The 72089-nt window shown below is 39.4% G+C and overlaps 1 protein-coding gene across 1 annotated transcript; it reads right to left on the bottom strand.

Moving 5' to 3' along the window:
• Positions 1–24398: 24398 nt before the first annotated feature.
• Positions 24399–64538, bottom strand: LOC126365959 (proline-rich protein 2-like). The gene is made up of 5 exons (XM_050008750.1): positions 64073–64538; positions 50766–51150; positions 40568–40660; positions 40178–40319; positions 24399–26473 (listed from the first exon to the last, which is right to left on the bottom strand). The coding sequence occupies exons 2-5, from the start codon at positions 51124–51126 to the stop codon at positions 26371–26373; spliced, it is 699 nt and encodes a 232-aa protein (XP_049864707.1). The 5' UTR covers positions 51127–51150; positions 64073–64538; the 3' UTR covers positions 24399–26370.
• Between the last annotated feature and the right edge of the window lie 7551 nt (positions 64539–72089).

Raw genomic sequence — 72089 nt, 5'->3', positions numbered from 1 at the left:
TGCTTGCATGTTCATCACTAGGAAACTGCAAAAAGATCTAGTTCTTGTTCACTGAAATTAGTGCAGTCCAAATCATCTTGTATTTCTAGTTACGTTTATACACAATTTGCATGTGATGAACTTCATGAAGTCCCATTCAGTTTCTTCTGTTGGAGAAATGTGACAGCACGTCACTAGTACTCTCTGTAATTAATGTCTTCTGCATTTTGAATCAGTAGTAGATGCCATATTCTATTTTTCACTTCAAAAGGTGTTAGGTTGTTGCAAAATGTGCCCAGACAACAAATTTTAGAAAAACTGTTCTTCAGGCTTGGTTTAGCCTGGAAGTCAAGATGTAAGAAGCTTCTGTATTCTTTGTGCCACTGTAAAGTCCAAACAGAGTTGAAATTATAAAACCCTTCTAGAATGAGAGCAGGCATTGCTTTTCTCCACGACATCTGTTAGAATAATCCTTGAGGAAACTTTTTAGTGTGGTCTCCTGTCTTTCAAAATTAAGGCCATAGTCGCTTTGAAGAAGTGCCTTGTCATTCCTAGAATCCCTTGAGTTCAAAACATCAAATGTGTCATTGATCAATTCAGTTAATGGAAGGTTTACTATCTTTGGCATAAAAAAAAACATTTTCTTTGAGAATTTTCTTCTTGGGATGTGTTATAGATATCAATGTCAAATTTGGTCAAAATGTTTATTGATATTTCCTCTAAAAACTGGAATTTTTTCAACCAGAAAAGTCAAAGAGCAAAGGCGAAAGTGCCATCGGAACGAAACAAAATTTTGATGTAGGCTTCACAAGCGGTATGTCACAGGTCAGCTGGTTCGTCTGAAATTAAAATGGAGTTGATGTTAGCGAAGTATATAAGATTCTTTAGGGGTCGTATCTTGCTTAAGTTATTTGGACCATAGGAAACACAATGGAAGCCATTTGAAAACAAATAGGGTTTTTGTGATCGATTTTTCGACTTTGTCGGCCAAGTAAAAATATTTATAGTTGATGGATCGAAATAAAAGTAGTACATCTCCTAGACAATTTAGTTAGCTTCATCAGAAACAAAGAATCATGCCAATCAGTTCAATAGATTTGAAGTTACCACACCGCGAGATTAAAAAAAAAAAAAAAATATTATTTCGAGGAAAACACGTTTGAAGTTTAGAATACATATAGTTGCAATATTATGCAACTTACGTTCAATCTGCTATTCCGGGTCAATAAATTAGTCCTTCCTCTTCCTCATAGAGGGTGTTCTGCTCGATCTGGGCCATCCTGTGCTGTTCCAGAGCCACTCTTATGGCCAGTGACAAGTGGTTTTTGGCCGCTTGAATCCGGTGGTCATCTGAATGGTTGGCAAACTGCATCGAATAGAATCCAGGGTGACGTCCATCATTGTCATGGTCTTCAGAATTGCTGAATACCCTTCGTTGAAGTTGCTCACTGCCAGGAAAGTTGCAATCTCCACAGTCTTTACACCTGATTGCAAACGCTTGGAGGCTAACTTCCAAACACACACGTTCAAACTTTCATTTGAATTTTGTATTTCCTCCCAAGCACCACTACAATAACTTATCCTCCAAAAAGGCCTCATAGATCAGATGAATCACTTTTTGTATTTCTTTGGAGAGTGGCTGGTCATGTTGACATTCATCCAGATGTCTGGTAGCCTCTGCATGTGCCACTTGCATCAATTAGTTTCCCCAGCCGGACAATTTTCGTGTTGTGGGTGGTCATCTGTCAAACACTTGTGGCAATAAATTGCCCAAATTGCCTCCTTCATCTGTTCCACCAATTGGAATGCCGTCAGGTTGACAAGCCGTAGTACATCGTAAGCTCCTTGATCACTTTATCAGTAAGCTTGTCATGTCCTTTTCCTCCAATGCCATTGTTTTATTTCTTCGCATTCCTAAGCCGTGTGGCCATTCTTTTCTCTACATGTCCTATGCATTCCTTCTTCTCGATGATCACATCTGGGTACAAGTTCAAATCAATGAGGCCTTTGAAAGTTTTTGCATCGCCATCCCCAACATAGTACTTGTACTTCACGCCAAATAACTCTTCCAAATGACAAAACGTCTCCTTCATAGCATCAACCTCCATTTTGTCCACACTTTGGATTGATTTGTGCTACATTGTTCTTCATGAGACTCGTACCATTCTTCATACTTGGCGGGATCTAGTGACTCTGTTTTAATACAACAACTCTGACAGAACGATGACTTTACTTGACAATCTAATACTTTCTTGGAATAGTTACCGATTAGTGAAGTTATTCCAAAATCCATGATCCATCACCTGAGACTGATAAATGTGTTCGTTCCTTACTCATCTGTCTGTTTAATTCAACTTCCTCGGATACTGCTCTCGTCCGAATGACCTCAAATACAACCTTCGCAGCAACATACACATTTTCCAGGTAATTGTAGTACAGAGTAGTAGAGAAGTCAACTGATACATCCATGAGCCCACAAAATAAGTTCACGCCACACATACCTTGTCCTAACAGACGTATAATGAATGTAAGGTGATGATTAATTTCATATGACTGGTTCACCGTCAGAAATGATTCGACATGATATACAGGACACTTGCATCATATAGTCAGCTTGAAACCAAGGCCTCGTTCACTGGTCCGGGTGAATTTGACATCACCGTTGCAGGTCTTGCACTTTAATATTGTTGATAAAAAGTTGAAGACTGCCAAAAAGTACAGCACCACGTAGGAAAATCCAGGATCAATCTCGATATCATCATAGTCAGTGAATTTCACCTTTTTTGCAGATGTGCTCACGAACATAGTCTCGTGCTTAGCCGTGTGCTGGTTCCCTATGAATTTCCTCAGACTCTCCATTGAGCAACTGTCTCTCCCGGGTTTTCGTGGCATTTTCATCGCACTTGTCACACGTGTGCTTGTTTACATGCTGGGAACACAAGCTAAACTGATCCAAGAAGTCAATCTTATGTAGGAGTCTATATTGCAATATTTACCGATGGTTGGTAAATGAAGTAAACACGCAGCGCCATCTAGCAATTGCTCAAGTCAGTCATGGGCAAGCACACAGAATAATTTTTCGCGGCTACAAAGTAAAAATTCCTGAAAAAAAACAGGTGTGTGAAAAAGGCCAATTTCAGGCAAGTACATTTTTTGTTCAACCGGAAATAACAAATATTTCCTTTCTGTATTCAGAAAAACCGTTTCAGGGCTGGATTCTAAACACTTTTATGGATCCAAAAAGGCAATTTTAAAAAAATCGATTTTTTTGAACCAAAAAATAGTAAACCTTCCCTTAAATTTCCTACCTGTTCTTTGTATAGCTGGTATTTGACAGCTTGGGCATGATGGTGTGAAAACAGCTGTGCTGTCATTCATACAGTCTGCTGAGCTCTGCCTCTTACTTTTACATGAGCCTCCATAATATGATGTATGATGCTTAAATTCCTGGTCTGTGTTGCTAATAGATTTTCAAAAGGCTTCTTCTTCCGGACTGTGATGTTGAGTAGAGTTACTCTATCATCTGAAACGTGATTTCTAAGCAACTTTAGCAAATGCGGGATATCACAGAAAACCCACTCTCTTGTCACTTGATCCATGGGATCTGGAAAGCAGATTTTTGCTATGGAAACTTCATGCTCCTTCCAGAACTTTGAATTCTTGCCCCCCATATTACAAATTACTGCTGCAGTTTAGGTTCCAGCTCCTTCCAACTGATTTATTATGTTCAGGAGTAACGCACTTATCATGGCACTGCCAAAGCCAAAATACACAGGTTGTATCCATGATGACAATAAACCATGAGCACCATTAACATTTTTGTTTGGTCCTAAAGTTATATCAACTGATGAGTCACAGCATATATGATCATCTATATTGATCTCATCAGAACAAAGGACTCAAATTTTGCCTAGAGATTTGAATGTTTCTGTTTTAGCCTTCATAAGATCCGGCACTTCTTTCAGAATTCCACCAGAACTAAATTAAGCTTTCGGTAAGTAAGCTCTTAAAAAGAGAGTGTTAGCAATATCTTTCATGTCCCACCTCACTCTCTTTTTATTACTAAGTAAATAAGGCTGCACGTGGTCTGATATGAAACACTAAGACAAAATGCTGTTATATTGTCTTTAATTTGTTGTTCTGTTGTAGTTGAAGCACACCTATTTACTTCCACAACACACTTTAAACAGTTGGCTTTCAGGACCTTGTTACTTCTTTCCATAGCATAGTTTTCTTTCCTCAGCAGTTGAATTTCAGTTTTTAATCCATCCCCTCTTTAGCAGTAGTTCTAGATCAAGAACTCTTTCTGTGCTGGTCAACTGGTGAAATTTAATTTTCTTCAGAGGCAAAGCTTCTGAAGTAGTGGCATTCTCTTTCATACTCTTCTCTTTTCACATCATGTTACTATGAGACTCTGGAGGTGCTTTGCAACTGTGTAACTAATGAAATAGTCAAGTATTTTAATGAAAGCCATCTAAATGTAAGTGCTTCAAAGACTGCAATGATGGAATTTAACACAAGGAAACAAATAGAATTTTACATGAAATTATCCATAGGAAATGACATTGTAAAAAAGGAAAAATGGACAAAGTTCTAGGGAATTACAATCCAGGACATATCGTAAGGACATGTGTGTACTAAAAACTGCTTATCATGCCCCATTCTCATCAAATTTAAACTATGCTGTAGAAATATGGGGTGCAACAACTCAAGCCAACCTAAGCACATTATCAATACTACAGAAAAATGTTATCAGAATTATTTGTAGTGTCAAACCTCAAGAATCATGTCGGAATCTGTTCCCAAAATTAGGTGTGCTTACCATTATAGGTGTATACATATTGCAAGTTATATTGCTTGTGAAAACAATAAACCCATATTTCAACTGTGACCTGCACCAGTACGATACACGGCAAAAGTTTAGATACCATGTAAATAGCCAAAGAACAGCTTTATATGAAAAAAAATGCAATTCATGCTGGGCTGAAGCTAGCCAATGCCCTACCAAAAAGTCTCACAACCCTTCCTACTAACAAATTAAAAGATCAGCTAAAAAGAATTCTAATTGAAAACCCTTTTTATTCCCTAGATGAGTATTATATCTGTATGAAAAGTGCTTCATAAGTATGTCAAGCTCATAGTTTTAAGTAACCTACAAATAATATATGTTGATAAAAAAATATTTGTAATATTGTGGTTGTATACTACCAAATGTCAGATGCATCAAAATGTAAAATTTATTAATACAAACAAATCTTTAGTTTGTAATTTATAAACTGACGCATTCAGAAGAATAATCTCTATGATGTCCTGAAACTGTATTATTTCTAGGGACTGTATTTGATTATTCAATGTTGAATAAATATTATCATCATCATCATCATCATGATGTTACCTATTAATACAACAAATCTATTTTACACTGCAATTATTATTATTAAACAGAACCAATAATACAAAGAAAAGAGTTTCTAGAGAGAACGACTATCTGACAATTACCTGTAGGCCCTATATTTTCTCCGCTGGTGCTTGCGACAACCTCAGATGCACCTCCTTGCCAATATTTAATTTTCTGATAGCACAATGCCATCCTTCAATTTTCTTTTTAAACACAGCCCAAAAAGTCTTGATCATAAACTTCCGGGGAGGAAATAATATGAACAGCTACTTACATTATTAATATTAATAGGTTCAGCTCTTTTATGGAGTGACACCCATTTGTGCTGCACTACTCTGTCTTTCGAAAATCAATGATAAATGATATCCACAGTTTTATATGAAGCATTTTTGCATTCATTAATAGTACAATGATTTCTAGTTTTGCTCATACCACTGCAAAATGGTGTACAATGAGAATAGCTAACAAGCAACTGAATTCTACTTTATTTCAGCAAAGGGATTTAGGGATTTGCTTGAATTAACAATAAACAATGTAGTGTTCTTGCTGCTTGCATTCCTATTACGTCATGCCATTTTACCATCAGTCTGCATGGAAAGCCACTATGGCATGCCCTGATGCACTCCATTTAATAAACATCTTTAGAAGCCTATAAAAAACACAGCAATCATGCTATATATAAATGGAGAGCTGGCAGCAACTTTATTCACTCAAAATTACTAACAAATGGGGGTTGAAGAGGGGGAGGGGCAGACAAACATGGTTCTAGTATTTCACCCAAACTTCTTACATTCAAAAACCACATTTAGTTAGAATGCATTCTTACTAGTTATAACCGAATTATACTGAATACCTTTTTCAGAACTGAATACTGGTACCTTTGTTGCAACTAGAATTCATAGTTGGTCAAAAATGAATGTCAGTTAAAAATAATTTTAACTAGACAAAATTTTTTTTAATAAAATAACTCAGATAAAGCTGTTTCAGTCCAAGTCAACATTTATTTAGTTGTCACGTGACACATTTGAATGATTGTGATTGGCCGAGTAGCATCGCCTGACTCGTGCAGCTCGAGTCAGTCAATAGACCGTCTGCCTGCATACATCTACTCAATCTTCCACTAAGCATGTATAGATCAACATGTATGCATTTCTCATGGCAGACTTAAATCAAGAAACACAATGCAAAGAAGAATTTTTAAAAAGCGTATTACAGATTGATGAGCAAGGGGGGAAAACACTTTAATATGATGACAAAAGAAATTTACTGTAAATTAGTGGACAAAATTGAAGAAGAACAATCAGCTGGAAAAAAAGACATAGCAACAATACAGAAGATTAAATTGATTCAAGGTTATTAATATTTGTGGGATGTGAACGTTAATGACACAAAAAGAGCCTGTGAAGTACTACTTACGTGTAGTTGCAATTTTCGATATTATTGAAGCAGATCATAGATGTTGAGACAGTCTAAAAACTGAAACTTCAAAACATGCAAAAATAACAACTGGGAAGGTAAATATTTATCTTTCTAAGTACGAAGTTTGTCAGCAGAAAACCAATGGGAAGAAAAGGGGGCTTGTTTCGAAATCTACACTCTATTCATGCTCAAAATTAAAACTAGTTATATCTAAAATTCAAACACGTATAGCACTAAATTCTACACTCCTGGAAACTGAAATAAGAACACCGTGAATTCATTGTCCCAGGAAGGGGAAACTTTATTGACACATTCCTGGGGTCAGATACATCACATGATCACACTGACAGAACCACAGGCACATAGACACAGGCAACAGAGCATGCACAATGTCGGCACTAGTACAGTGTATATCCACCTTTCGCAGCAATGCAGGCTGCTATTCTCACATGGAGACGATCGTAGAGATGCTGGATGTAGTCCTGTGGAACGGCTTGCCATGCCATTTCCACCTGGCGCCTCAGTTGGACCAGCGTTCGTGCTGGACGTGCAGACCGCATGAGACGACGCTTCATCCAGTCCCAAACATGCTCAATGGGGGACAGATCCGGAGATCTTGCTGGCCAGGGTAGTTGACTTACACCTTCTAGAGCACGTTGGGTGGCACGGGATACATGCGGACGTGCATTGTCCTGTTGGAACAGCAAGTTCCCTTGCCGGTCTAGGAATGGTAGAACGATGGGTTGGATGACGGTTTGGATGTACCGTGCACTATTCAGTGTCCCCTTGACGATCACCAGAGGTGTACGGCCAGTGTAGGAGATCGCTCCCCACACCATGATGCCGGGTGTTGGCCCTGTGTGCCTCGGTCGTATGCAGTCCTGATTGTGGCGCTCACCTGCACGGCGCCAAGCACGTATACGACCATCATTGGCACCAAGGCAGAAGCGACACTCATCGCTGAAGACGACACGTCTCCATTCGTCCCTCCATTCACGCCTGTCGTGACACCACTGGAGGCAGGCTGCACGATGTTGGGGCGTGAGCGGAAGACGGCCTAACGGCGTGCGGGACCGTAGCCCAGCTTCATGGAGACAGTTGCGAATGGTCCTCGCCGATACCCCAGGAACAACAGTGTCCCTAATTTGCTGGGAAGTGGCGGTGCGGTCCCCTACGGCACTGCGTAGGATCCTACGGTCTTGGCGTGCATCTGTGCGTCGCTGCGGTCCGGTCCCAGGTCCACGGGCACGTGCACCTTCCACCGACCACTGGCGACAACATCAATGTACTGTGGAGACCTCACGCCCCACGTGTTGAGCAATTCGGCGGTACGTCCACCCGGCCTCCCGCATGCCCACTATACGCCCTCGCTCAAAGTCCGTCAACTGCACATACGGTTCACGTCCACGCTGTCGCGGCATGCTACCAGTGTTGAAGACTGTGATGGAGCTCCGTATGCCACGGCAAACTGGCTGACACTGATGGCGGCGGTGCACAAATGCTGCACAGCTAGCGCCATTCGACGGCCAACACCGCGGTTCCTGGTGTGTCCGCTGTCCCGTGCGTGTGATCATTGCTTGTACAGCCCTCTCGCAGTGTCCGGAGCAAGTATGGTGGGTCTGACACACCGGTGTCAATGTGTTCTGTTTTCCATTTCCAGGAGTGTATTTATAGCTAGGAAATTTTAGGCGTAACAAAGACATTCAGTATAAACTAGTTTCAACCAGAGAACACACATACTAACTGGCACTGAGCACTATGGGACTTAACATCAGAGGTCATCAGTCCCCTAAAACTTAGAACTACTTAAACCTAACTAACCTAACACACCACACACATCCATGCCCGAGGCAGGATTCAAACCTGCAACCATAGCAGTTGTGCGGTTCCAGACTGAAGCACCTAGAACCACTTGGCCACAACAGCCGGTCATTCTAACTAAAAACTGGTTTTGACAGAAACACACATACACAAACAGCTACATGAATGTATAACCAAGTTTCATGTTGGTATTAGAATAGGTAAAGAGATTACTCTAAATTGTGTTTTATATGCAGATGTTGTCACAAGTTTAGAAGAGGAAGAGGAATTTACCTTCTAAGTAAGGTAGTCAAAGAATACATCATGATTATGTCTATAACGAAATCTAAAACAATAGTTTTTATAGGATGTGACCCCATAAGAACAAAAACAATTGTAAACAATACAGTAATAGAACAGGTCATCCACCTGAATTATCTGGGGTGTTATATCTCATACAAGTATGACAAAGATATAGAAGAGAAAGTGGTAAAATTTAGAAACATATATGGAGCAGAAGAGAATAGAATCTTTTGAAATGTGGTACTACAGAAGAATGCTGAAGATTAAATGGGTAGATCACATAACTAATGAGGAGGTATTGAATAGAATTGGGGAGAAGAGGAGTTTGTGCCACAACTTGATTAGAAGAAGGGATCGGTTGGTAGAACATGTTCTGAGGCATCAAGGGATCACCAATTTAGTATTGGAGGGCAGTGTGGAGGGTAAAAATCGTAGAGGGAGACCAAAAGATGAATACACTAAGCAGATTCAGAAGGATGTAGGTTGCAGCAGGTACTGGGAGATGAAGAAGCTTGCACAGGATAGAGTAGCACGGAGAGCTGCATCGAACTAGTCTCAGGACTGAAGACCACAACAACAACAGCAATACAGGTACTTTAGAAACAAGGCAGAAAAACAACACAAATGAAGTTTTATAAAATAATGACCATTCCCATATTACTCTATGGAAGTGAGTGACAACAAGAGTGTACAATCCAGGCAGCTAAAACAAGATTTCTGAGGGCTATGACAGATTTTATTAGGGTATAGAGATTAAGAAACAGTGACATTATGAAGGAATTAAACATGTTTACTATGCTGACTGCAGTGAGGGCAGCGGTGACCACAGTAGAGCCTCACACCTAGCATCTTGTGCTTCACATTGTCTGGCAGTGAAATAACATTACTAAGCGTGCTGCAGTCAACATGTTAATGTAAGAAACAAAATTGAAGATAACAGAAGAAAATGGGGTGGACATCTTGACATGATGAACAGTGGTAGACTGCCTAACAAAAGTCAGAAATTATAATTTGATAGGCAAAAGAAATCTGGGGATGCCAAAGAAGAGATGGGCACAATAACAGGCAAAGGCAATATTTGAAGTGCAGAACAAGAAGGCAAAGAAAAAGAAGATGAAGAAGCCATTGGAAACAGAGCATGACTGCATTTAATTGCGGCCAGATTAAGTGTACCTAGCACATAGGACACTCAATCTCCAAGACTGTGTAGTCACTTGACTTTTCAAGTGCTACAATGGCTAACAGTGTGTTGATAACAAGAATCACTTTTGACTATGAAGGAAGCAAATCACTTGTCAATTTAGTCTTCGCAAAAGAAGAGAAAGAACACCCAAGTCATACACAACCACCTGTCCACTTTTAAGAAGGGCAAATCCCAGCACCTGATATGTTTGCCTGTGCTCAACACACTTCAAAAGATGAAGAGATTATACTCTCATTAGATACTCAAAGTGTGAAAAAAGATCATGAGAACTGATAAACCATGGTACACATGAACAATTGGGTATTGACAAACAGAAACTACAATGCATCCTGCTGCCTAACAGGGTACCAATTGGACAGATAGTAGTTATTTCCACATCATGAAACAGGACTTCTAATGCATCAAACAAGTTTGCCCACTGGCAAATGATACAGGAACCTTTGTCCCAGCATTTGCATCCATCCGTCTATCTGCAGTGCCTTGCATACAACTTCAGAAAGACAATGTACTCACAGTATGGGTGAATTTAAGGCAAACAGTGAAATTCACAACCCCAGTACTATAAATACAAATAATTTCCAAATACACAATAATTTCCAAACAGTTTTATATTCTGATGAAAAGTCTTTAAATGGTTGCCAGCAGACATCAGATAGGACACTAAAAACCTGCAAACATTCAAAACTAAAGTGAAATGGATAACACCAACTGGCTGTCCAGTACAGCAATGGACTGTTCACTCATGACAGCCACCATGCCCTCTAATTCTACTAGCCACCTATGCCTGAAAAACTCAGTAAAGCTTTGAGCTATTCCGCCACAAATGACTCTCGCTAAGCCTATTCTAGAACCTAGTGTGCTAGTGTATAGTACTCATTCACTGTTCGTTATGGGCCACAGAGTAAAGACACAGATTATGGTTCATGTAATTATGTCAGTATAGCATGCAAGTTGTCAACCTCAACACAAGACAGATGATACTAACCTACATGCCACTACAGTATCTGCTATCAAGACATACACTTCTGTTACTTCACTTGATGAAATTTTGAACAACACTATGGTGCTGCAAGTATTTCATACACTATAGCTAGCACAGACATTTATTTTACAGTTGATAAAAAATTGAGAACGCAGGTTAGTAATAAACCCTTCTAAAGCTGCTTTGGAATTAATGACATACAATCTCTACAGTAGGCCTACACCACAAACTCACAAACAACACCACCACTAGAAGTGCTGGTGCAAGCTACTCGCCAATTTCTGCGCCCATTACAGTGCAAGAATTATGATGATTTCTAGATTTAATCATTTTTATCAGTGTTTTGTATGAATCCATCATTCCATGATTTCTTAAAGTGTCACCAAGATTGGAAGTTGTCCTACACTGGACATTAAATGATAACACCCTTTTTATAACAATGAAAATGCAAATGATAGAAACTGCACTTCTCACATACACAGAACTGCTAATCCTGTCTTACTTTGATGGTGGATGCAAATGCAACAGTAACTATGAACTTAGTCTCACCCACAAGAAGATAATGCGCAAGTTAAACCTCGTAAATCTCTTACATTTGTGTCCATCAAACTACCTAACACAGCTTCACAGCACCAACTAAGAAATTTAGATTTCATGGTACAGTTCACATTGGATATTAAGCATGTGAGTAGTGAGCAAAATGAGCCTGCAATTAATATAGTCTTCTATAGAATCCATCACAGGATATTCGTTTACAGATGCACATGAAACTGGGGAGTTGTAGCCTCTTCTTACAAATTTATCCAACCTGTTTTTTCAATTAATTATTTCAGATACAGTGGTAACCAGGAACTGTAATGCCTCTATAATTCAAATGAACTCATAAGTAACAGCATATAATGGGTCACCTTCCTATAACATTTCCTTCTTTTGTAGAAATAACTGATACCATGTCATCATTACCATTAGCATCATCATCTTGGATAGTTTCCAGCCTCTGGTCGGATCTGTATTGAACATAAGCCTCTCCATCGTCTTCTGTCTTGCCACCATCTCTCTGTCTTCACATTCGTCCAGTCTTCTCCTTTCTTCTGGACACATTCCTCTACTCCCTTCAGTTATCTGTCTTCCGGTCTTCCTCTTGTCTCTTTCCTTCCAGTTTCATCTCGTGTATCCTCTTCTCCTCCTTTCTCTTAACATGTCCGTACTATCTCAGCCTTGATTTCTCTATCTCCTCCTGTAATGGTTCCACCTTCATTAACTCTCTGATCCTCTCATTTCTTAACCTGTCTATCTTTGTCAATCCAATACTGTTTCTCAGGAATTTCATCTGACTAGCTTGTAATTTGCTTTTCTCTCTTCCTTTCATAAACCAGGTTTCTGATGCATATATCAGGGTCAGGACATAGTATGGCCGGTATATAACCTTTTTATTTATTTGGGGTACATAAGGCTTCTGAAGCTCTTCCTAAATTCTTCTGCTTTTCTCTCTCGCGTCGTTTACTTCTCTGTCATTTTTTTCATTTTCCTGTATCAGGCTTCTTAGGTACTAGAAACTCTCCATTCTCCTCAATTGTTCCCCAACTGTTATTACAGTTGTTCCTCTCTTCTTCTTTCTTGTTGTGATAATCATCTCACTCTTACACTAAATTTCATCCCATATTCTCGTACTGTTCGTTCCCATATGTTCAACTGCTCTTGAATTTCCTCCTCCTTATTCCCCCAAATCATCAGATCATTTGCAGATACCATAGCTTTCATCTTCCTTTCACCAATTACTTGTGCTACTGTACTCATTACATCATCCATCACTACAATGAAGAGTAATGGCGAAAGTGCACTTCCCTGCCTCAAGCCATTCTTCTGTTCAATCAAAGCTGATTCCCTCCTCCCACTTTCACACAGCTCACACTTCCATGGTACATTTCCCTTATCCTCCAAATGATCTGTTTTGCTACTCCTCTGTTCTCCAGGGCTTTCCACACTTTGCTTCTACATACACTATCATACGCTTTTTCAATGTCCAGTAAGGTCATTAGTACCTCTATTCCATATTCATAGTGCTGTTCCTGCAGTTGTCTTACAGCAAAAATTAGATCTAACGTAGACCTTCTTGTTCTGAAGCCATGTTGCTGTTCTCTCATTCTTCCTTCTAATTTTGCCAGAATACGTGCTTCAAAAATTTTCTCAAAAATCTTTGCACAGTGACTCTTCAACGTTATTCTCTGATAGTTTTTGCACTCTTTTCTATTCCCCTTCTTAAAGATCAGGACAATTATTCCCTTCTTCCAGTCTTCTGAGATCATCTTCTGTCTCCACACAATTTTCATTACTAGATATAGCCATTGTATCCCCACCTCTCCTGCTGCTCTCACCATCTCTACACTTAGAACATCTGGACCAGGTGACTTCCCTCCCTGCCTCTTCCACTTCTCCCCATGTAAGGTCTTTTTCTATTTGCTGTTCCTCCTTGGCTTGTTCCTCCTCATCCAGGTCTCCGTTTGGGTTCAGGAGTTCTTCGAATTCCCTTCCACATATTCTTGAGTTCCTCGCTATTCTCTACACCTTGTCCACTGCTGTTGGCCATTCAAGCATAATCTGTTGTACCGTTCTTCCTCTTACTTTTAATCATCCCACATAACACCTTTTTTGAACCTTCACTATCCTCCTCCATCATTCTGGTCCACTGTTCCATTCACTTTCTTCTTTCCTCTGCCACCGCTCTTTTTGCTTCTTTCTTTCTTGCCTGATACTCTTCTTTTGTCTCTACTGTTCTCTTCTGAAACCATACCCTAAAGGCTCTATTCTTCTTCTGTACTATATCCTTTGTTTATCATTCCACCAGGTTGTTTCTTTCCATCTCTTTTTGTTGCTTGTCCTCCCACATATTGCTTCCACCGCACTTTCTAATGTTCCCTTGAATGTACCCCATTCCTCTTCTACCATTTTTGGTTCATCCTTTGGGATGTTTTCCTTTACTACTTGTAGGTACCGTAGCCCGCCTTCTTGCTTCTCCAACTTCCATACCCTTATACGTTTTTCCTGGTTTTCTGTCCCTTTATTATCCTTAGTCCCTCTCAGGTTCATTACCAGCAAACGGTGGTCACTATCCAAGGCCTCAGATGGTATTAACTTAATGTCAATGATGTTCCTATTCATCTCACTATCGTACAGGAAGTAGTCAACTATTGACTTTCTCTTTAAGTCTTGATTGTACCAGGTAATTTTGTGACTCTCTCTTTTCCTGGACCAAGAGTTCCCAACCAGCAAGCCATTCCTTTGACAGAACTCTTCCACCTTCCTCATTTCGGCAGCCCCAACCCTCTGGTCCAAGCATACTTTCACAGCCTTGTCTTTCTCTTCCAATGTGTGCGTTTGAATCTCCCATTACTATCATATTTTTCCTTCTCGTCTGTTTCTGCATTTCCTCTTCAACCTCTTGCTTCTCGTAAGAAGTGCAACCCACCTGAAATGCATACACTTATATTACCACTATGGTTGTCTCCTTGAGTGATATTCATCCTATCACTTGTTCTCTTCACTTCCTACTTTAATCCATCTCTTACTACTATTCGGACTCCATTTCTCCTTCTCTTCTCGTTTCCACTCCAGTACAGTTGGTAGCCTTTCCTCAGTTCTCTCCTTCCTTCTCATTTCAGCTAACAAAAAGTAGGTCTAACCTCCTCCTTTCCATCATGTCTACCATCTCCTCCACCTTTCCAGTCAATGTTTGTATATTTAATGTTCCAAATCTTAGTCCTTGTTTATAGCCAGTTCATCGTTGATTAAATATGTCCTTTCCGAGGCTTGTTCTATTTTTGAAAGCAGAAATCGTAATCCACTACAGGCTTGCTGGGCCTATTGTAGTTTCAACAGAGCCCTGTTAGCCGTCACTTTTCAGGGTTCCTGTAGGACCTTCACAGCTACCGTAGCAGTCCCGGGGCACACGCAGTCCCCACTGAACCTCGCTCCTACAGGCAATCCCCTGATTCATGCCATTGCCCATCTCCCATGATTTGGACAAGGGGTTGGACTTCTGGGAGAATGATACCATCTATACTGTCAATTCTTGTATAGGTGAACATTATATCAGCTGTCTAACTGAATGAACTCCAAATGATTTTGCATAAGATGTGCTATGTTTCAGGCTAAAATATGTAAAAAGAAATCAACTTGTTAGAACTCTGTGCGTACAGTTAAAATTACTCTTCTTTTAGAAGTATTTGAAATTATGAAAGTTCTGGTATGCTTAAAATTCATATTATTAATTGCAAAATCTAACACAAATTATTAAATTTATTTCTGGATCTGTTTATAAAATAATGTTATATCGTGCTGATGATTCTTCTTTTATCAAGGAAGTTTGTAAACTCTTTTGTTTTGTAAACTATTTGGAATAATGTGAGTACCACAGAATGTAAGTAGAGGTGGACATGCCTCTGAAGGAATGAAACGTGTTTTTGAGTGTGTCACTAATAATGTAATTCATGGTGTGATAGAAGTGAAAATTGTAAAGTTGGTGTTATTTAGAATAATGGGATAAAATAAAATGATATTCATAGTAACAGGCAAATCTTCATCAGTTATTTCTTCTTCAAGAACCTGCAATGTTATAAAATTACAGCCTCAAGAATGCACCCCTATACAACAAGAACTAGAGCCAACAACAACAAAGACGAGATAATGAAGATAAGTAAAAAGTTTTTCTTTCATATATCTGATGCCTCTCGAAGCTTTTGAAAATAATGAACAGACTAATAGCAATAATAGTGATGTGTGGGAGGGTAAGATTACAAGTGAGTTGCACTGGTCTGCCAATACTTTTCACTTTAGTCTTTCTTACACAGGGGCAAGAGGAACAATGCATTTAGTCAAAATAACATTTGCCAGGCGTAGAAAGTTACAGCAAACAGTTTGTATAACATATGCTAGTTGACAGTGTAGCATAATTACATGTCACATCACAATACCCCTGAGGTTTGTGAGGCAATATCATATACTCCAATGTTCTTGTTTCTACCTAGACCTATCAGTGCCGTCAAATTACTCTTGTAGAAAAATATTTCCCGTCTCACCTACTTCCTCTTCCTTTTCTATAATATTGATGCCAATGTCGTTTCCTTTGTACAGTCCTTCTACACATTGTTTCCAACATTCAGCCTCCCCTTCTCTTCTTATTACTGGCTTGGTATCTGAGATCTTGATATTCATACAGCTGCTTTCTTTTCCCCAAATTTTTCTTTAATTTTCATGCAGACTGCATCTGTCTCTGATAGTAAGATTTAAGGGCAATGTACAAAGCACACAACTTCCATGGTCATATCTTACTGAGAGGTCTTGCTGACAGCCCAAGAAAATTCTGGTCATATGTAAAATCACTAGGTAGGTTGAAGGCTTCTATCCAGTCACTCACTGGCCAGTCTGGGGTCGCAACAGAAACAGCAAAAAGAAAACTGAAGTTTTAAATTTTATGTTTGAGAAATCATTCACGCAGCAGGATCATAGAAACATATTGCCGTTTGACTGTCATACAGACTCCTGCTTGGCGGAGATAGAAATAGGCGTCCATGTGTCAAGACGAAACTGAAAAAGTAGAAAACAAATAAGTCTCCAGGTCTAGATGGAATTCCAATTCAGTTTTACAGAGATACTTGTTGCATTGGTCCCTTTCGTGGCTAGCATGTATCGCAAATCTCTTGCCCAGTGCAGAGTTCCAAGCAACTGCAAAAAGCATGGGTGACTCCTGCATATAAGAAAAGCAAAAGAACAGATCTGCATAATTACAGACCAATATTCTTAACATCAGCTTGTTGCAGAATTCCTGAACACATTCTGAGTTCGAACATAATAAATTTCCTTGAAGCAGAAAAATTTCTGCCCACAAATTAGCACAGCTTTAGAAAACAATGCTCACGTGAAACTCAGTTTGCTCTTTTGTCACGATATCCTACAAGCCGTGGATGAAGGGCAACAGGCAGATTCAATATTCCTTGATTTCCAGAAAACTTTCGACAAGGTGCCGCACTGCAGATTCTTGACAGTCCGAGCGCATGGAATAGGGATCAAATATCTAGCCATAGCATTGTGAAGTGATATGAAATCAAATGTGCACATCAGGTTGGTGGCAGGGAATGCGAATGCTTGACTTCAATCTAGCGAGAGAATTTTCAAAAAGTGTAGCCCACCCATAAAGGAGATGGCATATACAATGCTAAAATGATCAATTTTTGAGTACTGTTGGGAGTGTCCAGGACCTTCACCAGGTCAGATTAAAGAAAGGCATCGAAGCATTCAGAGGCTTGCTGCTACAATTGTTACCTGCAGGTTTGCTCACCATGCAAGTGTTCTGGAGATGCTTTGTGAATTCAATTTGGAATGTCACAAGACACTATTGCAGAAATTTAAAGAGCTGGAACTTGAGGCCAACTGCAGAAGAAATCTACTGCCACCAACATAGATTTCGACATAAGGACTGAAAAGATAAGATGCAAGATCTTAGAGCTCACAGTGAGGCTTTAAAACAATTGTTTTTTCCTCGCTCTATTTGCCAGTGGAACCGGAAAGGAAATGTTATATGTTGCATCCTCCACTATGCACCATACTGTTACTTATGGAATATGTATGTAAATATTTTTACTGCTTTCCTACTTTGCCAATTTGTACCTTCTGTCAGTCTCATTTCTTATGACAGTTATATTCCGTTTTGCTTGAAACATTTCCTACTAGTTTATATTTGGTGCTTTCATGAATCAAATTTAGTGCTCCATGTGTTGTGCAAGCATTTCTACTAGGCCTTGCATTCAATTTTTCATCTCTCAGGATTGTCCATCCATTTTCTATTCTGTTCCTTACCCCTGTGTCAGTCAATTGTTGCTAAATGCTGCCTTTGAGACTTTTGACAACCTCTAGTTCTTTCAATTTATCCAGGTCTCAACTCATTGATTCCCTTCTTTTCTGCTATTTCTTGTCTTAATCTACATTCCATAACCAATAAATAAAAGTCACAGTCCACATCTGCCCCTGGTAATGTCTTTTAAAGTTTAAACTCTTGTTTCAAAAGCTCTGTCTTACCATTATATGATTGATCAGAAACTTTCCATTGCCTCCAGGTCTCTTCCACATACAGCCTTTTCCACAATCCTTAAACCATAATTCAGCAATGATTAATTTACTCTGTGTGCAAAATTCTGCCACCCATGTACACCTTTCATTCATTTGCACCTGTCTATGTACTCGTAGTATTTCTCCTTATCTTCTCTTTGCCACTGTCAAATTCCAGGTCCCACACAATTAAAATTTGTCGCCCTTGACAAACTGAATCTAATTCTCTCATCTTCCTGAAACATTTCTGTTTATGCAGGTCATTCACAAAGCCTCCTCCAATCTTCCATTATCTACATTTTATTGTTCAGTGTGTCCTGCCTCTGGGGTCTTCTCCAATTCACGTCATACTTTATCTGGTCTCTCTGTCTTGCTTCAGATTCTGTCCATTCCAGAGCACTTCTTACCAGTCTTTCTTTTCCCATTCTTTTAAAGTGCACAAACCATTTCAGCCTATTACTCTCCTTAGTTTCTTTTAGGGAATAGATCTGAAGCATGATTAATCTTTTTATTTTTATTTTCTTTTTTTTAAATCCTTTAGCCTGGCTCATCTTGTCTTATCTGAGATCCCTCATAAGAAGCAGATCTCTGTTACTTGCATTTTATTCAGTTTTTTTTGGTCAAAATCCAACATTCTGATCCACAAGTTAAAATTGATAGATAATAAGATATGCATATCATGACCCTTGCTTCTGCCAGTTCCTAAGTATGACTGATAAACAAGAATAAAATTTTGAGTTATTTTCCATCCTCTCTGAAATTTCTTCCTTGATGTTTCCTTTCCTGGTTCTCTCACTTCCTAAATATCTGAAAGCATCAAAGTCTTCAAAATGTTCTCCATTACAATTTATCATTAATTTTTTCAATACCCTTTTTGACTGATTACCTCAATTTTTCGTTATGCATATTACCATGCCTGCTTCTGCAACTGCCCTCCACCAAGCAGTTAGTTGTTCTTCCAGCTTCTGCCTACGAAGATATCCTCTGCATTCAGCCTCGCCAAGTGTTAGTGGGTAAACTATAAGCCTTACTGACATTAGGAAATGCATGTCACACATTGACACTCTACTGCACCAGTTATTAACACAAAGATCCATGATAAGCCTAGCAAGCTAGTTACCAATGGTTCGCTAGACATATAATCATTGGATTCAACAAAATGTGTGTCATCACTGCATTCAACAAACCTCAGAAAACAAACTGAATAATTTCTTTTATTTCATAACATAATTTAGCAACCACTTCGTAATCTGCAGCAGAGGTAGTAGGCATACACTTTTATGCTGTGTGTGTCTGTTTTCTATTTTGGCCACAGTAATGTACGCACTACACAGTTCATAGTAGCTCAGCCACATTCCTATTGTCTTATTTATCATCAGAGTTACTCCTTCATTACCCCTATCACATTTTGGGCCGATGACCCTTTACTCATTCGAGTAGAAGTCTTGTACGTGCTGCCACTGCACTTTACTGTCTTGATTCCACAGTATCTAACTTTAGCCTATCCATGTTTCAAGCCCTGTAACCTATGAACCTGATTAAGGAATCTACTCATCAAGTGGTGGTAAGAGAAAACACACACAAAAGTTAGGGAAATCTGCATGCTTTGGGAGCCAGCAGCTCCTTCTGGCAGAAGGGCATGGAAGAATGGTAAAGGAAAGGAACTGGTGACATTTAGAAAATGGGGAGAGTGACGCGAAAGTTGCTACAAACCCAAGGTCAGGGGAGACTTACCGGACGGGACGAGAAGCAGTCTTTCTTTTTTGGTCACTCTCCCAGTGCCTTGACATTACCAATCATTCTCCTTCAGTCCTCTTCTTTCCCCTTAAACCCTTCTGCCAAAAGAATTGACCACTAGCTCTGACAGCTTGCACATTTCCTTAACCTTCGTATGTGTTTTCACTTACGCCTGCTTGGCGAGTAGATTTTTTTATCTATCCAATTGTATTTTGTAATCAAACAATGGAATATCCAGGATGGAATGTAACAATATGAGAGAAGAAAAGTTGCCACTCACCATATAGCGAAGATAGGCACAGGCCTTAATGGCCGAAAGCTTTAATTGTGTGAATCTTTTTATTGTGCCTATCGCGGCTCAGCATCTCAGCTATATGGTGGGTGGAAACTTTCCTTCTCTCATTTTCTATAACTGATTATTTTCCATTTATTGAGGTATTTAATACTCTACATTCTGATCTGTAGACACCAGATTTTTTTTCTTGAGTAGTTCTCAAACAGGTAATGGAATTGGGTTGGGGGCGGGGTCTGCAGAAGTGGTGGTGCACTATTTCACACTTGCAATATTTTACTCAAGAGGATGCTATCTTCATTAAATCATGTGGTTTAGCTGTAAGTCATTACAAACATAGTAGCTGTAGCTTCTCCTCAATTTCTACTGTTTACAGTACCAACATAGCAAATCTCTAGAATGAGATTTTCACTCTGCGGCGGAGTGTGCACTGATATGAAACTTCCTGTCCGATAAAAACTGTGTACCCGACCGAGACTCTGACTCAAGTGAGTCTCGGTCGGGCACACAGTTTTAATCTGCCAGGAAGTTTCATAGCAAATCTGCTTTGGTTAAGGTTACAATTGCAGATCAGTCGCTCAAGACTACAGATATGGGAATACATTGTACGTATCCCAAGAAATGTCAGAGTGAACCCAATCGCTGCTCATTAGTCCCCAATTGCTGTAATGTATTGTGTTGTAACTGCATTTATGAGTGAAAAACAATGTTGTTTATGGCAGTGTGAATTTTTGTGAGCGGTTTACTGAGCAATTGTCAGTTGTATTAACCTCAGCAGACAAATAAGCAAGCCAGGAATTAAGTTTCATGTATTTCCTAAAACTAATGAGACAAAATGAAAATTGGTAAATGCTTCTAAATGCTCAGATTCATTTTCAGTTGAAAACGCTCATGTCTGCTCAATACATTTCACTGATTTGGATTATGAAAGGGATTTGAAAAGTGAACTGTTGAACATTCCTTCGAAATGCAAGCTGAAGACTGATGCTGTTCCAACTATAATTCTACCATCCTCCAGAGCTGATTTATGGTGTAGTAATGAATATAATAATGAGAGAAATAATCGGGCACAAAAACGAAGCTACCATAAAGAAATAGAAATTATGGGAACAGAAACTAAACAACTCGCGCAAAAGAAAGCAGGTTTAGAGGATTGGCTTTCTGGATGTAACACTAAATTACTCTAAATTATGTTCAAAAAGTAATTCAGGGCTCCTTTTCTGTCATAATCAAGCCGTTATGAAAGGACAGTGTACTAACTGGTCATCTGAAGAAATAGCAATGGTGGCTATTTCACGTTGCCTCCATTACAAAGTGTTCCCTTTGGTCAGGGACGTATTTAAATATCCTCTTCTCAGTTAAGTTACTATTAACAGAAGGTTAAGGCAGTTTACATTTCGCCAGGACTTTACTTAAGCCTTAGTATTTTGAAAACTGTCAAAGTTATTACAAAAATCTGAAGATATAGTTCTTAGCTTTGATGAAATGAAAGTAAAAAGTGTTTACATTTTGATTGAGCAGAGGAGATTATCAGAGAGCTGCACAATAATGTTCAAGTTATGATCAAAGGAAGTTTGATAGGAAAATCGGCATGGCCCATTTATACATTTATTTAACTTTGATCCAGCCATTTCTAAACACTCCTTCATTGAAACGATTCATGTAACAGAGAATGTTGCCATTTGCATGTGATATGAGACCAAACAGAAAATTTGTAGGTTATCTAAACTTACATTCAAAACACTGTACTCTAACATCCATCAGATCAAAAAAGAAAAGCATAAATTTTCTATGATGTGACTCGTGCTTTATAACTGTTACTGAATCATCTGCTCGATGATGGTTACTGACTAAAATCTGGTAGTTTGTTCACAAAAGAACCTTTCACTAAGTTAGTTGAACTGGTGTAGATTTACAATATGCCCATGAAGTACCCATGAACCATCTGCTTGCTGCTGGTACAGAAAGCAGCTGAGCTGTTTTCTCCAACTGTAGAGCAAGTCATTTATCACAATCTTCCTAAGTTCAGTTAAGTAGGTGAGGCTGTCAAAGTCATAAACAATAGATTTGATGTACTAAACTCCGTAACTCCTGTTGATGGATATGAATTTTAAAGTGTGTAGTGAAATAATTTGTCAGAACAAAATAACACGTTAGAAGGGCTGTACGATTCCATTCTCACGACGACAATAATACGAAGAAAAGAAGAGGGAGAAAAAGCTGATCAGATAATTTGAGTCGCAGATAGGCACAACAAAATGACTGTCAAAGAAGTAAGCTTCCAACCAAGAACGCCTTCATCCAAATTAGACAAAACACACACACACACACACACACACACACATACACACACACACACACGAGCTGTGTCTGCCCGAGTGTGTATGGTGTCTAATCCATATGGAGGCCTTTCTGGCCAAAAGCTTACTTGTTTCACAGTCTTCATTGTGCCTATCTGTGACTCATCTTTTTATATACGGTGAGTAACAATCTATCCTTTTCATAATACTGTCATTACTCCATCCTGGATTTTCCATTGTTAGATCAGATAATTTGTCTTACACAGGAACTACTGATGATTTGCTTTATTTTCGGAAAGGGTTTCTGGTGTCTAAACAGTCTATGTCCTTTGTTTAAGGATTTAACAGAGGAAGGCTACAAGTATGTCATGTCTTCAAGATACAATCAAGATATTCTTGAGAGCTACTTTTCCAAAGTTAGAGAACTGAGGAGATTCTATGACTATCCTTTGCCTGTCATGGGCTTCCAAAGAATTAAGTCTCTGCTTTTGAGCCGTAACGTGTGCGAAATCCTGTAACAGAATACATGCCAAAATGAGAAAGAATATGATACTGTAAGTACTAATATATTTCTGGAAACTGTAGAACCATCACCGTCTGAGAAGCAAGAGACTTATTGTCTACAGGAAAGTGAATATGACAACAAGGAAGTTGAACAGATTGTTTCAGAGATGGGAGAAATTTTTGAAAACTGCACTAAATACAAAGGTAAAACATACCAGGTTTCAGGATAATGTTAAGCTGTTAGAGATGACTGCAGAGTCTGTTTCTTTAGAGTTAAATGCCAGCACCTCAAATAAGCACATCTGTGTAATAAACTAACTAATCATGCAAGTGTTTCAGGAAAGAACTGGCTACAAAGAATTCCAAGAGGGTCTTTAATGAAGCCAACTTTGGAAATGGAAAGAGAATTCCAACAATTCCACAGCAATTTCATTGATCATAACCCAATTTTTTTCTAAGGTTGAAGAACATTATAAATGAGAAGTATCTAGGAATGGAGGACCTTCTTGTAATGTATTTCATAAGGACTTTCACCAGACTGGTGGGGGAAAAAAACCATCTGACAAAAATGAAGTAACATAATTTTCTGGAATAGAAACAGGAAACCTGTTATACAGTTGAAGAATTTAAAATGACATTATACGAGATATCTCTGTACTACACATCTACGTGGTCTAAGTGTATGCGAGAACCTCCTCCTCCCTCCGCAAAAAAGCAATTCTCTCCAAGATAGAGATTGAAGTCCTTCAGAGGCTTAACACTATTATTTCACTGACCATAGAAAAAAACAGTCTAATAGAAAGCTTAACAAGAACAACAGCATCAACAAAAATGACAATAATACACTAAACCATGGAAAATCCTGACAACATTCATAACTACAAATGAATTAAACATGGGCGCCATGTTCCTATGTGCTTCAATGTCCTGCAGGGTGGTGAAAGGGTTCATGGTGACATCACTACTCCCAGCCCATGTGTGCTTGACCCTCACCTTGTATTTTCCTGTTCATGATCTGGACTGTTGGCCCTGCAACCACTGAAAAAGACTGCTACTCCTGTTCAGGAATCATAAGTTACTCTGGTTTGTCTACAGATACCTTTCTGATGTGGTTACATGAAATGGTTATCTTTACCACTGAGGCACGCAACCTATCTCTCAGTGGCATGGCCCATGGTTCCCGGGGGTCATTTGTCAATTTCTTCAATCATCTAGACGATTCACTTGCATTTACTAGAAATGTGCTTTCACTTACTTGTTTATTGCACTTTAGTCTCCTACAATGAGTAACTTCAGTTCTAGTTATTCTACAATACGCAATGCAAGTATTTTCCCTGTGAAAGACTGGTTTGATACAAAGTTTTCACAAACGACACCACTGTGGTCCACACAAAGAAGCATTTTATTTCTTTACACTGGTATTTCATTCCACATAAATATCTTTCCTACAAGATTTTAAAACAGCATAGGTTTAAGTAGAATAATTTAACATATGGGGCACATAAAACTAAGTAGACCATCTGCAGTCATACAGCTTTTGTGTTATTTATCCATTTGTTGAACAAGAGACTTGGAACTTATACCACTGGATTTCTTTTATGAGCACCACATCACATACTAAGCTGAATTACTGACTGTCATGGTAACTAAGTAATATATTTGACCTAGAAATTTTTACAAAAATAGACATATATCTACAGCAATAAAATTATAGGTATCTACAAATCACAGCTCTGAAAATAGAAGTGTAAATATCAACTAGAGTTGTTGCATTACATATTGAATACTGAAAAGGTGATACCTTTTCCATAAATAAAAGCCAACAGCATCCATAATTTTATACAACAAGAATTGAAGTATGTCAATGAAATGTCGTTTTACTTTTTTATGACTTAAAATTACGATCAGTCATGTAAAAATATTTACAGTAATTAAATATAAAATATGGGAAAATGAAACCATACATGGAAGACTTAGAAGGAATTATATCAATTGGAAACAAAGTAAATAGATAAAGAGAACTGTAAAATTTAAATGCACATATATGGAACTATAGTTAATACAGCAGTGTCACAATGATGTCTGAAGCTTATAATATGATGGGGGATACGTAACAATAGGCCATCATGTCATGAACGTAAAGTTTACACAGAGAAGCCTGCAATTTAAGTACATTTTGTCTGTAAATATAATGCTTAGAAAGGGTGTGGTATATTTAAAAAAAGTACTTTGTTTCCTCCTTCAAATTGGAAGAACACTTCATACTTTTTCTCAATTTCATTAAACATGATAGCACAGATAAAAAAGTTACCTTGTATCTAAAATCTATTTCCTCTGTCATTTTCAATATGATCTGTATGACATGTGAGTCAATTGGCACAGATTATATCCTTATTCCCACATAAACAGCCAAATAAGGTGGCTTACAAACTTTTGATAATGGAAAATACCAACATTTTAACACAGATACCCATTCTGTAACACCACACACATACTGTAATGATAAATGGAAAGTGATTACTTTTACAACCTTTGATGTTAACATGACAATCATCACACATTTCTCATATTTGCAGCACACCTGCTTCACTGGCACATGTGAAAATCATAATCACAGGAATGACATAAGTTCTAATTTAAAAGAGTATACCTGGCAAGCTGTGTTAAAATAAAAGAATATGGCATAAACAAAGAGAAAAATATGTTTGTAGAGTAAACATAAATATTAGAAACATGAAATCTGAGACTTATAAACGAGTATACTTTGGCTGTGATCATATGAGGATGAATAATCTACCAGAACTATTTTGCAGGTATTGTTACTTTGCACAACGAAACAAAGACAATGAACAACTGATTATTACTTCTAACACTTCATACCAATGTCCATATTACACGCAGGCGGATCTTATCCCTGACATACTATAGCTTATAACGTATATACAAGGGAAGACTCATCACTGGTCTTCCTCACATATTTAATTACAAAAATCTACACAACATTCACACTTATGTGGCATAAATTTTGTCATGCTTTTACACAGTATTCCTGGAACTTAGATAAAATTCTACATGAAAAACAAAAATTTACTTGCACACAAGTTTAAGTATTTGGCATTAAGATTATTAAGAAAAATTTTGAAGTTTGCTTTTCATCTTCGCAGAAGACTGAACTTAGTCTTTTTTTTTTTTTTAAATTACAGTGCAGAAATGGCAAGACGACAACAACAGATGTAGTATACAACATTGAGATTACAATGTAACAAGAACATACAATGGAGTATCAAATGCAACGTTCGTCATAGCAACCATGAATCACAGAGCACCGGTGTTGCAAGTTGCAGAATTTGTTTAGCCCTTATAGGTTCCAAGATAACTCTTGCAGACTGGACACTTGTGCTGGACAATCTTGCAAGAATCCATGCAATATGGAATACAGCTACACAGAAAGCACCTGTGAAAGAAAGGCTGTTCTGTATTTCCAATTTATTTGTGCAAAACAAACAGTATGGGGTAATTACTGAAGTAACAGTAGCATTATTAATGCAGAGCGAGAGTTGCAACAAATGTCCTTACTGTAAATGTCATATAAAATGAGTCTGTTATATGTCAACAAAAAATAGAAACCAGATTAAAAGGAAGTGTTAGGGACTGCTGAATAAGTATGAACCAAAACCCATCAATGGGCACCACCACCACCACCACCACCACCACCACCACCACCACCACCACCACCACCACCACTTGCGGCCACAATTCAAATGGCTGTTAATGGAATGGTGGCATACGAAGTACATTACATATTCAAGTACAGGTAAGGTGGCAGGAAATATGATAATTTGACTTGTGAATGATACCTGCTGAATCAATTATTAACTTAATTATTTTGAGCATAACAATTCTTAATATTTGGTGATTATGAAAAGGACAGATTGCTACTCACACTGAAGATGATACACTGAGTTGCAAACAGGCACAACAGAAAGACTGTTACACACTAGGCTTTTGGCCAAGGTTTCTTCAGAAAAGAAAGGAAGGCCACCAGAGATGGTAGTCACGTATGTGTTTGTGAGGTGTGCCTGCTTGTGTGAATGCATGTGTGTGTTTTTCTCTTCTTCTAATGGAGGCTTGGGCCAAAAGCTTAGTGTGTAACAGTCTTCCCATTGTGACTGTGTTTACAGTGAATAGCAATCTATCCTTTTCATAACCACTGGTGATCCACCATTAGCTTTCTGTTGTTTAATATCTGGTGGGAAACTCAGATGCCTTGTGGACACAAAGATATCTTAGAAACAGACCATATATCAGGTCTTTAACTAATTTGGTTGGATCCTCTTCTTCAACTATCCTATCATTTAGATTTAATTTAAATAATGCCATAATTGTAGTATCACAAAGTACATCACTTGTGTTCATTCAAACATTTACATGTGTAATGTGCAAGCTCTTCTACATAGCTGACAAAGTGTGTGGTGAAGAGTATAGAGACTAAGGTTAGACAGAAAAAAATCATGCTCCATGTATCTATGACGATGTAACCAAAAAGTGCAGAACTATGAAGAGTGCATAACAAATTGTTTATATGGATGAGATTGGAAAGAAAAGGTGGGGATATTTTCCAGACCTCTATTATCCCTCTGATGGACACTATCAAAAAGCTTATTTTTAACAATTGGAAGTGAAATGCATGTGTGTTAACATTTACTCCAATAGACAATGTAAATGGCAACAGACGTTAGTTATGTGTTTTTGTTGGCGTATAAAATATTTTGATTACCTTGCAATGACCACCTAAAAAACAACCTTTTTAACCAGTCAACAATTCTTTTCATATTTCCTTAATAATTCAATTTGCAACCTTAACAAATCTCTGTCTAATTACTGAAAGACTTCATTCCTTCCATTGTTCCCAATTTTCTTGAGTCATTAAGCACGTAATAAAATGTTGACTCACTGGAACTTTTCCCTCATGTGATATTGTCATATTTTTAGATTGTGTGTATTATAAAATTCTACTTGAAGAAACTAGAATGACAGTGCATTAACAGCTTCAGTTTTATATAGATTGGATTTTTATCTTCTTTACAGAAAGCAGGACTTTACACTGAGTCAACACAGAATGGCAGAGAAAAGGGTGTGAAATTCCATAAAGTTCCCAGAATGAGATTTTCACTCAGCAGCGGAGTGTGCGCTGATATGAAACTTCCTGGCAGATTAAAACCGTGTGCCCGACCGAGACTCGAACTCGGGACCTTTGCCTTTCGCGGGCAAGTGCTCTACCAACTGAGCTACCGAAGCACGACTCACGCCCGGTACTCACTGCTTTTCTTCTGCCAGTATCCGTCTCCTACCTTCCAAACTTTACAGAAGCTCTTCTGCGAAACATGCAGAACTAGCACTCCTGAAAGAAAGGATACTGTGGAGACATGGCTCTGCATGTTTCGCAGAAGAGCTTCTGTAAAGTTTGGAAGGTAGGAGACGGATACTGGAAGAAGAAAAGCTGTGAGTACCGGGCGTGAGTCGTGCTTCGGTAGCTCAATTGGTAGAGCACTTGCCCGCGAAAGGCAAAGGTCCCGAGTTCGAGTCTCGGTCGGGCACACCGTTTTAATCTGCCAGGAAGTTCCATAAAGTTTACTGCTGTGGGTACGCTCACACTTCACCTATACAACTGATCTTCCAAGACAATAAAGGACTGTTCACAAAATAATGTTTGTCAAAGATGAGGGTGTTAACTGCCAAACTCCACCATACAGTCCAGGTGACGGCTAAGCAAGTCTATAATTGTGACTCTTCAAACTTGCCCAGCAGACATGTTGTAAATAGTTTTCATGGGTTTGCCGCCAGATGACGTGCAAATTCCACAATATTTCCACGGAGCAACTGTCCGACATGACATCTTCAGGTCATTTAACTTTGCTGGTGGCTAGGTACGACTGTCGTACCTAGCTACCAGTAAGGTTGAACCACCTGAAGATGTCTTGTTAGACAGTTGCTCCGAGGAAATATTGTGGATTTTGGACGTCATCCGACAGCAAACCCGCGAAGACCATTTACAAGTCTACAATTGGTTCAGATCAGATGGTTTCAGTGTTAACCTCAGTTTCAAATTAACAAAAAAGATCCAATGGTATCAGAAATGGAGATTAATGAGCACTGAATGAAACACTACATACAAAATTCCTTATTTTTCAGCAGGGTAACACACGAACCTTTTACTTTTAAGTAAGGTCTACAGAATACAGTTAATGAATGAATTATTTAAATTTTTATTATTCTGTCGAACATACAGCTATTAATTACCTCTACTTCTAATATGGGTTTACAGCTTCCATAGATTTTTAAAATTACGTCATATTCTGTTTTAGCTGTCACTGTTTTTATTTCGCTATTGCAATTTCAGTATTTGTGCCCTTTTCATGCACAAGATTTGATGTTATATTATGTTAATGTTGTTGCTTTAGAACTGAGTTACACTGTATCATACTACAGTAACATGTTGTTATTAAAAAAGATACGTAGATTTGTTATTGATATGTAGGCTGAAGTAAGTCAAAATTAATTTCTTGTAATAAGGATATACAGCTTCTCTAAATCTTTTAATTATGTCCTATTCACTTTTAGCTGTTACTTTTTTTATTTCTATGACATATTATAACATCAAATATTTGAAGTATATCAATGTTAACAAACTTCAGTAATATATTTTCTCAACATGTTGTATTACACTTTGCAAATGCTTGCAAAATGGCACAAATGCCAGAATTCCAACACTAACAGATAAAAGCAAATATGATGTAATTTAAAGTAAACGTTGCCCTCAGACAGAATACGTACGCAGGGGATGAGTTGAGGAATGGGGGTGAGGGAAGAGCCACAGGAGTAATCAATGCAGTCTGAGTTATTTAAAGAAAAAACACTATCCAGTGCAACAGACATGATATATTAAAAATTATGAAGTAAAAGCATGCAAGGAAAATCTCACTAGATAGAAGTTGAACATGGGATTTTGGAGATAAAGATTAAGTGCAGGTAACATATTACTCTAAACCAATACTCCACACCCAATCGGAATATCGGATAAAAATTTACTTTCCATTTACAAATAATGGGTAAGTATTCACTAAAGAGCACGTCATTTATGTTGGCGGCTGAGCTTAGGTTTGTTCTGCGCATCCGACATTACAAAACACAGTCAGCCAATGAACAGAGAACGACGTTGCCAGATCTCGACTGCAGTGCAGAGCATGGACGAGTGTCTTCAGTTTTAGAAACCTTCAGTCATAAATAAAGTAATAGAACAAAACCAATGTCTTGATAGCAGACTATCTTTTATAGAAAGTTTGAAAAAAGCATTCTTTATACCAATTGCTTCATATTCTATTAATTAATTAAGCCAAACAAGCAATAAGACTCCTAATTCAGGCGATAGCAAGGAAAGGTGTTTGTATCAATCTCACGAACCGCTTTTTCGCATTACAGAACAGCGGTGATTGTTTATTTCGCATTGTACTTCGACGAAGCGTGAGTAATTCATAGTCATACCAACAGGGTTTGTCAGTACTTTGCATGACGTATTAGAGGCCTCATTGCATTCTGTAGTCAGACAAGTTGCGATAGCGTAACAGTTTGTGTGTTGGGCTACTAAGCGAAAGGTTACGAGTTCAAACCTTGTGCGTTGCTTAATATTTTCATTATTTAAAAACAATATCGATGTGCCTTTCTTCACGAATTATATTCGTTTTTAAATGCAATTTTTTGAAATTTCTAGTGCTTTGTCTCTTCATTAACCCTTTCGCTGCGGCAAACACGTGCTCTCCGCATTCTGCTCTGTGCGCGATTTTGTCATTACTGCACTGCTCGCCTGTGCAGACACATGATGTTCCCACTGCTTTGACACACTTACTATTCGATTTCACAAAAGCTATTTGGCCCAAACATTGATTTTTACACGTCTTCTTCACTGATACCTTCCCCCCATAAATGACTTAATTTTGTTTCGATGTTCAATGCAGTTATTATGCAGCATTAAATGTAGTAAACCACTGCATGAAATTTTGAAGAGTTTGCAGAGGTGTAAGTCCATAGCGTATACTTTCCGTATGGTTGATTTTAGTTGCCACAATGTTGAGAATGAAATGTGGACAAGATACCTAAATTTCATATAAAATTTACTGTATAACAATATCTCATTTAATTTAAGTACCACATAGGTGTTGTATGTAATACTGAGAAACATTCCATCTTTCACGACTGTAATAAAAGTTTTATTTACACCGGATGTGTTTGGCTTTATTTTAAAGCACTTCAATCAATGAAAGGTATGGCACATACACAATGGTACTCATGTTCTGTTTGTTGTTTTTGTACCACAGTCGCAGTTTTACCAATGGTACTGAAATACATTCCTCTTCTGCAACTGTAATAAGTGACTTCTTTATACCAGACGTGTTTCTCTCTTTTGAAGCATCATCAGTGGACAGTATTTTGTCTCCTCCATTGCCAAGTCATCTTTCGTAGTTTTGTGCTGCGGTAACACAATATTCAACGTTTGTGTTGGCTGACCAGTGTTTTAGCAAATAAATGAATGATGCTTGCGTGTGCCACACACAAAAATTATATTTGACATAGCTCAGAGCACTTCACTGATAAGACAGGATATTCAAGTCCTAATGTTTCTGTAAGTCCACAGTTTTGTTTAATGTATTTTGTCTACTTCCTTTTGATTGATTGCTCAGTGTAAATAAAACTTTTGTTACAGTCGCGGAAGACGGAATATTTCTCAATATCACATACGACACCTATGTGGTACTTAAATGAGATATTGTTAAACAGTAAATTTTATATGAAATTTAGGTATCCTGTCCACATTTCATTCTCGACATCATAGCAACTAAAATTGATCATACGGAAAGTACACTCTATGGACTATCACCTCTGCAAACTCTTCAAAATTTCGTGCAATGGTTTACTATATTTAATGCTGCATAATAACTGCGTTCAACATCGAAACAAAATTAAGCCATTTATCGGGGGAAGGTATAAGTCAATAAGATGTGTAAAAATCTAATTTTTGAGCCAAATAGTTTTTGTGGAATCGAATGATAAGTGTGTCAAATCATCAAATCAGTCGGAATACCCTGTGTCTGCACAGCGAGCAGTGCAGTGATGACAAAATCGCACACAGCGCGGAATGCGGGGAGCACGTCTCTGTGGCCGTGGTAGCTTCACTTCATAAACTGCGCGCTCCCCCCTGAACGTAAGCTTGCGAACTATGCTATACTATGGCGCTGCTTCTATTAGCGCGTGCGTCGTGTGCAAGTGGCAACGCACCAATCTCCCGCGTCTGGGCGGGCATGCGCGAGCCGCCAAGATAAAAGAAATGAACTATTGATGAAAAATTGTTGCGCGCTCTCTCGCTCTCTCACACACAGGTGTGCATAAATAACAAGATATATATTAATAAAAATATGAGACAGAGAGAGAGAGAGAGAGAGAGAGAGAGAGAGAGAGAGAGAGAGAGAGAGAGAGAGAGAGAAGGGGGGGGGGGGGCTTACACGAATGAAATATTAAGTCAGAACAAATTACAGTAACAAGCTACTATGAAATGTAATAAACAACAACAATAAGCTGTATATTAATGTGGATGAATTAGAAAGTCTTTGCCCCTATTTTTCTTTCAGTCAAATTACAGCAGCAAATGTGAAGTTGACATATCCATTCCAGTGGTGAACCTTTCTTGTAACAGACCGGCCGAGACTGTTTAGGTACTTAGCACATAAGAAGTATCCACTGTGCATGTTTAAATTTTGGTTTGTGCAAAAATGATGTGAGAAGCTTGAGCACAGGAAATCATCACGGCGTAATGGTGTCTTCAGTCTCTACCTGCTCTGCTCTGAAGGCAGCGTTAACACTTTGGCAGCACAGCTTGGCAGTGTTTTGGAAGGCGTGGAGGAAGTACCTCTGCTGCTGACAATGTGAACACTCACTTCAGATATGTTGTCCTGAGTACTAATAGGTTTGTCACCATTGAATATATTGAATAAGAGAATGACTAAATACAGAAGAGTTCTAGAAGACAGTTTCGCAGAAAGACTTACGCACTCTTCCAGCATCTGCACATTCCAACGAGTATTCCGAAACAGTTCATTTGGCTCCCAAGGTGAAGGATACCGGTAAGAGGCACTGAAATGAGGGAGCTTTTGAGATATGAAAAAGGAGTTTTCAAGAAATAACTAAGAAATATACAATGTTGCCCAGAGGAACTGAAGTCAACAATGCAGAAGCTATACATGAGCTGAGCAAATGCTGTAGTGTTGTCTACATCTGCATCTACATTTATACTCCGCAAGCCACCCAACGGTGTGTGGCGGAGGGCACTTTACGTGCCACTGTCATTACCTCCCTTTTCTGTTCCAGTCGTGTATGGTTCCCGGGAAGAACGACTGTCTGAAAGCCTCAGTGCGCGCACAAATCTCTCTAATTTCACATTCGTGATCTCCTTGGGAGGTATAAGTAGGGGGAAGCAATATATTCGATACCTCATCCAGAAGCGCACCCTCTCGAAACCTGGCGACCAAGCTACACCGTGATGCAGAGCACCTCTCTTGCAGAGTCTGCCACTTGACTTTTCTAAACATCTCCGTAATGCTGTCACGGTTACCAAATAACCCTGTGACGAAACGTGCTGCTCTTCTTTGGATCTTCTCTATCTCCCCTGTCAACTAGATCTGGTATGGATCCCACACTGATGAGCAATACTCAAGTATAGGTCGAACAAATGTTCTGAATAAAACAATGCCACAAGTGTGAGAATAAAACAAAAAGAGACTGACAACTCAAAACGGAATGAAAAGAAAAATCACAAGAATGATGAAGGGCAATAAACATGAAAATGGACAAAAGAGAACAAGAAAACCACAGGAATGCAATAAACCGGATTAAGAGATTAAAACAACAAAGCAGATTACTATGACTGGCTGACCACGAGAATAAAAAGGAGAAGCCAGCCACTCTGCAACACACAAAACCTCTATCCTAGAAGCACTAGGGTGGAAGGCACAGAAGGACAAAGGACATGCACTAAAACTTAGATCAAATGATAACACCCACCCTCATGAATAAAACGTAGAACTAAATGAGCCAATGAGTTGTCGTCAGATAAAATTAGTGGCAATGAATCCAGTAACCCAAGATTTCGTCGGTGGGCATTCAATGTGGGACAGTGTACCAGAACGTGTGCTACTGTCAACCGGGCATTGCATCGACACTCAGGTGGGTCTTCATGGTGCAGAAGATAACCGTGGGTCGCCTAAGTGTGGCCAATGCGGAGCCGGCAGAGGACAACTAATTCCCTGCGAGATGCCTGCATGGAAGACGTCAACTCATCCGTAGTCTTTTTAATGACACGCAGTTTGTTGTGTGTACTGTTATACCATTCCGTCTTCCAAAGCCGAAAAACCCTACGGCGTAAGTCAGAACGCAGGTCACGTTCAGAAATGCCCATCTCCAGAAGTCGTTTCCGCATAGCCTGTTTGGCAAGCCTGTCGGCAAGTTCCTTGCCTGGGATGCCGAAGTGTCCTGGGGTCTACACAAACACCACTGAATGACGGGACTGGTCCAGGGCATATATGGACTCCTGTATGGACACTACTGAAGGATAGTGAGGGCAGCACTGGTCAATAGCTTGCAGGCTGCTCAAGGAGTCAGTGCACAGAAGAAACAATTCCCTGGGGCATCAACGGATATACTGAAGCGCACTAGAGATGGCCACCAGCTCTGCAGTGAATACACTGCAGCCATCGGGCACGAAATGCTGTTCAAAATGGCCTCTGTGGACGTAGGTGAAGCCAATATGACCATCGGCCATTGAGCTGTCTGTGTACACCACTTCAGAATCTCAGAATACGTCAAAAATCGAAAGGAAGTGGCAGGCGTAACTGAGTCCTTAGGTTCATGCGAAAGGTCCAGACGAATCTGTGGCCTGTGTGTACACCATGGAGGTGTATGCAGATGTACCGGGATGGGAGGTGGCAAAGGGATGGACTCCAGTTCAGACAGAAGGAATCGCAACTGAACTGCAATCATTAGCACTGACCTGGGCAGCCGATGCGGGAGACAAACTGCCGTGAGTGGAAAAAGGAGACTGTAATTCAAATGCTCAGGAGAACATAACTGGCGAGCAGTTGTGCATGTCGTATATGCAATGGAGGGACTCCGGCCTCCACCAGGACGCTAATCACCGGACTCTTTCTAAAAGCTCCCGTCGCTAGGCAAGTGCCACAGTGGTGCACTTGATCGAGTACACGCAACGCTGAGGGTGCCGCCAAACTATGAACTAGACCCCCACAGTCAAGGCGGGACTGAGCAACTGTTCTGTAGAGCTGAAGCAGCTAGAGCGATCTGCACCCCAGTTGGTGTTGCTCAGGCAGCGGAGGTCACCGAGGTGCTGCCAGCACTTCCACTTAATCTGATGAAAGTGAGGTAGCCAAGTCAATTGGGCATAAAAAACTAGTTCTAAGAATCTATATGTCTCCACTACAGTGAGTGGATCGTCATTAAGGTAAAATTCTGGTTCCGGATGAAAGGTACGACGCCGACAGAAGTGCACGACACATGACTTACAGGCTGAAAACTGGAAGTTGTGGCTGAAAGCCCATGACTGCGCCTTGTGGATGTCTCACTGTAGACGCCACTCAGCAACACCAGTACTGGTGGAGCAGTACGAAATGCAGAAGTCGTCTGCATACAGAGAGGGTGAGACGGACGGCCCTACAGCTGCTGCTAGACTGTTAATGGCCACTAAAAATAGTGATACACTCAATACAGAGCCCTGCAGGACCCCATTCTCCTGCATATGGGGGAGGTCACCTATAGGAGGCACCAACTTGGTCACGGAAAGTATGGATGGACAGGAAATTCTGGATAAAAATTGGGAGCAGGCCTCTTGGACCCCACCTGTATAATGTTGCAAGGATTTGGTACCGCCAACTGGTGCCATACGCTTTGCATAGATAAAAGAAGATGGCAACAAGGTGTTGGCAACTAGAAAAGGCTGTTCGGATGGCAGACTTGAGGAATACATGATTATCAGTGGTACAACGCCCTTCGTGGAAGTTACCCTGGCATGGAGCCAGTAGGCCAGGTGACTAGGACCCAAACCAACCACCGACACTCCATACGTCCCAGCAGCTTATGAAACAATGTTTGTGAGGCTGATAGTTATCCACATCAAGTGGGATTTTACCAGGTTTGAGCACCAGAACGATGGTGCTCTCCCACCATTGCGATGGAAATACGCCATCGCACCAGGTCTGGTTCAAGATGACGAGGAGATGGTTCTTGTAATCAGACGAGAGAAGTTTAATCATCTGACTGAAGATCCGATCTGGCCCAGGAGCTGTGTCAGGGCAATGTGCAAGTCTGCTGAGGAGCTCCCACTCCGTAATGGGGCTTTATAGGGTTCACTGTGGCCTGTAGTGAATGAGAGGACTTCCCTGTCCATCCACCATTTGGGGCTGCAAAAGGCTGGGGGGCAGCTCTACAATGAAGAGTCTCGAGCAAAGTGCTCGTCAATCGCGTTTGCGTCGGTACATAGCACGCCATTGATGATCATGGCGGGGACACCTGTTTGGGCCTGGTACCAAAAAAATGTCTGATCTTCGTCCAGACTTGGGAAGGTGACGTATGGCACCGAATGGTCGACATGTACCTATACAAACGCTCCTGTTTCTGTCATTTTATAAGCTGGCATACACAGGCACGGAGCAGCTTAAAGTGTTTCTGTCATTTTATAAGCTGGCATACACAGGCACGGAGCAGCTTAAAGGCTATCAGATGCTCTAGGGAAGGGTGCAACTTGTGTCACCGGAGAGCTCGCTGATGCTCTGTAATTCCCTCAGAAACTTCCGATGACCACCAGGGACACCCTGAAGAGCGAGGGATCACCTGCTCAACCATCACATCGATGTTACCATGTGTGGGAGAGTCAACAGAGACATCAGAGGTGAAATTTGCCCAGTCCACCTTGTTTAAAGCTCATCTGGGCAGGCATCCGTGAGCATGATGTCGAGGCAGTGACAGGAAGAGGAGAAGTGGTCACTACTGCACAGGTCGTCATATGCTCTCCTGTCGATATGATGGGAGAAGTCCTGGGCTGCTAATTGATAAATCAATGGCCGAGTAACTACCTCGAGCCACACTGACGTGTGACGGTCCCAGTATTTAAGAGGCAGAGGTCGAATTGAGACAGTAAAGTTTTGACATCTCTGCCTCAGCCAGTAAGCACAGTGTCACCCCACAAGGGGGTTATGACACTAAAATCTCCCAGAAGTAGGAAAGGTTTAGGGAGTTGATCAATCAGTTCACCTTCCTAGCAAGATGAGCCAAAAAAGACTTACGCTTCTCTGGCTTCGAAGTGGGGATTGAAATGCCCGATGGTTGGTTGGCTGTTGCTCCCGAAGCTGGTGGTGTGGGAGCAACAGGGAGGGAAGTGCTCCCAACATCAAGGGGGCAGGTGTAGTCTCCCAGTTCGGAGGCAACAGGAATTCAAGGAACTGATGGGGTGACAACTGTTATAGCGGTGGTGTTTGAAGTGGTCATAGCCACGCCGTAGGTGCTCAAATTTTCTCTTAGCCTCATTTGTAGGTCAGTCAGTCCAGGGTCTTTTATTCCATGATTTTCCTCTCCTCCTACATAATCCTGCAGCCTGGTGAGCAAGGTGACACTGATGGGAGGCTAGGCACATGGAGTATTGGTATGCGACGGACGTCCGCAATCTCGACAGGTGGGACTGGAAGTACAATGGGAAGACATATGGCCGAACTTCCAGCACTTAAAGCACTGCATCAGGGGAGGGATATATGGCTTGACGTCACAGCGGTCACCATCACCTTGACCTTCTCGGGCAATGTGTGACCCTCTAAGGGCAAGATGAAGGCACTAGTGGCAACCTGGTTATCCCTCGGACCCCAATGGAAGCACCAGACGAAATGAACACGTCGCCGCTCTAAATTGGTGCGCAGCTCATCATCAGACTTCAAAAGAAGGTCCCTGTGGCATATAATACCCAGGACCATATTTAAGCTCTTATGGGGCATGATGGTAACAGAAACATCCATTAACTTGCCACAAGCGAGTAATGTCAGTGACTGGGCAGAGGATGCTGTTTTTATCAAAACTGACCCAGAGTGCATTTTGGACAAGCCCTCCACCACCCCTAACTTGTGCTCCAAATGCTCCACAAAAAACTGAGGCTACATGGACATTAAAGATTTCCCATCAGCTCTCGTGTATATGAGGTACCGGGGCAAATAAGCTTCACTGCCATCCTTAGCCTGGTGTTCCTCCCATGGTGTGACCAGGAAGGGGAACAACTTGGGGTCATATTTCTTAGCACTGAAGTTAGACTTTGTCCACTTACAGACTGCTGGCGGCATACCACCAGCAAGAGATGACGTACTACACTTCATGGCGTATCATCCACCCAGATGCCACCCACTCCGACCAGGGGCCCTCCACACGGGTGCCACCCAGTCACAGCAAAGGCCACCTGGCAGGATGGCCAGTGCCAGGAGTCCTGATAACCCAGGGTGACGGGCATTGCCAGGAGTCCCAATGCCCCAGGGTGACTGGCATCTACTCCTTGACATACATGGGAAGTTAATGGTGGAGGCATCAGCAGAGCGATCCCTGTGTTGTCTGAGGGCTACAACAAACACAGTACATGGCAGCCCCACCATGACGGACTGGTTACTGTGCTGGATACGAGGTGCAAAGAAGTCCATGGTCACCAGCGGCACAGAAAGTGACACTGCATAGTGCGTGGTGGAAAACGCATCCCGGAAGGTGTCCTCACCCAAGAGATAGAGAATGAGTGGGACTGCAATGCAACAATGTGACAGTGAGCTATAGATCTCAATGCATGATGGACACGATGCACCATGTAAGGTGCCCTGGGGACCATCACATAAAGGCCGAAACGTGTGAGACTCCTTTTAGTCGCCTCTTATGACAGGCAGGAAATACCTCGGGTCTATTCTAACCCCCAGACCCGCCATTCCCATGGCATAACCAGTGGCACAGCATTGCAGGTCCATAGCTTCAAGAAAGCATGAGAAGGCAACTGTAAATCTTCATTAAGGTAAAAGTGGTCTTGAATAACATCAGGTAACAGATCAAACGAGAAGTGAGAACTGAGTTACACATGTAATCAGTTTTCTTTGGAGCAAGGGACAAATGTCCATTGAAATTAACAGGAAAATGCGGTCCACATACATGGAAATATGTCTCGCCTTAAGAAGTTTGAGGTGGTGGTCTGTGAGTACACAAAAGGCTGTGAAGACTTGCACGACACTTAGCATTCTGAGAGGTTGCATTTGTCACTGAATGACGACATTTCCTGCATGGATGAAATTGTGAAAGCAGATTAGTGTGTACAACTCGAGTACATTTCCCATTGGGAGGAAGTGCCGAGGCATCCTCGATGTGGTCAACGTGGTTATTCTCCGTGACAACGCGAGTCCACATGTGGCAGTCATGATCGCTGACAAGCTACAGTCATTTCACTGAGAAAGTTTGGACCACACACCATACAATCTGGATCTCAGCCCCAGTCATTTCCAAGTTTTCGGTCTGCTGCAGAAGTTCCTGCCAGGACAGTGATACATATGCAAGGAAGCAGCCAACACAGAAGTCCGATGGTTGTTCCGCTGTCAGTTGGATACACTCTACCACAGAGGCACCTCAAATTTAGTACTGTGAGGGGACAAATATCTGAACCAGTATGGGGACTCAGGAAAAATAGACTAAAGTATGTAGAACACAATGTACACTTGTAATTAGCTGTAAGTACCTCCTTTCAGTTAATAAGAAATAGTGGGAAAGACTTTCTAATTTGCCATCTTATTGGCTTCATCAATACGTAAAATGATATTGGTAGGGCATCTCTAACAAACATTACATAAATTTTCTGCCCCTAACTTTTCTATTACTTTTCCTAAAAGTGTGGAAAGCAATACCACATTTTATAAGGCTAAAAGCAAGTTCACACCAACCAAGACTAACACATTTTCTTTTCCAATTACAAAATAACGGCAGCTCAGGACTTTTCTGGTAACTGTGCTTGCAAAGATTTGAAGGACTTTCATTATTTTACACTTACCCAAGAAGGCAAAGAATAATACAAGCAATGTGAGCCCCAGCCTGGTTTTCAGTGACCGTGCTGGTTTTAATGTCTGAATGGCACATAGGACACCGCAGTCTGCAAGGTTTTGGTCCTACTGCCACAGGTCCATTAACAAACACTGTCAATTAAAAAAAAAAAAAAAAAGGTTCTATTAGGAAATTCATTATTAAATTTTAGAACAAACAAGGAACAAGAGCAAGACAAATGCATAAAGGTTGATAATACAAGTATATTAAAATCTAACACAAAAGTTGCATTATCTACATTTTTAAACAACTTCTGGAAACAAACTTTGCAGGTTGTGCAAAAAAGCAGTAAGATTGTTTTTGAAGTTATGTCTTGATAAGAAATAAATGAATAAATTACCTGCTGTTGTTACTGATGTCTGCTGGGGTGCAGGAGGCTGAGGTGGTGGCATGTTCGTTTGTGGAATGGAATGTGGCTCACCACTTGGAATAACTGGGAAGAGAGAAATCCTTTATTTCAAACCCAAGAATAGAACATGTAACATCAAAACATCACTCCAGGTTATTTAAGAGTTTTAACATGCATTACATTAAGAATTAGCTTTTCCCATTAGTGTAGGTAACAACAATTCCACAGTTAGCACTCTATGCCGTCTGGAATTTGTATATGAGTTCTCGTTGTCCTGGCTGCTGCAATTCCTCTCACTAAATTGTGAGAAAACATAGTTTGTACAATTCTGTACAGTAAATGGTGTAACACCATTGATACAAATAGACTATGAACATAAGTCTGTTGCTACGGCAGAATATTCAAAATTTCAGGGTGATGAGAAACTGAACTGAAAGAAACATCAATGGTCTTCTGAAACGGTTAGTTTCAGCTACTTATGCTATTAGGGTTATTGCAAATTTTGGTAACAGACATATCAGTAAATTAGCCTACTATGCCTATTTTCATTCACTGCTTTCACATGGCATCATATTTTGGGTCAATTCATCATTAAGAGAGAAAGTACTCATTGCACAAAAGCATGTAATCAGAATAATAGCTGGAGCCTACCCAAGATCACCTTCCAGACATTTATTTAAGGAACTTTAGGATATCCACAGTACCTTTGCAATACGTACATTCACTTATGAAATTTGTCATGAATAACCCAACCCAATTCAAAAATAACAGCAAAGTGCATAGCTACAACACTATAAGAAAGGATGATCTTTACTATTCTGGATTAAATCACACTTTGGCACAGAAAGTGGTGAACTCTGCTGCCACAAAAATCTTTGGTCATTTGTCAAATAGCATTAAAAGTCTGACATATACTCAACAACATTTAAAAGCAAATTAAAAGAATTTCTGAATGAGAACTCCTATTACTCAATACTCTGATTTTTAGTTATCAAGTAGCAACAAAAAAAAAAAAAAATATTTTGTGTAAAGAAAACTTATGTTAAAGTGACATGTTTCACATCATTACGAAAATTTGTATTCATGATTTATGGAACAAGGATTAATGTTATGTATGTATTTTTGTATGTATGTATGTGTCTGCCTGCTACTTATCTCTTAACTACAATATTCTCAACAAACGTAAACATCCTGTCTTAGCCTGAGACTGTCAGAATACTTGCTATGCAGCAGTTTCACAGTACACGATAACATGAGATATGTTTTGTTTTACACATATAGATTGAAAGCCTAGTGGGATTACGAGTTGTCATAATATCAGAAACTTGATCTGTTAATTCCAAAATCTTCTGTAACTTCCTATTCTGATGAACACATATATCACAATTCTTCAGCAGCAGACAAGGACATGGCAAACACTTCATCACCATTTCACAGTAAAGTATTCCAATAATGTCTAGTATCTATATGATAGATAAAATAAAAATAGTTATAAGAGCGATGAAATAAATGTGCTATCAACCCAAGCATTCCTTTTGAACATCCAATTTACATTAACAAGCATGACATTCTGAAGGCAGTAGGTCTTTGCCTTTCGCCAATCTGAGCACCCGTTCACCTACTCATTTACAAGTGGTCTAGAATCGTAACTGTACTGTTGATCCACCCCTCCAGGTTAATTTTCCAAACAAAACTTGAGATTAAGTGACAGAAACTAGCCAGATTAGTCAATACCTGAACAACTGATTTCATGATTATAGTCTGACACTCGTATAGTCAACCACATAATGACATTGTAACTTAATAAGAAGCAGAAACAATTTGCATATACTATGCGGCAACGAACAAAGTTACATATAGGCCTAATCACAAAATAATGAACAAAAACAGAAGCTCTTTACCTTCCTACAAACGTGAAAAGGTTTATATATAATTTTACCAATAATGGACTACATTATAAAAGAACCGCTGAAGAGCATGTATAGTTCTTACAGGGATGGAATTTTACCTTCGTAACCGAAAGCATATTGCCAAAGTTAAAATATGTGTAGAAAGAGCGAAACTAGCCTCAGAAAAGGGGAACATAACATTGAGCATTCTGTAGGAGCGTACATAATATTCCAATGACCTAATAAAAGATTCCAAAAACAAACATTTGTTGGTAACAAGAGTGCTAACCAAGTATAAAAACCTCAACATTACTACACTTAGATCAGATGGTAATCTAACAGATCAGTAACTGAGTCACAGCTAAAAGTTTAAGCCTTTAGCTTCCAAAGCCTTTTATTATGCAATTTCAAAAAAGAAACAAAAAAACAGCATTTTTGCATCAGAACTACACATTATTAATCACAGACTAAATGAAACACTGAGTGAAAAAACACTTAAGGGTCCAGCCGAGTGACTAGTTAAAATGGAGTCAACACGTAGACAAACATGCCAAGAAATTGAGTTTGGCATGTTCTGACTTTAAAAGATCTCTTGTTTGAGTTCCAGCTTATACCATCATTTTCAATTCCTGTTATCTTACCAAATCATTTCCTGGGAAAGTGCACCTATAATACTTTTTCAGCAGAAACTAGCTCTGGGAATATTATGTAGACAGTTCAATTCACATCTAGCTGAGGCTTCATTTAAGAATGGGGAGTCCAGGATGGAACAACAACAAAATTATGGAAAGGACATATTTCCTACTCACCCTATAGGGGAGACGTTTAATTGCAGCTAGGCACAGTGGAAAGGCTACTACGTATTTTAGCCTTTGGCCAAAGGGCCTTTTCCTGAAGGAGGAAACACACACACACACACACACACACACACACACACACACACACACACACACACCTATGCTCAATTTCTGTATCACTCAGATTTAGGAAACTGAACGAAGAACACATTTGGTGACACTGGCTGAGAGGCTGCTTAAATTTGTGTGTACAATGGCCTGATTGGTTAATGTCAAACCTAATTAATTCTGAAATGGCGCAACACATCAAATTTTTTTCTTAATTATTATTTCTCAGCACAATCTACCTAGCAACACCCTTACAAGTTTTTCCAATTGTTTCTGACCGTCCTGTACACAGCAGAACTACTGCACCATTATTTAGGATATTTAAAGTGGGGAACACGTAAAATGAAGCACATATACAGAAATCAAGTCCCAGGTAATAGTGTAGCAGTGCAACAGAGCAGAGCAGAGCAGAGCAGAGCCGCGCCTCGGGAAGCTGCTGCAGTGCTGCTTCGGGTTCAGGTTTAGTAGGGCAGAGAGCAGTGCAGCAGATGGCAGGCTCGCTTCACTGCGTGGATGGCAAATGTACAAGCTGGCTGATCTGTTACCTTCCTCAAATGATTTTAAGAAACTATTTGGTAAAGAAAAAAAAATTGAATCTTGCAGATCTCATAGCCTTAATTGTCAGCTTTTGATGAACTGCCTATTATTGTGTTGATCATCATAGTTAATGTGCTATTACAGGATTAAGTGAACTACTGTGAGAATTACGATTAGTTTGCATTGAAAAATAGGAGTCGCTACGAATTTCTGTTTGGGGCACTTTAGGCCATACGTTTCAATGTATGAAATGTAGCTAACATAATGAATTATTCTTTAAACTTTGAAGGATATCGCCACCTATTGCCACTTTTGAGAAAATGGATCATATGTAAAGTGCTTCATCCTGAATGCGCGCGCCAGTAAAAAAGCCAGAATTAAATATTTGTGACATTCCTCGCATCTCAAACAGTTTGAGATACTGAAATGAGATTTTGTCAAATGATAGTACACAAAAGAATTTTTTACCACCTGAGCAACAGGCAAAACTTCCACATCTAACCAATACTCAAGCAACCACAGATCTTTCCAATGGAACAATGTCATTTATACGGGACATCGATAGCTGATGAAACAATAATTGTTATAGGTTCCTGGAAAGCACTGTGGCATCAGCTACTAAAGTGTTTTGGGATTACCTCCAGCCACTCCACATGTGAGTGCCTTCTTCCAAATACTGTTATACAACATACAGAACTTTCCAAACGAAGTCAGTGATGTTGACGGAAAAAACATTCATCTTAAATGCACAGAAAATTCTGATCCAATGGTCTACAGTTATTAAAATTCTCATTCAATCTTACTACAAGCAGCTGCAGATCCTCATTTTACTTTTCTGATGTGTTTAGCTTGTTGCATGAAGGGGAGCTTAATATCCTGCCAGACTGTCTACTACCAAAGACATAATTTGTGTTGCTTTTTGTATCCACTGAAGATGAGGCATATCCATAGTTGCAGCATTTTGTGAAACCTTATAGTCGATGGGTTTTAGATCCATGGAATGAATATTTTAACAAATGCTTTTCCACAACATGGTCATTAACTGAATGTATTTTTGGAATAATGAGCACAAAGTGGAGCACATTCTGGAAACCAATAGAAACTTCACCACAATTTGTTGATGGTATTGCGAAGTGAACACATTCCCACAACATTGTCATTGACCTACACTGACCTCTTGAGTGTTGATGAGCAACATACAGTAGACATCAAGCATTCTATGCAAAGCATTTATTGGAGAGGATGAAATTCTAATAGACTTTCAAATGAAACTGTCCAAAAAGAGGTGGTTTTGAAAAATTTTTCTCACATAATATCCAAGATTTTCACGTGGTTCTCAGCAACAATGAAAGAAATAAGATATTAATGAAATGTATCCTGTACTTGCAGTCTGTACTTCTGCTGTCACCTCATCACATAACTTGTCCAGAATGAATCAGTTGTAATGATAGTCATTTTGTTGGCTCCATAAAGGATGCCGAGTAAAAACAACTGCTATCAAAGCTTTCACTGATGCCCTTTTCTCAACAGTACAACAAAAGAAACCCAAGCGTCAGCAGCAACAGATGAATGCTGCCACTGGAGTTGCCCGAATGCAGCTAGGCTCATTTGAATACTCAATGGTCACCGAGCTCACAAACAAATGTTCGATTCACTCAGCACTTCTCTGTGCCATTCTGCTCTGCACTGCTGTGCTACTATGATCAAGTGCACTGACCAGTACTTGTTTGTTTTGACAGTCTTGCTCTGCTTGCTGCACTGCTCTGGTCAAGGCACAACACTCCACTATAACTGCAGCCTAAGAAAAAGGTGCAGCCAAACTTTTAGAAGCCATTTCTCACGCGTAGAGGAAGAAAATACGTTGTATGACCATGGACCCAGAAAAGCTTTACTTCCCTGTTAGAGCTCAGCTTCTACAACCATGCAACATATTAACCACCTACTTTGAAATGAAGCCCTGTCCATGAACAGCACACTAGCAATAAGTCAAAGCTTGGCTCACTGTTAAATGAATCTTAAGCAGAAGTGTATCTGCGCATGAAAATCTTTTGCTGATAGTGCTGTAAATGAAATAGATAAAGCAGCTTCTCCTGTAGCCCTCCCCAGATAGTCACATGCTCAACATTACGTGTTGCAGGTAAATGTCACACTGAACCCAGCCTCCTCTAGCTGATGCGCCGTCATCCTTTTATGTCCCCCACTCATCAGTAGTAGGTGTAAACATCCCACACTCCTTACAACACTGGTCAATTGCTTCAAATATTCTCCTGCCACAACATTTTTGTTCTGAAAATCTCTCCTAATACAAATATGAAACACCACAGCCATTAACATCTGATAATCCTTATAGCACATGACCATCTGCCACCTCCACATCTGAATACTGCACTGTACTGGAAGCTAAGTCCACAATGAACACCAACCAGTTGATGCTGTGTGTTTGATACTAGTAATGCAATGAAAATAGTCACATGTCAGCACAAACAATGAAGAGAGTCACATGTCAACATTACCTTTGTTCAACTGGAACAAACAAAGTACTACAATTTACTGTACATTCTAATCAAATGTAACCAAGAGGATTACTTGAACATTTCATTTAAGGAAATGTTCAAGTAATGCTGGTACCTTCTGTTTCTGCATTTTTTCCCATGATTAATGTGATTATGAAAAGAAGTAGAAAATGAGCTCTAACAAGGAAATGAAGTGATTATGGGCCCATCTCCATATAAAACATTTTTTTATTCTATTTGCAAGGAACACTTCCTGAATGTCTGGCTATATCTGTTTTTATACTCTGTATTTACACACTACTGGAAATTTCGTGTAGGACTCATGGTGAACAGGTGGCATGGCTACTAATCCAAAGTTCCTTGGTCCTGAGCTTGATACCAGTCACAGCTTAGAATCTGAATAAACGACCATCACATATCATGATACAATAAGTCACACCCATTGTGCAATTGGCCAATGTTGTCAAAACAGCAGGGAGGAGAGGCTAGAGCTTCAGGGCACCATCTTGCCCTGGAAGTGGAAACTATTTCTAAAGGTGTAACTATCAGAAATAATCAACTGCATTAGGCTGCAGAAGGCAATTGAAACGACTATGTTGAAATCCAATTTGTGTCCACAGGGCAAACAGTCTTCTTTATCAACATTTCTTTGGAAATAATTCTGCAGACAATGTAGTTCACCACTTGAATTTTCAGGTGGAAAATGCCAAGAGGAAAAAACTAAAGCTAATATTATATGAATTGGAGCATGGAATGTTAGAAATCTTAATGTTGTAGGAAAGAATCTAAAGAAAGATGAGCAATCCAAAGTTATCAAGTCAGGGAAATATAATGGAAAGTGGACAGGAATTTTTGGTCAGATGATTACAAGACAAATCAACAATGTCTAGGAGTGATGTACAGATGGTGGTTTCTTTATAAATAGAATGTAGGTATCAGGGTTAATCACTATGAGCAACAGGCACCAAATTATTATTCTGAGGACTTGAACAAATCCAACACCTACCACCGCTGTAAAGGATTGCATGTAATCATCATGAACTGATGAAAACAAAAGAATATGTGAGGAAATAAGGGAACTGATAAAGTACATGAAGGAGGATGAAAAGTTGATAGTCCTAGGAAATTTGAACTTTATGATAGGGAGGGAATGGAAACTGAGGTAGCTCAACAATACGGGCAGAGTGAAAAATGAAATTGGAGAAAGCCCTCTGAAGTTATGCCACAGATATCAAATGGTTGCAGTGAACTCAACCTCCCGAAATCACAGAAAAAGAAAAAAATACTTGGAAAACAACAGGTGATGCAGATGTAGATATCAACTTGAACAAATCACGGTCAGTTGGTAGTTTCATGTCCCATGCATCATTTTTATGGTCAATCATAATAATGTGGAATATATCTATTTACATTCACGTAACACATATACTTGTAAGTATGGCTACAAACTGCTGAATTACAAGCTTTTTTATCCAGATTTGAGTTGGTAATTTCTATCCGCTGCCTTTTTCATATTACAAGAATAGAAATTATTCTATGGAATTTAATTTTGTTATCTCTCAGACCTGTCTAACATTTTATATCACTGGATAAGATATCGAAAATTTTTGTTGCAGCGTAATGCACCCCATTTGTGCTAAAGACAACCTTACAATGGAAAATGAATGTCTGTTTTTTTTCTAGTATGGTAATTATGCACTTCATAGTTCCTTTTGAACTGTAGTGGATTACTTACAACAAACTTCATGAGAGAATAAATATAGTGTGAAGCAGTAGTCAAAATGTTTAGCTCCTTAAGCTAAGATCTAAAAGATGATCATTGGTTAGTACCACATAATATTCTTTCAGCAGATGTTGGAGCAATGGAAACATCTTTCTTAAAGATGAGTTACTGCAGAACATGTTTCCATATAACATTATTGAATGAAAATACACAAAATATGTCGACTTAACTGATTAGCCCTTCCCCCACGTTTACAATGATTCAAAGTGCAAATGTGTGTCATCCACGAAACTAACTAATTCTGCTTGTTATTAATTAGACAGGAGGTAGTTTACATTTTTTAAAACAATAGTGGACTACAGACAGTGTCTTATGGAACTTCATGAGTGGTTAGTGGTAAGACAAAGATTTAGAAATGAAATTCTTGAAGCAAAATTCTTGATCATAAATCACACCCATAACTGAGTAGTAATAAGTGATAGGCTGATACTCATGGTGATAAAGAAAACAAAGTATTAATAAAAAAGGAACACCAAAAATTTACGACACACTGATATGAAGTTTCAGACTTTCTCACAATAAGTGATCAATGGCTTAGTGTAAAAGTAATGGAATGTAATAAAGAAGGAAAGCAGAGGCAAGACGACATGGATAACACAAAAACATTTGAGTTTATGGGTGAAAGAAGAAAATGTAAGAATCATAAAAATGGGGCATCAAGACAAAAGTGTCTGTTGCTGAGAAACAAAATTAACAGGAAGTGCAAAGAGGGTACACAATGAATGAGAAAAACCTGTAAATATACTGAAATAGTTACGATTAAGAAAAACTGGCACAGTGTCCAGGATGATTAAATGTAACTTTTGAGAATTAAAAAGTATAGCTGTTAACCTACAAGATACAGACAGAGATTTGGATTAAATGCAGAAGAAAGGGTATCCATACTGCAGGAATATGTTGAAAATTAATATGATGCATGGAAACTGTCCCTAAGTGCGACATTAGAGGAGCATATTCACATGAATGAAATAAGTGACCCAGAAAGGCAGGTCAGAATAACAAGAAGGAAAACAGAGGACAGAAATTAGTTTGATTTGAGAAGGTGAAAATTTACCAGAGAAGTAAGGTCGATGTTGTGCTTACTACTCGGGGCAGATTGAAGAAAAATCCCAATACCTTCAAGGTATTTGTAAACCTAGAGAAAATATTAAACAATATGATGTGAAATGAGATATTCACATGCCTTAGAAGATTGGTGTTGAAGTGCAAGGACAGACAAATAATCAACAACTTCTGAGTGAGAGCAATACGAGTGAAATATAAAGACAGACAAGTTCATATTAAGAAGAGTGCCAGGAAGAGGGGAAATGTTATTACAACTGTTTGTTTTATTATATATTCACACAGGGAACATACCACAATGATATAGGATTTATCATCATAATACTCATTTTTATTCGTTTTCTTTGTAAGTCAAAAATGCAAACACCCACAGAATATGTAGGTATGCTTTACTGAAGATAGGCCAGTTGTCCAGCTGTGATCCTGATGAAGGAACCTGAAATGATTTAGAAAAACAACAGAAACCTAAACTAAAATGGTTAGGCACAGCAAATTCCATCATGCCGAATATGAGAACAGTGTACTACAACTGTTCTGTCTCATTTGGTTAAGTCCCTATTGTGCAGAGTTATTTGAACTACAAACAATCTGCTCTCGAACCATTAAACTAGAACACTGAAAAAGCGATGACAAAAATTGACAGGAAATTCTGGAACAGGAATAAATGTGCAACAGATGATATGCTAAGGTTTGCAGATGACAAGGCCCTTCTGGCTGGATATAGGGATGATGCAGAAAATTCTGTTGAAATGAATGGACAACATACTTAGCACAGAATATTACTTAAGGATAAACAAAGCAATAACAAACTTAACTTCCAGATCTGCAAGCATCCAAAATGACATTGGCAATGTTCTACAAAGGTAATAGGCTCTGTTTCAAAACTAAATGATTCATGTTAACTGAAACATAATTGGGAACTTTTAACAAATGGAAAGAGTAACAAATGGAAAGAGTAACAAATGGAAAGAGTAACAAATGGAAAGAGTAACAAATGGAAAGAGTAACAAATGGAAAGAGTAACAAATGGAAAGAGTAACAAATGGAAAGAGTAACAAATGGAAAGAGTAACAAATGGAAAGAGTAACAAATGGAAAGAGTAACAAATGGAAAGAGTAACAAATGGAAAGAGTAACAAATGGAAAGAGTAACAAATGGAAAGAGTAACAAATGGAAAGAGTAACAAATGGAAAGAGTAACAAATGGAAAGAGTAACAAATGGAAAGAGTAACAAATGGAAAGAGTAACAAATGGAAAGAGTAACAAATGGAAAGAGTAACAAATGGAAAGAGTAACAAATGGAAAGAGTAACAAATGGAAAGAGTAACAAATGGAAAGAGTAACAAATGGAAAGAGTAACAAATGGAAAGAGTAACAAATGGAAAGAGTAACAAATGGAAAGAGTAACAAATGGAAAGAGTAACAAATGCCATGAAGTACTGAAAATGAAACACTATTAAAGAACATAATACAAATCGTCAACATAAAAGGCTTACTTACATCCCTGAGGCTGCTGCACAGGATATGGCAGCTGTGTTTGTGTTCCCACTGGGGGATATGGCATCTGTTGTCCAGCTGGTGGGTAAGGCATCTGTTGTCCTGCAGGGGGGTACGGCATCTGAGAACTTGCTGCTGGGTAAGGCGGCTGTGCCACAGCTGGTGGGTAAGACATCTGTGCTGCTGTCGGCGGGTAGGGCAACTGCTGTGGTGGGTAGGGTGCGTGTCCACCCTGACGTGCTTCAGCTACTGGAGGTGGATACACAGACATTGCTTGATCGTATGATGGTGGAGGTGGGTGGCCCTGAAATTCATTGCCTTCAAACTCTGGCATTGGTGCTGATGGTGCAGAGGCTTTATTCATATTTCTGCAAGTTGTTCTTAATCACTGCAAACAAAAAACAGATCACTTTGTGAAACATTTTACACTCATGGCACAAGCAAGAAATTAAAAAGAATCTTCACTTTCTCTCATGACTGTGTTTCATTTCTCTCATGACTGTGTTTCATAAATAAATCATTAATATAAATCTGTGGAACAATTTTGAAATAGTTTTGGAATGACAATTCCAAACGCGATTCTTCATATTTACCTTTCATGAATTCCCCTTTGCTAATTTAACAATGTCTCAATATCTTGTTGACAGTAATATTATCTATAGCACTTACTACAACAAGAGGCGGCACTTACCATAAGATTCAGAAACTGCCACATTTGCCTATAATGACCTACTTATACAAAGAAGATCCTAAATCATTCATTGAGAGGTGGGTTGCCATGAGAAATGCCTGGGAAAGGCAAGGATCTGAGTTCGAGCCCTAAGTCGACAGCCACGCCCATTACCATGATCAAAGATAAAATGTTTTGCAGAACAGACAACATAGCATTATGAGTTATGTATTCTAGATTGACATTTTTATGACACCCGATGGTAACTGTTGCTGAGTAGTAAATAAAATTTTTGTTGTGCAGTTAGAGAGCAAAAATACAGCTGGGAGTAAAACAGTTTAAAAAATAAAACATACGGAAAGCTGTAGAAACCTGCATGTTGCCATATTCAGTCCAAAGACTATTTTGATGCAGCTCCAAGCCAGTCTACCCTGTATACACCCCTTCACCTCCAAATAACTACTGCAACCTACATCCACAAGAGACCCCCAAGGAGTTTCACCATCCACAGTTCCCTACAATAGCAAACCAACAATTCATTGATGCCTCACATTGTGTCCTATCAATTGATCTGTTCTTTTAATCAAGTTGTAACATGAATTTCTTCTCTCCTCAGTTACACTTAGTAACTCCTAAATAGTTATTAGATCTACCATCTGTTCTTTGGTATTTTTGTATAGTACATTTCAAAAGCTTCTATTCTGGTCATATCTGAACTGTTTATTGTCTGCATTTCACTTTCGCACAACGTTACACTCTGTACAAACAACTTCAGGGAAGATTTCCTAACTTTTAAATTTATATTCAGTGTCGACAAGTATTCCTTTTCCAGAAATAGTTTACCAGCTATAGCCACTATATTTTACATCCTATCTAATTAGGCCATCATCCATTATTTTGCTACCCAAATAGCAAAATCCACCTACTAGTTTTAATGTCTCATTTCCTAATCTAATCCCCTCAGAATCACACAGTTCAAGTCAACAACATATTACTACCCTTGTTTTAATTTTTTTTTATTTTTTTTATGTTAATCTTACAACCTCTGCTGAAGATCCTATCCATTCTGTTCAACTGATCTTCCATATCTTTTGCAGTCTGTACCAGAATTACAATGTCATTGGTAAACCTTAAAGTTATTTCTTCTCCCCGAACTTAAATTCCCTTTCCAAATTCTCCCCAGTTTCCTTGCTCAATGTACAGACTGAATACCACCAGGAAACCTTGTAACATCACAATTAAATTTTCCTCTCCTTCTACTATGTGAATAATAGGCATAAGCCTCCAATACTAAAATGACATCCAGAGCTCATACAGTCTTCAGTGTTGGCACCTATAGGAGAGACCAAGAGCAATGGCATGAAAGGCTTCATATTTTTCCTGTCAATTCTGAAATAAATGAATTGCCAGCCGTTTTGTGTCAAATGTTTCTGTCAGTGTGAAACCACTGCTTGAATTTAATATTACTGTCAAGATGGCTATTTCTGAAAGCAGTCAAAAACAGGGCACTTTTTGCAATGATGGAGCAAGCAATCTTTTGATTCTATGCTATAGACAGTTTGCCGAGTACGTATCTGTGATCTTCTTGGACAGGATTTCCATTGATCATTAGCTTAACATTCATTTATATGTAGTGTACATACAAAAACTAAATATGTTCTAGAAGAACTGAAAGGCACATATAATGTTGGACATAATACACAAAATTCCGAGAATCTAATTTCAGATCCATTGCAGTCTTGTTAGATGTTTAATAGTTCTTTCAGGTAGCAAAGTAACAGTTGTTTCTCCTTACTGATCATCTGTCCTTGAATTCTAACAGAAATACAACCTTTGATCTCAGGACACATCCTGCTATACTCATCATATTCATAAAATTTTATAATTTGTGACTTTATTTGGTCTTTAATATTTTTTCCGTGCTTTTATTAAGGAAGTGCAAGAATTCTTGTTCCCTTCTTTAGCTTTCTGGTAATGTTCACCACATCTGCTCAGACATTAAAAGTGGATGCTATTTTTCCCATTGTCCATATATGTAACTGTTCATCTTCATGTGCTAAACCTTACTTCCCTTTCAGCTCTTTTATCACACAATCAAAGTAAATGCAGAATTTGCACAAAGGGCTTGTACCACTTTATCTAGATCAAAGCTATCAGCAATAGCAATTTCATTACTGATGACATCCTGTGCTTCAAGGATCTTCCGTGTTGTGTGGCAACTGCTGCTAACTTTCTGAAACTTGATGGGAGAAGCAATACACATTGTCAAGCTTGCATTCACTGCTTCAGCTACTTCTATATCTTCATTATAATTTGATTCCGATGTTAAGATTTCCATTAACAATTGCTTCTATTCTACTTGCTGCACTAAGCTTCTGGCCTGGCTTCACACAATTCTTCAAAGTTCTAGGCCTTGGGATCATTGACTGGCAGTTTTCCTTTGAAGAGGGTTGCAGGAAACAGTTTGTTGAGATTCATACATTGTTAAAAATACAGCTTTGTGATATTAGCAAATTTTTGTGTCTTACTCCGGACGGGCAAATAAACACTTCCAATTCATCTTCATCAAATTCGCTAATTAGCTTCAATCGATTTTGTCCTGAGTAAAATACTTTCAAATGAAACTTCGCTGAATTACCCACTAGTCCATTTCAACATGGATCTATGGCAGAATTACTACTATACCGTGTGGCAAGTAAAATGCAGGTAATCACAGTGATTGAGCTTGCTAAACTAGCATAAATTATCAATCAAAATTTGAAGGGAAATGCCTGCAAACAAATAATAATAATTATTGTTTTATTTGTCAAATCAAATGCCACAAACAGGAGTGTTAAGTTTACATTTTTTTTACTTTCAGTTTATATGGCCTTAAAAATGAACTGATTCTTGGGTATCCATTTACATCACATATGCACTTGTCACAAAAAAATTGCCTGCCTTTGATAAATGTCTTTAAGGAACACATCATTTTTTGATTGTTTCAGTTTTTACTTATTAAATATTAATTATTGTTTACTTATTTAATGTTACCCCTTAAACAAAAAATACCAACAACAAGCATCTAGGAGATGAACTCTGCTCTTACTATTGGAACTAGTTTAAAAACCTTGACTGAGCACCAATTTGAGATATTTTAGCCCAAACATTGGTCAAATTTGATGATTAAATTAGTCTAAGCCCAGATGTCTCAGTAACTAAACAAGCTTGAAAAGAATTTATTTATCACTTTTCTTGATGAAAAAAAGAAACTGTAACATGAAAATATTTTAGGCTGAAGATATCAGTAGTTGAAACTGGGTTGGCACAGTAACCTCTTTTTGTTCACTTTAAGCAACAGTAGAGGAAAATGTGATCTAAATCTACATCCACATTTATACTCCGCAAGCCACCCAACGGTGTGTGGCGGAGGGCACTTTACGTGCCACTGTCATTACCTCCCTTTCCTGTTCCAGTCGCATATGGTTTGCTGGAAGAACGACTGTCTGAAAGACTCCATGCGCACTCTAATCTCTCTAATTTTACATTCGTGCTCTCATCAGGAAGTAGGGGGAAGCAATATATTCGATACCTCATCCAGGAACGCACCATCTCGAAACCTGGACAGCAAGCTAAACCGCGATGCAGAGCGCCTCTCTTGCAGAGTCTGCCACCTGAGTTTGTTAAACATCTCCATAACGCTATCACGGTTATCAAATAACCCTGTGATGAAACGCGCCGCTCTTCTTTGGATCTTCTCTATCTCCTCCGTCAACCCGATCTGGTACGAATCCCACACTGATGAGCAATACCCAAGTATTGAGATTCTTCCAATGAATCTCAACCTGGTACCCGCCTTACCAACAATTAATTTTATATGATCATTCCACTTCAAATCATTCCGCACACATACTCCCAGATATTTTACAGAAGTAACTGCTACCAGTGTTTGTTCCGCTATCACATAATCATACAATAAAGGATCCTTCTTTCTATGTATTCGCAATACATTACATTTGTCTATGTTAAGGGTCAGTTGCCACTCCCTGCACCAAGTGCCTATCCGCTGCAGATCTTCCTGCATTTCGCTACAATTTTCCAATGCTGCAACTTCTCTGTATACTACAGCATCATCCGCAAAAAGCCGCATGGAACTTCTGACACTATCTACTAAGTCATTTATATACATTGTGAAAAGCAATGGTCCCTCTGGCACACCAGAGGTTACTTTAACGTCTGTAGACATCTCTCCATTGATAACAACAAGTTGTGTTCTGTTTGCTAAAAACTCTTCAATCCAGCCACACAGCTGGTCTGATATTCCGTAGACTCTTACTTTGTTTAGCAGGCGATAGTGCGGAACTGTATCGAATGCCTTCCGGAAGTAAAGAAAAATAGCATCTACCTAGGAGCCTGTATCTAATATTTTCTGGGTCTCATGAACAAATAAAGCGAGTTGGGTCTCACACGATCGCCGTTTCTGGAATCCATGTTGATTCCTACAGAGTAGATTCTGGGTTTCCAAAAACGACAGGATACTTGAGCAAAAAACATGTTCTAAAATTCTATAACAGTTCGATGTCAGAGATATAGGTCTATAGTTTTGTGCATCAGCTCGACAACCCTTCTTGAAGACTGGGACTACCTGTGCTACCTCACTGATCTTGTCCATGTTACATTCGAACTTAGCAGCACTAAGTCAATCAGATTAAAATGAGTTGTTAAATGTGATGATTTATTTATGATATACAGTCACTGGCTAAATGACAGTCCTGGTGCCAAAAGTACAGAACATCTTGATCTAAAACTTTTTAGAATTTCCTCTGAAATGTATCTTCAGCTACAGCACAAGCTTTAACAAAATGGAGACATTCAGGTGGTGGCCTCTGGTTGAACTGAGGTGGAAAGCTACTCATGTAGTATATTCTGCTTTTTACAGTTACTATAGCTTCATATTTGCTACAACCCAATGCAAAATATTTTTTGTGTACAGTACCTAAAGCTCAGTTATGTAAACGACATGTTTATTGTAACTACAACACTTCTTAAAAACCTGGCTATCTGCTTGAAAAATTCATTATAATCCATCTGAATGAAAATCAGAGAGCTTTGTCAAGTTCGCTCACCATGAAAGTCTACAGAATCAATGGTCCTCTTATTACTCTGCTGTATTTTTCAACCCTTCAAAATATTTTATCTATAATACCACTACATTTTCATGATATATTTCCAACCTCGCAAAATAACAAGTAAGTTTCTTGAATAAACAGTGATAGTTAAAAGCTGAAACGAACAAGTCACTACCTGTGCCCCTGGAAGAGTATTTCCACTGGTCCATAGACATCAAGATATATTCAAAGGCACATTTACTTGATACATACAGTTATGCTTCTAACTGAATGCTCTTCTGTTGTCACTAACAATAACCAAAATTTAATGAGAGAGAGATTTATCTCTGTTAATTGATTACATAGGTAAATGGTATATATATACTTGTGAGATTTTGAGACAATGAACTAGAATCAGACCCAATTTTTGTATTACATAACTCATGAATAATTACAAACAATAATATATATCATAAAGTATATATTTCTAAATCCTGTGGTGGAGCTGTTAATATGACTTGAATATGTGTATTATGTATTTTGAATAATTATGTGCTATTACCTACCATCTAATCTTTAGGAGAATCACATTACACAAGCCACTATTCACTTTGTGCCCATACTGTTTATCCCCGCCACTTCATTTCCATATGATCTTTCACAAAATATGTCAAACACAAAATTTGTATTTGGTAGACTTTTCTGAAAGTTACAGTGCAGCCTTATATGGATGGGAAATGGGGACAATAAATAGTAGAGACAAGATGATAATGAACCCTTTCGAAATATGGTGTTACAGGAGTATACTTAAGACTAGATGGGTACATCAGTACATGAAGGGGTGCCGAGAAGTTTCTCGGACAGGCAGAAGCAAAATCATGGATCTGTAACAGAAGTGCGACAGTGCTTCATGGTCATGAACCTAAGGTCATGTGCAAGTGCATACAGTGAAAAGCACTGAGACACAAAATCAACAGTGTGTATGCCCTAATTAGCTTTCATGTTATTAAGTTAACTAAGTTTTCTCATGTTGAGAAATGAGAAGGAGTGATCCGTTTTACTTGGTAAAAAGCTTCCTATACCACAGCTGAGATTGCATATATACTTCTTCATTTTCGACAACTGGTTTCAACAGACTTTGCTGTCATCACCCGCTCTTCAAAAATTCTTATTATTGTGAGATGGAACCTCATACCAAGTTGTCATATTTAGTGGATAAAATGTAGCACATTAGACAAAGGTTTGTCAGAAAAGAAACATTTACAATAAAGTACGCTCCTCATGCACGTGGCCACTTCCATATATGTAGTGTTCACAGTTTTAAGTCACAATATACAGTAAAAGCAAATTTCCTGGGTCATCACATCCAATCCTGGTACACTGTTCCTCAAAAAAAACTTCCGGGCACATTACTTGTCACACAGTATTATCCTGGTCTTGAGTGTATCAATCACCTCCTTCAAAAAGGCCATGAAATCTATTCTGTCTGAGATTTTGCCCACCACACCTAGAACAGCTTTTCATCCCCCCCCCCCCCCCCCCCATTCTCTGTAATATCCTTGACAGACCCTATGCTCCTTCTGCATCAATCTCTACCCTATGGCTCCTACCACTGTGACCGTCCTAACACCACCTATTGCAGCCCCGCCACTGGCAAAACACATACTATCATAGGGAGAGCCACCTGTGAAATGACACACATCATATACCAGCCGTTATGTAAACTCTGTTCAGCCTTTTTACATCAGCATAGCTAACACCCAGTTATCAGTCGGGATGAAAGGGCATAGGCAGAGAGTGTATACAGGCAACACACAATATCCTGTTGCAGAGCATGTGGTATAACATAAGAGTCATGACTTCAGTGCCTATTTCACCACAAGCACTATCTTACCCCAGACACCAGTTTCTCAGAACTCTGCAGGTGGGAACTAGCATTAGAAGATGTCCTTGGTTCTCACCACCCACCTGGTACTTATTTACATTAATTCCTTCCATACCAACTTTTCTTCACTGTAACTACTCCTTTCTTCATTGCATTATAGTTTTCTACATCTTTCATTTTCTGACTTGTCTATTTTTCACCATCCCCCTCTCCTACTCTGTTACAAACAATGAACTTAGCTTTTCAGTCTTATTAACTTGTGCATGGTGTTTTAGTAGTAATCTCTGTCTTTAATATTATCTTGTCTTCCACCTTTGAGCTCTCAGGTTTCCAAATCTCATCCAGTGCAGTTCCCAACAATCAGTCCTTCCTCCTAATCCCGGCCAGTAAGTCTCTCCCGACTTGGGGTTCTGGGTGATTTTTCTGAACTGTACTCCTTTCCCTAAACTACTCCAGTCCTTTTCCTTCACCCCTCTTCCTTCCCAAAAATTACACATTTGTGACTGATGCGTGACACACAAAGAGATATGCTAGTATGAAACTGGAGAAATGAAAGGGAGTTTACCACTGAAATGAACATAAAAACAATCATACATTTCAAAATATGCAATACAAAAGGGAGGGGAAAAAAAAAATCAGGCGTGAGAAAGTACATTTATTACTTAAACACAAACTGACCTCTGTTATGCATCAAATTAGAAGTTTGTACTTTCTCTATAATTCCTAATACCTTCCAAAGATCTGTCTTCATTTACTGTTCAAATCCAACCCTTTCCACTTGGATGCAAACAGTTTAGTAAAACTGTTAGTTTCTGCCTTATACTACTCCACTTCTGCAAAATAGTCCTGCTTTCTCCCTGGATTAACTATTGAGGAACTATTGAATAGGACTGGGGAGAAGAGAAGTTTGTGGCACAACTTGACCAGAAGAAGGGATCCGTTGGTAGGACATGTTCTGAGGCATCAAGGAATCACCAGTTTAGGATTGGAGGGCAGTGTGGAGGGTAAAAATCGTAGAGGCAGACCACGAGATGAATACACTAAGCAGATTCAGAAGGATGTAGGTTGCAGTAGGTACTGGGAGATGAAGAAGCTTGCACAGGATAGAGTAGCATGGAGAGCTGCATCAAACCAGTCTCAGGACTGAAGACAACAACAACAACAACAACAACAACAACATTCTCCCTCGATCTTTCCACATCAGTTACAGAAGCAAGTACAAAATCCCCTGGATTTATGTTACTGTTTTCTTTATTGCATGAGGACTTTTCCTTGAAGTCTTCTCCTTCATATTCTTTTACTTCTTTGTCTACTTGCTGCATTACACCTTTTAAATTCTGTTTTGCATGGTTATAGAATTCATATAGTGAGCTTACTGTCTCTGTACGTGATTTCACCAACCACTTCTTTTCAAAGTTCCTCCAACACCATCAACTGCCTCTTTGCCATGGGAAGAGTTACAAAATTCTAGTCAACAGAAATATTAGAGTCAGGCTGAAAATGTAAACAATTAGACAGTGTACAGTGTTCTTTTTAATCATGCAGCACAGCCACCGGAAAATACTTTCACATGCTGAAGATTCAGTCATTTTTTCCTTTGGTTCTTGAAGAAAGAATATTTGTTATGTGACAAATCATCACTTATAATGGCATAATTGTGGGAAATACCACATTTTAACCAATCAACAGCAGGAAAAATAGTTTGTTGATGATGCCAGTGAGTACTTTGAATTTGCTCTGGGGTCACAACTGTGCATTTACTGTAAAATCCACTGAGCAACTGAATCATGATTAACAAATGTTTTCTTTACATATTCAAAGTGCGAAGACTTATCACATAACAAAGAAGTTTAAATGTTGGCAACTGCATCTGTATTTTTTCACAGTCAGATACAAGCCAGTTTGGGGATGTCCATCAATATGCTCCCACTGAGGCCATTGTATTTCAGTATGAATTACGTCATCATTGAAGATATTTTGTACAGAGTTACAGCAACATCTTTTGACATGCACTCAAAGTTTCAGGGGTTACACAGAAGGAGGGCTACTACTTCTTGTATCGTGTTTGGAAATACTCCCTACTTCCTTTTCCTATACTATCCACCAAAAATTATATGTTATTACGGTGTCTACATACACATGTGTTACAGAATGGAGGAAACAGGAAACACAAATGATAGGCAAAGCTAAAAAACTTGAACATTTTTAATCACATAATCTGGATATTCCTTCACAAACTCTTCCCAGTCTCACACAAATAATCATCATTGTGCATTCATGCACCACTTTTTTCTTCCCAGTTTAGGACTTCTTTATGCTAACTTCGTCCTTTTTATTTTGTTCTGTCCTGCTAATGTTACTATGAAAATAAAATCATAACATCTTGGATTTTCTTCCTTCATCCAGACTTTTTCCTCCCTTTTCATATTCACAAGCTTGATTCAAATTTCTTGCAATGTCTGGTGCCTCATCAACAAAAGGTTTCCTTGAGCTGTTTGCCAACCCTTTATCTGCTACTGCCATAAGAACCCTTTCATGGAGACACTTTGCCTGTCTTGCCTAACGATTTTCACTTTTCTTTTCCCTGCTTTTGTTTTATGCTATCCTGCTCATACTGAAGTGTTAACTTCTTGCTATAAGTCTGAATTGCTGCTTCTTCATCCATCCTCCATAATTTTAACCTTTTGTGCTCTTTTGGTTGATATTCTGCATGCTTCACTGGGCCTTGTTTAAATTTTTCCCTAAAAATGTGTGATCACTCAGCAGGTTACATTCTGAAACTGAGGAAAAGTTGAGATACCTAGAAAGCAAATAATGATACAATTGTTTAATTTACATAGTGTATAACACTGAATTAGAAATGTTAATATAATATGGTAAACTGTTGTCACATGATCAACATAGTTTTAGTCACAAGAGTCATGACCTTACTTTCAGCAGCTTTTAAATTAATAAGTTCATTACTTTTGCTACAACATAAGTAACAATGTTTTGTGTGTGTGACAAAACAACATTACATTTTGATCTGATACAGTACACATGGAAAAACATACCTGACTTACTTAAAAATTTCCCTGAAAATCTTGCAACATCTGAAAAGCTAGTGTGGCAGATCATAACAATGAACAAACAAAACAGCATGTGATCACAGCTTGTAGGTTGACTACCCTGATCAGGGTAGTCAACCTACAAGCTGTGATCTCTCTTTACCAATCAGTTGTACAATGGCGAAATTTAAATACCTATGGACATACAACAGTTACATATATTTTTTTTAAATGAGTTGTTTAATTGTGAGGAGGGATCTTCTACTGTAGAAAAGTTATTGTTCAAGGTAGTTTGAACTATTTTAATTTTTTTTGGTATAGAGGGTTCTCTCACATAGAATGACTTATATTCTATCTGGCTACCTTAAATTAAGTTTTTCATATGTTTCTTAAATAACTTATTCAAATGACAGGCCTTGGCTAACCACCCACACTCTACTAGTTAAAAACATAATTTGTATATGTGTATCTCTGTATACATGAATTATGTTTTTCCTTATATTAAACCAATAGATCATTGCAAGAATATCCTCACATTTATCATAAATACTGTAATGCCATTTGGAAGACATTCTTATAATGGAATAAGGATAAAATACTGTGTTACAACCTGTACAGGAACCAGACATCAATTATACGACCAAAAGCATGAAGGGGGATCAGTAGTTGAGAAGGGAGTGAGACAGGGTTGTAGTCTACATCTGCCATTATTCACTCTGTATACTGAGTTTGCAGTAAAAGAAATTAAGGAGATATTTGGAAATGGGGTTAACCTTCAGGGATGGGCGAAAAAAACTCTGAAGTTTGCCACAGACACTACAATTCTGGAAGAGACCATAAGGGACCTGGAAGATCAGTTGAACAAAATGGATGTCGTCTTGAGATGAGAATATAAGACTAAAATCAAAAAAGGTACAACAGAAGTAATGGAATGTAGTTGAACTAAATCAGCTGATATTGAAGGATTAGATCTAAATTAGGAAATAAGACAAAGTGTTAGTTGTAATTTTCTATTTGTGCATTAAAATAACTGACTATGGCTCATATACGGATGATATAAAATGTAAACTGGCAGTAGCAGGAAAAGTATTTTTGAGAATGAGAAAGTCATTAACACAAACATGAATTTAAGTGTTAAGAAGTATTTTCTGGTGGTATCTCAGTTGTAACTTTGTACATAAAGGATGTTGACAATAAACAGTCCCGGAAAGAGAAGAGAAACTTTTAAAAGTAGAACAACAAATAAATGGTGAAGTTTAGAGGGATGGATACAGTAACTAACGGAGTTGGGACTACTGAGTCACATTTGGCAAAATAGAAATGAATGACACAACTTGGCTAAAAGATGATATTGGTCGATAGCACACAATCTGAGGCATCAAGGATCTGTCAATTTGGTAACGAATCTTGGGAAGAGGTAAAACTTTTTAGAGGGGGACCCACACTTCATCTTCAGACAGATAGCAACAGGAAATCAGTTCTTACATTTTGCGTAATTCTGTGTGCTCTGTATTATGATATGTACAGTTTGTAGACTATAATAAATTCTGATACACCTTCTTTAAGTTTGTATGCATAATGCCACATTTCACATCTCAAGTACAACATATTATTTACAGGATCATTGAAATCACAATCAAAGTTACACTTTTAAAGAGAATTCATTTAAAATTTTCATCACAGAAGTTCATGTTCCATCTGACCCCCCCCCCCCCCCCCCCCCCTCCCTCCCTTTTTCTCTCTTCAAACCTTTCATTCAACATACTACTGAGAAGTTTGACTGGTCTGTAAAGCCAATGTTGCAGCATTTCATTTTGCTAGAACTATCACAGTTTACAACTGGTAGCTCGCATATCCACAAGACTTCGGCTATGTAAGATTCAACCACATTATATTGAAATAATACCCTACAATGTGGATATCAAGACAAATTGCTAACATATTCCACACATAAAAAAGAGAGATGTATCAAAACACGCTGATCTTTGTGTAACAAGAAGTTCACAGTGTTGGGGCGAGGCCATTAACAATAGCGTTTCGGTTCTTTTTTTTAAGGTAGCTTCTGCAGTTAGTGAAATAATAAGGCACTTAGGAATGTAATGAAAGTTACCTCCAGACTCGACATTTTTTCTATATTTTACATAAATAAATGAGGATAGCATACAGGCTTGGCACTCATAACATTAGTCCTCTCCATGACATGTGACAAAACCTTATTTGAATAATGAAGTTAAGGAAATTAAGACTTTTATGAAACTTCTGACTGTGGTGGTTGTCACTCAACGCTGAGAGATTGGCATCATACCAAGATATTCAATAATGCACTATTTGCACTTCTATATATTTACTGCTAAATATAATGGGCTGTAGTACGCAAAAGCGAATTTTGCGACGAAGCTAAGTTTCATTAGAATACATATTCAAACATGCTGTCTTTTTAACGTAATATGCTTATTTCCGGAGTTTTTTCCATTTATCTGTAGGTGTCCATAATATAAATTTACAGGTTCAATTAAAATAATTTCCCGTACCTAAAAAATCTTGACAATACGTCTGAACCATCTACCATTTAATTAATGCTATATGTGTAGAAGTTCTTCCATCAACTCAGAAAAGCATACCTTCAGCTGCGTGGAAACCGGATTCCTGTACAAAACTCCTTCTTCAACCCGGCTACTACCGACCAACAATCAACCAAACTTATAAGACACCACCAGTCAAAAGCTTTTTCACGGCACTACACACCTCTGTTCTCTAACACACAACACAACGCTTCCTAGTTCCTACCGTGACTACTCACTCACTGCATGCTTTTGCTTGTTGCCAACCTTGCCGTAGCGTTGGCATACATGTACAACGACAGGAAGAGATAAAGCGCGAGTGTTGAATTAAACTTCCCATGTGACTCTTTTGCTCTGCTATTAGTGGAAAAACATATCATCGTTGTATAATTTAACCGCAGTTTCTCTTCCACGTAAAATTCGATCATTTCCTTTAGAGAATATAAAACCTTTTGGTTTGTATTCTCTGTCAGTAATTGGTAAAATCTTAAGCCACCATTATTTTCGTCTATGGTCTAAGAGCCGCAGCGTAAAATTTCGATTTTTTTTTTTTAAAAAAAACATTATAGTAAACTTCGTGATGTCATATCTACAAAAGTGGTATCATAATGCGTACGTAAGCACATTAACTCTTCGGAGCTTCTTGAAGACTAGCCGTACGGCAAACACTCGTACGTGTTCTTGAAATTTAGCCGTAATGTGGAACATAAATTCCGACGTCACAGGAAGGCAAGAACCTTATTTAACGCACAATGAAGAATGCAATTGAAAACATGTACAGAAAAACGGGCTAACCTTCAAATGTAAAAACTAGAGATAAGTGTTGCCATCTGTTGCTGGGTACGGGAACTATCAAAATGACCTTTTCGTGTCACCCCAAAATACGGTACCACATTAGGGTGTTTAGGCATAGAACCAATGTCAATTTCGATAGTTCCCGCACCCAGCAACAGATGACAACACTTTACATCTAACCTTTTACGTTTAAGTGTCAGTCTGTTTTCCCGCGCATGTCTTCAATTAATCTCGTATGGACATTAATATTTTTAGCAACGGAGAAGTGAAAAGCAATATGCGAATTGCCTCTAAGGACAACAGTCACGGAAAGTCATATTAATCCAGGAACGCTAAACCAACGTAAATACAGCGCCTCGCGTGAATTCTCTGACACTTGTATGTACGTCAGCTGACAGCAACTAACAATTTAGTCGCTAAAACAGTCTCCTCTAGGAAAATGGAGCGTCGTCCAAGCAGAGCGCTGGAAAATGGACCCGACGCGTCTGTCTTGTCGTAAGGCTGCTTGCGATTGCTGATGGTGTAGCTGGTGTTGAGGCCGGTGCTCGGGCGGATGTTGCAGTAAATGGATGCCATGGTACGCAGTACAGCAGTAGGTTCTTCTGCGAATACGTATGAAGGATTCACTCAGTCACTTGCTCTTGACAAGGACATTGTGGTTCTTTCGTCTCTGCCTGTTACGAGGTGAGAGGCTGTATGTGGAAGTGTCAGCTCTGATGTCACTCCACTCGCACGTAACATGTCAATGCGTGCATGATTGTAGCTCGCGGTGCGCAAAGGTGGGCTAAATGCCACGCCTCGATGCTTGATGAGGTCGGATTTGAATGATTTGTTCCCTGAGGCGAAACACGAAGTTTGCCTGGTAGGAGTCATTAATGTGGACTGCCTGTGGATCAATAAATTCGCCTGGTAATTGAAGTGTTTCTCCATTAACCAGTTCATCTGGTGAAGAGTCCAGGTCCAGTTTGTATGTCTTCACAGACCAAGCAACACCAATGGTAACGCTGTTGTCCAGTCTGAATTATGAAACCTCAGTCTGGCCTTCAGAGAACGGTGCCAGCATTCTATAATCTCGGCGCTGCCTGGGTTTTATGGTTTATAGCTCTGCAGAATTTGTTAAGCTGCACAAACAGTTCAGATTCAAATGGACATCCCTTATCCATCGCGACAAGCAGTGGACGGCCAAAACCGGCCGTTCACATAGATAAAATGCGGAAGTTGAAGCCTCTCCTGAAATGTTATCGACTGGCACTGCTTCCGGCCATCTAGTGAAGTGGTTGATCATTGTCAATATCTAGTATTGGCCATTGGACGGGGAGAAGGGTCTACCACATCGATATAGACGTGTGCAAAACAAGCAGTCGTGTCCGCAAGTCACCTATCGGTGCATGCACGTGGCGGTTAATTTTGCTACGTTGACACTGATGCACGTTGTTGTTCATTCCCAGCAGTCTTTACGGCTGCCAGGCAACACATGGAGTCTGTGTGAGTTCTTGATCGGGTTCCATGTCACAGTATAGTTGACATCAGCTCCAGGCACATTGATAATTGGGGGTCTAATGCTGAAAATGAATCCTTGGACAGGCTGTGTAGTTCTTGGTCGGTACATTGTTCTTCTGCAAGTAGTGAAGTCGATTAGCTATGACTATGAGATGCTGTTAACATGGGAAAGGTAGTCAGCTACAGCGTTTTCGATCCCAGAAATGTGCCTAAAATTCACGCTCAACTGGACTACGTAGATCAGCTGACTGCGATGTCCATGTGAACAGTCGATGTTGTTTTGGCGTAAGGCAAACGTCAGCAGCTTGTGGTCAGTATAAACAGTGAATTCTCTGGCCGCGCGGGATTAGCCGAGCGGTCTCAGGCGCTGCAGTCATGGACTGTGCAGTTGGTCCCGGCGGAGGTTCGAGTCCTCCCTCGGGCATTGGTGTGTGTGTTTGTCCTTAGGATAATTTAGGTTAAGTAGTGTGTAAGCTTAGGGACTGATGACCTTAGCAGTTAAGTCCCATAAGATTTCACACACATTTGAACAATTTGAACTCTCTGGCTGCAAATTGAGGTCTGAAGTATTTAATGGCTTCATAAACTGCCAGAAACTCTCTATCGTAGGCACTCCATTTTCGTTGTGACGGCGAAAGTTTATGTGAGAAGAAAGATAGCAGCTGCCATGTGTTAATACAGTGTTACTGAAGCGTCCCTCCAATCGCTGCCTGGCTCGCGTTGTCCAATAATGCCAAAGGAGCATTTGGGTCAGGGTGGACGAGCAATGCACCATCTTCTGTGCTTTGTTTGGCTGCCTCGAAAGCTGAGGTCATGCTACTCGATAACAGTTGAGTTGCCTCCGCTCTTAGGGCCAATGAGTGCAGCCGTTATTGCTTTCTGCAATTTGGATGCGTGCTGCAGCTGTTGACAGTAAAAATTAAGTACGCCGAGAAGCCGCCACAATTCTTTAAAAGGACGCGGCCATGGGTGTTCTAAGATAGCCTTAACCTTCTCGGGTATCGGTAGTGAACCTGACAACGAGAGTTTATGGCGCAGAAAGTTGATCTCTGTCTGATCAAAAGTGTTCTTAGCGGTGTTCAAAGCTGTACTGCTGTAATAGATGAAACAGTTCAGTTAGATGCTGCTAATGTTGCTGTGGTGAGGCTGAGAACACCAGAATGTGGTCCAGGTTTGCAAAACAATATGGGAGTTCTTGTAACACAGAGTCTATAAACCATTGCCATGTTTGTGCCGCATTACGAAGGCCAGGTGGGATGAAACACCTCTCGAATAGGCCAAATGGAGTGACTATGACCAACTCTGGTATGTTTTCCTCGGCTGTCATGAATCTGAGTATAAGCCTTGCATAGTTCAGGATGCAGAGCAAGGTCGCACAACTCAGCGTGTAGCTACAGTCTCGGAGCAAGGGTATGGGGTAACGATCTAGAGCGGTTCTGACATTAAGGGCTCGATGATCTCCCTGATCTCCCCATGGCCTTCATGCACAGCACTTCTTAGGTACCAAATAAAGTATGTATGACTAAGGACAACTCGACGGTCGCATAACACCTTCAGGCAGCAAACTGTCGAATTCTGCTTTTGCTGTGGCCAGGCGGTCTCGAACCAAACATGTAGGTCGACAGAATATGGGTGGACCATTGGTAATTTTAAGGTAGTGTACTATGTCTTGACGTATCTCTTTCAGAGCTCCTAGTTGTCGCATCAGGGCTGCGAACTTCTGCACGCTGCTTGTGGCTTGCATGAGCTTGGCCATGTGCGTGCCTGCATTTATTCAAAAACCTGATGTTCATAAGCCAGTGACGCTGTCCACATGCCATGCGTTTGCCATATCGGGCAATATCTGATAATATGCTAGAAAATCTGCTCCTATTATGGTTATATGATCATAAAATCCCACGATAGGTCATGTTGCAGTTCAAAGTCAAGCTTGGTACGCAGTGAGCTGTACATCATTACTGTTGAATTATTAGCCTCAGTCAGGCAGAAGATGGTCACTTGCTGTGTAGCTGCGTACACAGAAACACGAAGATCTGATTTACTGCCCTGGCTTACAGTCACTGATAAATAAGTGCTAAAACAAATGCAATTGGTTGATGAGCCTACGTCCGACTGCCTCTGGCGTTTGGGTGAGCAAAGACATGTTGCGTTTACACACCAGGTTCCCAAATCTTTTGCGATGCCAGCTGACAGTAGGTTGGCTAATCCCAGAGACTGAGGAAGTAGTGGAACAGCAGCTCCTCAAGTGCCGATTTTTGTCCTTGTTGTGGTCCTGAAGGGTCAACAATTCGCCAATCTGCTTTATCAACAAATCGTCCTTGTTAGCAGAATGTCATAATCTGGGGACGACAAGCTGTTACATGATGCAGTCACTGCGATTATCGGTGCAGGCGTTCTCGTGCAGAATATCTTGTTCACTGAATCTGCCACTGCATCGAAGGCCATATCAGTTTGCGATGCAGTAATGGCTTTCACTTCAGGTGGTAGATGGCTGCTTCACAAGGTACATAGTAGGCTATTAGGCAATGTGTCAGTACAAACTTTACACCATAGATGTCTCAAGTTTTGTGACGACCTCCTGTCGCTGTTGTTAAAATTTTCGAAATACGTTCCTCTGGCGAGGTGAGCACCCTACATATCAGTTCTGTGCTTAATTTTCCACAAGCGTCTACCGCAGGTGGAGCTCTGATTACATCTTCTCTATTTGCACTACCCACAACGCTCCAGCGGCCACAAGGGCGGTAAACGCACGGCGAACCAGGAGAGTGAAGGTATAGTTGAAGTCCGTGGTTCGGTCATGTAAAATCTTTTCACGTCGAGGTCAGCAGTTTCAGAACTTCTAGAAGATCAGCTGTCTAAGAAATACTCATGCATGTTCTTGAAGTATAGCCGTAATACAAAACATAAATTTCGACGTCACAGGAAGGAAAAAATGTTATTTAATCCAGAAGGATGACATCGGAAGTTCACCGAGGCTTTTTGCAGATGATGCTGTGGTGTATCGAGAGGTTGTAACAATGGAAAATTGTACTGACATGCAGGAGGATCTGCAGCGAATTGACGCAAGGTGCAGGGAATGGCAATTGAATGTCAATGTAGACAAGTGTAATGTGCTGCGAATACATATAAAGATAGATCCCTTATCATTTAGTTACAAATAGCAGATAAGCAACTGGAAGCAGTTAATTCCATAAATTATCTGGGAGTACTCATTAAGAGTGATTTAAAATGAAATGATCATATAAAGTTGATCGTCGGTAAAGCAGATGCCAGACTGAGATTCATTGGAAGAATCCTAAGGAAATGCAATCCGAAAACAAAGGAAGTAGGTTACAGTACGCTTATTCGCCCACTGCTTGAATACTGCTCAGCAGTGTGGGATCCGTACCAGATAGGGTTGATAGAAGAGACAGAGAAAATCCAACGGAGAGCAGCGCGCTTCGTTACAGGATCATTTAGTAATCGCGAAAGCATTACGGAGATGATAGATAAACTCCAGTGGAAGACTCTGCAGGAGAGACGCTCAGTAGCTCGGTACGGGCTTTTGTTAAAGTTTCGAGAACATACCTTCACCGAAGAGTCAAGCAGGATATTGGTCCCTCCTACCTATATCTCGCGAAGAGACCATGAGGATAAAATCAGAGAGATTAGAGCCCACACAGAAGCATACTGACAATCCTTCTTTCCACGAAAAATACGATACTGGAATAGAAGGGAGAACCAATAGAGGTACTCAAGGTACCCTCCGCCACACACCTTCAGGTGGCTTGCGGAGTATGGAAGTAGATGTAGAAGGAAGATCACCGTTAATCTCGTATGAAGATTAGTATTTCTTAGCAACTGAGAAGTTAACAGTAGTATGCGAGCTGACTCAAAAATTAGAAAAACCAGTGAGTTTTTTGGCACTCATGTGTGTTTATTGCTGACAGCAATTAGCGATTTTGTCGCATATTATGACAAGAACAGACTTCTTGCAATTAAAAATACAACATATCTGTCATCCGGAAGGCACTTATACTTATGATGGAATTTTGTCGATTCGGTATTTAGAAATGAACGACATGTGTAGAATTAGCTTTTTACATAATTAAGTAAGTTCTTTGCAAAACAGAATTGTACGCTAGGGACAAGCTGAATGAGGTGACGCTGTTTCATACGCTGGCCTTGTTTTCCAGATGATGGCCAAATTGATACAGGTTTTCCATGTTTTCCTTAATCACTTCATTTTGCAAAAACAGACATAATGTCTTATGGGATAACAGCAATCAGTGATTTTATAATGTTACTTAAAAACCGTCTTGATTGCATTTTGTTTTTATTCATATGGCCGGTTTCGGTTCATTCAGAACCATCTTCAGATCTGATATTTCAGTTACAGGAGTAACCCGTCCAAATCCAGCAATTTTCACATGCTACGTCACATGTGACGCAGCATGTGAAAATTGCTGGATTTGGACGGGTTACTCCTGTAACTGAAATATCAGATCTGAAGATGGTTCTGAATGAACCGAAACCGGTCATATGAATAAACAAAATTTTGCAATCAAGACGGTTTTTAAGTAACATTATTAATAACTTCAGGCAACTGGTTTCTGCTATGTGGACACGACCGACTACCTGTCCCATACATGAATTATATTTTTTGGTTCTTAATGTATAATACCATGATATGTCCAATACCTTTGGAAAAATGATCCTTGGACGAATACGACTGCACTTGATTTGACTTGTTTATTCATCCAGGGGTAATCTCTCTATGATATACGATTTGTCTTCATAATACAATGAAACTAAGTATGGTTGATCAAAATATACATACACATAGAAATACATAAGTGTGTTGTTATGAAGGTAGGATCGACTACTACTATTACTACTACTACTACTATACACAAAGTAACAAAGATGGTGGATTTTGCATTTGTTGTTGATAGGACGTTTGAGATGTGTTATATATGGAAGTCTCTCACCAGTCTCTTACTGTACCATGGAATTTAGTAGTCCCAAAGGCAAAAGTTAAGGAATATGAAGTTCATTGACTGCTTTATCTATTCTGGCAATCTACAAACTCAAATTTAGTGATGAGGAAGCTGCAGCTACCACTAAGGTAGTATCTATGACAGACAGGTACTAATCATCATCATCATAAGTCGTTGTGTTCATTGATGAGTGTTGTGACCACATGAACCAAGCGTCTCCATCCCAGATGGTTGCCAGCTTCTCTTAGTGGCTGCTGAAAAGATGGAGCAGAGATCATCTTGATTTGATCTATCCATCTGCTCACTGCTCTTCCTCTTCGCCTGGTGCCCTCAGTCTTTCCTTGCAAGATTATTTTCTCTAGATTTTCTTAATCTCTTCTCACAATACGGCCAAAGAACTGGAGATTTTTTTTCAGTGACTCGAAAAGAAATGCGTCTGGAGATATCGAGTTGTTCAATAACGGACACATTTGTCCTTCTTTCGGTCCATTTTATGCGTAGCAACCTACGTCAGCAACAAAGCTCAAACACATCAGTACGCTATTTGTCTTTGGGATTGAGTTTTCATGTTTCGCAACCATAAAAGAAGACAGAAAACATGAGTGTTTCAACTAGCCGGATCTTTGTACTATTTGTTACTACTCTGCTCTGCCAGATCTTGGTGAGCTTCTTCATAGTTACTCGCCCTAGTGTGGTCCGCCTTCTTATCTCATCTTCACTACTTAACTCAAGACAGGTGAAGGAATGCACGACTTCCAGTTCCTTTAATCGACCTGTGAGCTCGATCTGTTCTTCTTGATCAG

This window comes from Schistocerca gregaria, chromosome 1 (genome assembly GCF_023897955.1).
Source record: "Schistocerca gregaria isolate iqSchGreg1 chromosome 1, iqSchGreg1.2, whole genome shotgun sequence".
Classification (NCBI taxonomy): Eukaryota; Metazoa; Arthropoda; class Insecta; order Orthoptera; family Acrididae; genus Schistocerca; species Schistocerca gregaria.
Note: the sequence above shows the minus strand (reverse complement) of the source record. Positions and strands in the feature narration are given on the sequence as shown.

What these genes read in the sequence shown, in the direction of transcription:
- LOC126365959 (XM_050008750.1), bottom strand. Translation starts at nt 51,126, where the DNA reads ATGAATAAAGCCTCTGCACCATCAGCACCAATGCCAGAGTTTGAAGGC. An exon ending in GACATCAGTAACAACAGCAG is followed by an intron (nt 40,320 to 40,567) that starts GTAATTTATTCA and finishes TTTAATTGACAG; the next exon opens with TGTTTGTTAATGGACCTGTG. An exon ending in ATTATTCTTTGCCTTCTTGG is followed by an intron (nt 26,474 to 40,177) that starts GTAAGTGTAAAA and finishes TTTCTTTCACAG; the next exon opens with GTGCTTTCTGTGTAGCTGTA.